The following is a 72,089-nucleotide window of genomic DNA, read 5'->3' on the forward strand; positions in this document are numbered from 1 at the left end:
GTGAAGACACAAGAGCCAAAAGTACAACACAACTTTGTGATAATATGAATAATCCAGCAGATAGCATGAACACCAATTAAAAGTAGAATGATTAATATTTTGTATAATCATTTGTATTTTGAATGCTTAATAAAGTATGTAACAGCAAATGCAGAAGATACAAGATTATACAGGAGAAAGAAGTCTCCTTCTCATTCCTGTGCCCAGCCATCTTATAATTTCACTCCCTCGATACAGTTCCTCTGTATCTTTGCAGATAGATGGGTCTGTGGGATGAAATAAAGTTCCTTTGCATCTGGGCATGCAGGGAAATAAAGGACTTTCTCATCATGCCATCAAGATAAACCATAGACACATATTTAGGCCAATCTCATCTAGGGATATAGCTCAGTGGTAGGTAGAATGCTTGCCTGGCATGGGTGAGGCCCTGGATTTGATACCAAAGTTAAAAAAAAAAAAAAAAAGGCAATACAATGGCAATAAGGAATTTGGTAATTTGTGGGAACACATTTGCAAAGCTGCAAACACCAGGAATATTCCTCACAATTGATTAATACTTTCTTTAAAAAAGAAAAAAGTCTATACATATATTAGTAAATATTTATTAAGTGCTAATATGTAACAATATAAATTCCTACCACCCACAGATTCTGGATTTTAAGGGTAGTTTGTTAGACCTACTGTTAGACCTATTTTGTAAGAGTTGTTACTCTTTTTTTGTGATATGTAAACACGATCTAGTAAACTTTTGGTTCATTTTCAATTATTTTTCACTACATAAAATAAATCAAATTCAGTTTTTATTTTAAAATAGAATTTATTAAATACTATAGTGAATTCCATACATTAAAAATGTTTTTCTTGTCAGTATTGGCACATGATGAATAATTTTAAGGTACTGGTAAATTAACACTTCAAAAAATCTTAAACTTGAAATCATGTTCCATTAAAAAATAAAGCCTAGTAGTGTTATAAAAGTATTGACACATATCAAAGTGTAAAAAAAATTTGAGTGCTTAATAAAGTATATACTAGCAAATAAAGTATATAATAGCAAACCACATTACTTTTTCATAAGGTTCTCATTTCAGCAAAATACAACAGAAGGTTAAACAATAGGCAAAAGCCAACTAATTTACATTGAATTGTCTGCCTTACTGGGAAATATTGCAATGTAAGTGGATGAACTATAGATATTTTAAAAATAAGTATATTTCAAAGGAATAGAAAAGCTGTTTACAATACTTTTTGTTTAATCAAAGTACCACATGATGACATTAAATATTCTGCTTATTTTAGTTGTACCTTATTTGCCACTAAGGTACAACTAAAATAATTTACCTCCCAATGAACATTTTCATATATAAAGGCTGTCCTAAGTATAGAAACACTAAACAAGTTAATTTATATTTCCAGTCTTTGCTATATTAAGGCCTATATATTACTGTCAATTTTTTTTACCTTAAAAATTCAGTGATCAAACACAATAATCATATTCCAAAGGTTGAATAATTTGACTCAGATCTTTTTGAATTCACAGAGTATTTTTCTTCCAGGAAGCATAAAGTGATTTATAGTCAGCATTTTATTTGCATTACCCTCATATAACCTCCTTTAGAATTATCTTCTAAGGTAAACAGGGCTCTGAAAATGAATTTTTTGAACTGTAAAATTGATCATTTATCATCATCTTGAATAAATTCAACTTTTAATCTTACCAATGGAAAACTATAAAGCCTCTTTAAACCAGTACCTCCCACTAGTCTGAAATATAATTCTTATGTTTCTGAAATTTCATTTGGCTATCAGGCTAAAATTGGAGGCCAAACTTAATAAATTAGTTCAAATATTTTTTAGTTAAATATAAAAATATTTTTCAGTTATATTTAATGCAGAAATTAAAAGAATGAAGAAAATTGGAAAATTCGTTTGTATTTATTATAAATGTATCATTCACCAAAATCTCTAGAGACATGTAACTCAAATATACAAATGACAATAGCAAAGGGGCCCAAATTCTATCAAAAGGGTAATAAACTGCAGTCTCTTACAAGGAATTGTTGATGTAAAAAAAAAATCTACAAGCTAGAAGGAAATAAAATATATTAGGATACCAACAAGGTCTTTCCTCATAAGCCTATTTATTTTTGCTGACTTAAACTGATAGAAAAATAATCAGTCTCACAATCTGAGATAACTTGAGTTCTATTTGATAAGTCACAAAAATGTTCATAGGGACTTTCTAGCAGTAAATTTTTTTACAGTAAACATTAATAAGTATAACATATCTGTTGTTTAGTCACGTTTGGAAAACCCAGCATCTCTTCCTCTTAAAAGTTATTGGTGGTAGGAGAACACAAGAAGAAATGATAGAACTTTTTAAAGCCAAATTTTCATCTTCCCTATGCTTTGTTCATTTTGATTCCCAAAATAAACTATTCCTATATTTTGTCTAAATAACTATTTTGAACTAGTTTGCCAGGGAGACAGTTTAAGTTCAATAAAAAGTTGACATTGAGGGTGGAGAGACTCCAAAAATTTTACTTTTCTCTTTTTTGTGCATTAGTGGAAACTGAACCCAGGGGTCCTCTACCTTTACATCCCCAGCCCTTTTAATTTTTTGAGAAAGGGTCTTATTAAGTTGCCCAGGTTGGCTTCAAAACTGCAATCCTCCTGCCTCATCCTCTCGAACAGCTGGGATTACAGGCATCTGCACTGACTTTTTCCTTATTTCTATTTAGTAAGACTTCTTCCTTTTGGTTGAAGTACTGGAGGTCCAACCCGGGGCTTTGTATATGTTAGGCTAGTGCTCTACCATGCCCATAAATAAGATTTTTTGTTGTTGTTTAAAAAGCTTTTATTTTTTAAAAGTTAATATGTGCATTACCAAAAAAATAAATAAGCTTTTAATAGGTAACTAGAATAAGATTTTACTTCCTTAATAAATAATGATTACATAAGTTAGAATTTGTATCCAATAAGTCAGATTTCATATTTCAGTTAATGTTTTCCTGGAGTAAAATTAGATTAAGAAATTAAAATATTAGTTACTAGTTAATGAAATCAAATTATTTCAAGCAATTGTCTTACGTCAATGTATTTTTTTTTAAAAAGCATTTTTTTCATAGTATATAGTTGAGGCTTTTGAATATCATAAAGTTTGGATAATTTTGCTTAAACAGCTGTATTTTGGTAAATATTTTATTGACATTATAAATTAAAATATAGTGGGAGTTTTAAAATGCCACTTAATTTGTTCTTCTCTTTATCAAATGTACCAAATAAATTAGATTCCTTTGAAAAAATCCAAACTTGATATAAAACAAAGGCAAAATTAAGATCAATTCTTACTTATAAGATAAATTGTCATAAATAAGAGGACTCATAACTGTATTAAGTAGAAAGAAGAGTTGACTATAAATGGAGTTTCTCTATTTTCAATTTACTAAGCAAAAGTTAACAAATAAAAGTATCTAATGCTAAATTTAATGCAAACATCAAAGGTCTGATCCATTTTGAAAGACATTAATTTTATCTTTTAATAAGTTAAATTGGTCTTAGAATGAGAGAATAGATTTCTTCACTTTTTTTTTAATGTGAAAGGATTTTGCTATGCTGTCCAGGCTGGTCTCAAATACTCCTCTTTCCCCAGTCTCCTGAGCATCTAGGACTACAGGTGTGTGCCATCATGCCTGGCTTCTGTTCACATATTTTGTGTATTATTTCACAGAAATGCAAAATCCTGTTGCTTTTGCAATCACTTGTCATTTAGAAATTTCTTAGAGAAAATAAAAGAAAATGGAAAAACAATGTGCATTTCCAGGAAAATGTTCAAAGCCCCACCTGGGATTTTACGAAGAATGAGAAAAAAGATTTTTCCAAGTTGGAAGTTACAGAGTGAATAACTGGCTCAACCCACTCATTTTGTAGGTGAAAAAACTGAGATACAAAAGTACACTTGTACTTGTATGCTTCCAAGGTTAATAGTTGTTATTTATGGGGAAAAAGTGAAAATTAGAAAAAAGGTAACAGGGAGGGGAAAGGATGTTACACATAGTGAGCCACATATATTAATATATAATTGGATCAGAATTTTTTTTTTTAAAGATCAAACCTTAACAGCAGCAAAGCCAAATTTCAAAGATCAGAAATACCAGCTACATCTTCAAATAATGGTGTACCACTACAAACTAGACTTCAGTTTTTGTGTCCTTTAAATAACTTCTGTTTCTTTATATCTGGAAAAATATTCTAACACACATTGCAGTCTGAAGTAATTTAGTTTCTCAAGTTTAAAAAAAGGGTTGTAATTTTTTAAAAAAGTATAAAAATGTTTATATTTATTCCAAAATAATATGTTTCTAAACTTGGTATGATATGAGGTCCAAATTTTCACTGTTATCTGCCTTCTTGCATGGTCTTAAATACTTCATTTTATAGAGGAGATAAAATATGTCTAATCCTTTAACAAAAAATAATCTTGCTTTGATAGTTACACTTTGATCTATCATTAGAGTTGAAAGAAATATATTTCAGTAAGGAAAATACAAGGATTAATCAATATTTTTTTTAGAAAAATATACTGTATACAATACATCTTAGAAATTACACAGACCATATACTTTTATTTAATGCGAAGGCACAACTTTAACATAATTAAAAGTAAATGCGCTTTAATTATCTATTAAATAATTGTCTGTATCAGCTCATAAAAATATATATTTGCAAACACATCATTGAAAATGCTTTTGGATTGTCAATTCAGGAATTGAATTAAAAAGTCAAACTCTTATTTGTAGAAAATCAATAACATCATTGCAGGTCCATATAATATTATTGTTGGGCAATCTGTTCATCAGTAGTCACTGAGTTTTCTTCATTTGTTGAACAGTCCAGATGGTCCATCATCTAGGCATGAATAAATAAAAGCTGTCAGAAAATGAAAACTTTTAACTTGCCTCCTATATTCAATAATTCAACAAAAGGATTCCTAGTTTCTATAAAAGACACAGTGGGCATACACAGAGGGCTCCATGGAACTAACATTCCTTTTGTAATACTGTTCTGGTTCAATATCCATGCTCATAAGGAGATGGTTAGGGTAATAACAAATTTTTCAGGAAGCCTAAACATGTGACTCAGTGCCAATCTGATAACTGTTTTCTTTGGACCTTCCATTACTTTCATTTTGCAACGTGAATACTGCCCTTCATGGCAATGAAAATTCCACCACAAAAGGAAGATATTTCTGATGCTTATTCTAGGACATAATTCCACTTTATCTACCCATATAAGTGAAAAATCTAAAACTGGATCCAGATGTCACTGTGAGAATACCTACTGGCTCTGGGACAGTGTAATCTTATTGACACCTTGAACTGATCTTAAGAAAATTTAAGAATGATACATGGAATTTTTGAAACATTATATAACAAAAATTTCAACTAAAAAACAAACTTGAAGGCACTTAAAGGTCAAATGATACTTGCAAACAAAACCAAGACTATGTTTGCTATATGGACTATTTTAAAAGTATTACCTTTAAGCTTTTCTCAGTTGGGTTTTTCAGCTCTGCCCATATTCCCATAAAAATCGTTTTATATTTGGGAATAAAGGAGAAGAAATTGCTTAACATTTTCAGCAATTTTTACCCTGTTCTTAAGATAAAACTACTTAAAAATAGAAAAAAAGTATTTATTGTCTTTGGGCTGGATATGAAACTCAATAGTAGAGCATTTTTCTAGCATGCATAAAGGCCTGGATTTGATCCCCCACCACCATCAACATTTAAAAAAAAAAATCTTTGTTTTTTGTGAAGATCCTCGAAGACTTTTAGGCTACTGATTAAATTTTAGTAATGTGATACACTATTTTTGTAAACTGGTTCTAAAAGTTTTAGAACACTAAGTTTTTTTGAAAAGTAAGAAATGGGGGTTTTCTAAATGGGGGTTTTGGATTTGCCAAATAAACAGAATACAACATGAGCTGAGGCTTTCAGTGACAATGTCTCAACCAATGGAGAAAAATTAAAAAGCCCAGACCTGTCAATTCTCTGGGTCATATCAAGTCCTCAGTCAGTTCTGTGGTCCTTATTTGCCAAAGATGTCCCCTGCACTCCCAGATTAATTTAGTTACATGTTCACAGGAATTATAGGGAAGAAGGGGGAATAAAGGAATTGGGATATAGCTCAGTAGGAAAGCACTTGCCCATTATGCATGAAGTCCTGTTTTCCATTCCCAGTATCACAAAAACAAACAAACAAAAAATTAAATACAATAAAAAGTTTGGAATTATAATACCGTAGTTCAGAGATATTTATTCTCTTACATATTTCCAGGTTTGTGGTGTTTAAAAATAAATAAATAAAAGCCAAATTAAGACAGGTAACATGTATTAAGCACTTCACTATTTGAAATATAAGATGAAATTGCTGAACAGTTAATATTTTTTTAATTCTTTTCATTGTCAATAGACCTTTATTTTATTTATTTATATGCACTGCTGAGAGCTGAACCCAGTGCCTCACACATGCTATGCAAGCTTTGACCCCAGCCCATGAACAGTTCATTTTAGTTACAATTTAAATGAGGAAAGGAAAGGAGAAACATGTGATATATATATATCTATCTATATATATATAGATATATAGATATATAGATATATATCTATATATCTATATATATATAGATAGATATATATATATCTATATAGGTCCCTTGAGAGAGAAAACTGAAGCAGCATTGAAAGTATGAATGGTGGTAAAAGTCTTTCTTCCACAAGACCTGCTTACTCTCACAACCATCCCTAAAGAAATAAGGGCTTCCATATTCTATGTTATAAAATGCCTCTTCTTCCTAATCCCCAGGTACCTCACCAGCATTAAAATCTTATCACTAAATATAGAAACATGAAGTAAAACACTTTTCAAAGTCAATTTCTTGAGAAGTAAGCATATCTATCCCCTATTCACTTTTCTTTATTGAATATTCAATAAAACCAGTGTAGAAGCAAATAGCAAACTGAAAGTAAGCTTTTATAACACATCAACATAGATAATAAAGTTAATTGGCAAAAGTGGTATAAATTTTCATAATATTTATAAATAGACAATTTGTAGTTTGGAAAGGTGTCCCTTGAAATTGTGTCAGTTAACCTGGCACTTTCTGATAGCTCTACTTACTTAGAATTGAACCCATCTCCAGAAACAGTCTAACAAAACTCACTGAAGTAGGTAACTGGAGTTGTTGATCCTCAAGCAGAGTCATTCTAAGTATCTCTGTACTCTGACTTTTCAGTTACAGCTTGTGACTTCTAAAAATAAGTAAAGTACTAATGACATTTAACAGAGACAAACTCACTATTTCTTAGACATCAACAAACTGAAAACTTACTATCTACCCAGAGTAGAATAGCCCACCAGAAGTTATATAAATCTAACTTCACTGATTTAATATTAGAAATAAAGAAACAAAAATCCCCTAAGATGGTTCCTCTTAATTGTTCTACATATATCAAAATAATTATGACTCTGCTTGATTTTTCTCTTTAGAGAAAAATATATTTATTTACGTTAATTAGAACTAAGGTTTTGAGTAAAATTGAACCAATGGAACTGAGTCCTGTAGTTCTTGAACCACTTCAGAAAAGGTTCAAAAGAAATATAGTATAACTAGCTTTGGGCTGTAGAAAAAAACAGTTAATATTTCCAAATCAGCATTAGTTTAATGATAACCCTATAGAAACATTACTTCTTCTGATGTGAGAAATTCACAGAAAAGGCTGACTGTCCTGTTTTCCTCTACCTCTCTATTCTCACTCACTCTCTGTGAATGCCAATGACATTGCCACATTTCTGTCTGCATCCAAGTCTGTCTCCTGCCCATCAGACCCATTTATTCAACTGACTGTTATTTCTTTCTTTCTTTCTGGTGAGTCTATAAGTACTCTGAAATGTCCAACACTGAATTCACGTCCAGCACTTAACATATCCAATACTGAATTCATCATCTTCTTCCCCAAATCTGTTCTGTCGTCCATTCTTTCAACTCTACTTCCTATGCCTCTCCTCATACTGAATCTATCACCAGACACCAATAATTTTGCCTCCAGATTTCTCTTGACATTGTTGACTTGACTTTAATGTGGGTTACAAGACTCTACAGACTCTCACCCTTGCTTCCTTCTCCAGATGTCACCTCCTGTAGCTCCCCTAACCTCCCTCAACATTATAGCCATCCTGAACTTCAGTTCCTAGCATGTGCCATACTCTCTCCCCTCCAAGCCTTTGAAGATTTGGTTCCTTCAAGTTGAACACATGACTCAGCCTTAAAATTTCAACATAAATTTAACATTCTTTAGAAAACCTTCCCCAAATTGCCTGTGGCCCTGTCCTGACAATACTGGATGTGTTGTCCCAACTCCTTATGAAGTAAATTTCATTTAAAATGAGAAATGAATTTTGAGACTGACATGAGCCGTTCATAGTTAAGAGTCCTAAGGTTTTTCACATAAAAAATATTCTATCATGCAGATATGCCTAAATAACATTGACAGAGCATTCATTTCAGGTTTAAATGGGTCAAGATTGGCTTTCTTTAAAATTCCTAGAACAAAACCTTGACACCACAATGTTATGTTTAAGGTTTTTTCTTTATGGAAGTTCCTGATATTCCAGTAAAGTCTGTTTGCATTGAAATTAAGAAGTGTTGAGAAACTCTTTATCTACTGAGGTCAGGACCATCGCACTGAACCCTTAGTGAAGGCACTTAGTGGAGCAGTTACCTCTGCTTTGCCCTATCACAGCAAACTTCCCTCGTCCATCCATCCTTATGCCTGTGTATCAGTGGTCTCATGAACAAAATGAGAAAAATTCTGAGTGAGTGGCTGAAATTCTATCAATAAAGAAACAGTTCAAAGTTCATGTCCATCTGGTGGTTGGTCTATAGTGTCATTTGTACTGTTATTTAACAAGAGATAGTTAACACAGGCTATTATAATTGGAAAAAGCACTGGTTTAGAATTCTTCTGGTTAAGTCTTGTAATTTCTTTTGAGATTTGGATAAATAATACCTGTGTTGCTTACCTCACAGTGCTGTTGTCTCAATTTATATTAAACTACTTGGAATGTTTATGGCCACAAGGTTCTTGACTAAGCTAGTAAAATAACTTTTAATTTTTCCATGAAGATGACACCCACAGTTTTTTTTGAGTGTGCGCTAAGGATTAAATCCAGTAACTCACACATACTAAGCAAGAACAGATTTTTTATTTTTAAAGATTTAAAAAGAAAAAATAAAAGTATATCCTGCAATATATATTCTACTACTAATCTTTGAATGCCACACCCCCCAAAGAACCTCTTAGCCTTTATTTATTTATTTATTTGTTTATTTATTTATTTATGACAGGATCTCACTGTGTTGCCCAGGCTGGCCTTGAACTGGGCTCAAGTGATCTTCCTGCTTCAGCCTCTTGAGTAGCTGGAACTGCTGGTGTGCATGAGAATACCCTGCTCTTTTTTTTCCTTTTCCTGGTAAAAAAGAATCATTGGTATTGACAGAAAAATCATTAGCAGTGTCTGGGATTGAAGCCAGGGCACTTTATTACTCAGCTACAATCGCCAACCCTTTCTTTTTTTCACTTTAAGACAGAGTCTCCCTAAGTTGCTCAGGCTGGCCTCAATCTTGCAATCTTCCTGCCTCAGCCTCCTGAGTCCCTGGAATTATAGGTGTTACTACATCCAGCCTAGCTATAGAATACTATAAGTAGTTTTACATTTCTTTATTTAATAAATGTTTATTAAGCATATCTATGAGATAGGAATAAGTTATAAAAAGCCTATTCTCATGGCTCCTTAAGAATCAAAATCTTGCCTGGCATGGTGGCACATGCTTGTAACCCCAGCAGCTCTGGAGGCTAAGGTAGGAGGATCATAAATTCAAAAACCAGTCTCAGCAACTTAGCGAGACTCTCTCAAAATAAAAAAATACAAAGGGCGAGGATGTCGCTCAGTGGTTAAGCACCCCTGGATTCAATCCCTGATACCAAAAAGAAAAAAAAAAAAAAAGAAAGAAAGGAAGAAAATCAAAGTCTAGTAGGGAATGCAGTAGTCACTAACAATAAAATGTGATAAATTCATTGGTAATGGTAGGTGCCATGGAATCTAGAAATGGGACATCTAGTGCTTGTGAATTCAGGACAGGGCCACAGGCAATTTGGGGAAGGTTTTCTAAAGAATGTTAAATTCATGTTGAAATTTTAAGGCTGAGTCATGTGTTCAACTTGAAGGAACCAAATCTTCAAAGGCTTGGAGGGGAGAGAGTATGGCACATGCTAGGAACTGAAGTTCAGGATGGCTATAATGTTGAGGGAGGTTAGGGGAGCTACAGGAGGTGACATCTGGAGAAGGAAGCAAGGGTGAGAGTCTGTAGAGTCTTGTAATCCACATTAAAGTCAAGTCAACAATGTCAAGAGAAATTTGGAGGCAAAATTATTGGTGTCTGGTGATAGATTCAGTATGAGGAGAGGCATAGGAAGTAGAGTTGAAAGAATGGACGACAGAACAGATTTGGGGAAGAAGATGATGAATTCAGTATTGGATATGTTAAGTGCTGGACGTGAATTCAGTGTTGGACATTTCAGAGTACTTATAGACTCACCAGAAAGAAAGAAAGAAATAACAGTCAGTTGAATAAATGGGTCTGATGGGCAGGAGACAGACTTGGATGCAGACAGAAATGTGGCAATGTCATTGGCATTCACAGTGAGTGAGTGAGAATAGAGAGGGAGAGGAAAACACTCAAGAACTGTGACCAAGAAGTTTCTGCCATTAGGGGCACTACTGATTAACTGAGGTAAAACAAGACAAGGAAGACAATATGGGGATATTTTGATTAGGGTTGACACAAAATCTTTGTTCAATTTAGAATTTGAACTTGGGGCTGTTAGTGAGAGCAACATCTACTATCTTATAGAATTATGTATGTTTCTTGTTATTTTCATCACTGGCCATCTTGTTTTCTTTGATGCCTCCTACGGTTTGATGGTAGTTTTGTCTTGAGTCACCCACCAGGTTTTTGGCATTAGATTGCAATGAGAGGTAAGAACTGATGTTGCAGCAGGCAGACATATATATTCTTCCAGCCAAACTCAGTGAATTGTTAAGTATAAGCACATACCTGGTAGCTGCTACCTTTCCAGAATTTTTTCATTTCCTTACGTCTCCAAGCAACAATTGAGGCAGTAATAAGTGTGCAAGGTACTAAATAGAGAAGAGCAGGTTGCCCTCTTTTCATCAGTGTCAGAACAACAAATGTAAGTATCATACCAACAGCATAGGCTGCAAGAAGAATATCAAGCATTAGTTATTTCTACATGCTACCAAAGGTAGATTTCCTCCATTATAGTTTTTCAAATATTTTTAAGAACACTTTTGTAATGACTTCCTGTCGTAATTTCACTGTTTTCCTAGATAGTAATGAGCAGAGACAGTCTATAGAACTTTTGAAAAATTTAAAATTGGAAAAATATAATAACTTAAGAAAAAGTACCAATTGTTTCTCGTTATTAAGAATGTTGAGTTGTTTACATTTTAAATAACTCAATCTGTACCTATAGGAAGCAAGGGTTGCTTTGAAAAAAATTTTCCTAATACTAAATACATATTTCCCAGGCTTCTTTAATAAGCACACACCAAACATTATGTGAAATTTTCATAACGATTCATGGTTTCCTTATGAACATAAGTTCTCGGACTATTAGAACTGGAAGGACCTTTGCAGACAGTTTAGTTACTCATTTTAAAAATGAGGAAATGGAGGATAAAGGAAGTGGTGTAGGTTGCTCAGATTTACGGCAGAATTGATAAAGCCTCGGGGCTGGGCTCCAGGGGTAGAGTGCTTGCCTAGCACATGCGAGGCCCTGGGTTTGATCCTCAGCACCACATAAAAATAAATAAAATAAAGGTATTGCGTCCAATTACAACTAAAAAATAATTTTAAAAAATTGATAAAGTCTCCTATTATCTGTCTCAATGTGTTCTTTTTTTAAAGAGTGAGAGAGAGTGAGAGAGACAGAGAGAATTTTAATATTTATTTTTTAGTATTTGGCGGACACAACATCTTTGTTTGTATGTGGTGCTGAGTATCGAACCCGGGCCGCGCGCATGTCAGGCGAGCACGCTACCACTTGAGCCACATCTCCAGCCCCCTCAATGTGTTCTTTAGCCTGTCATGGTCATTAGTACTGAAATCTAACCCATTAATGTCTTTAAGAGTACCATAATTAGGGGCTGGGGATGTGGCTCAAGCGGTAGCGCTCGCCTGGCATGCGTGTGGCCCGGGTTGGATCCTCAGCACCACATACAAAACAAAGATGCTGTGTCCACCAAAAACTAAAAAATAAATATTGGAATTCTCTCTCTCTCTCTCTTTTTTAAAAAAAAGAGTACCATAATTAATGACTGCAGACCAGCTTTCTTATTCCTGTATATTCTTTTCTTTATCTCTAACTTAGGTGTTCTTTCTTGTTGTCAGGATAATAATTCTTAGCAACATCCTTGTCTAGTACTAATATATATTTTTAAAAAAATAAATGATAAAGTATTTTGGAGGGGAGACTAGAATCTTTATTATTCATTTATTTATTTTTAATGTGGTGCTGAGGATCAAACCCAGTACCTCACACATGTGAGGCAAGTGCTCTATCACTGAGCTACAGCCCCAGCCCACTATATTAATATACATTTTTAGTTTACTGGATTTAATTCCACTGTAGACTTGAAAACTTTGCTAGAACAGCATCTAACTGGCTCTGGTGCAGATCACTGACTTAAGCATAAAGCACTTTGGTGTGTGAACTTTAAGATATCCATTTGATATGTTAAGAAATAGTAGGGTATATTTTGGCTTACTTTCTTTTATTAACTCTGTTCTCATTAATAAAAGTAGAGGTTTAAGTGACAATTACCTTTGCTGTTCCAGGTGAGATACTATTGTGTAATAAATTAAAATACAAACTTTGCATATCTTTTTAAAAAAATCTAGTAATAATCAATTTACTGACTATTTGTGTACCAGGTATTTTAATAAGCATTATACATCTAGTTTTCTTTTTAAGCCACCAAAACCTTGTGATATAAATTGTAAAGTATAATTACACCTTTTGATAGAAAAATATATATTAATAATTTATGGCAAATAATTAGAATTTGGGACTCCTAAGTTTTAGATCTTTGTCTTTTCTTCAGGCATCCCAATTCAATATATATATAAAAAAAGAAGAAACAAAATTTACCAATTATAGAAGAAATATAGTATATAGAAGAAGAACCAGTCTGAACATCAAATCTTCTACAGTATGCAACCAACAGGCCTAAAAAACAAAAATAAAAATTCCACATTATTTCTTTAAAACAACACCAGTAATACAAATTCAATTATTAACTAAGGGGAACAATATATATTGTTCTATATTTCACTTTCCTTTTTGCATTATGAGATCATTAAAGTACCTCAAATTCTGGAAAAATTTGATATACTGATTTCCAAAATTTAATGCTATATTTTAAAAAGATTCCCTAGGGGCTGGGGTTGTGGCTCAGAAGTAGAGTGCTTGCCTACCATGCGTGAGACACTGGGTTCAATCCTCTGTACCATATAAAAATAAAAAATAAAGATATTGTGTCCATCTATAACTAAAAAAAAAGTTAAAAAAAGATTCTCTAAACCATTAAACAGTGTTTAAAAACATGATTTTTATTACTTGTTCTTTCATGTTATGGAAAAATTTTTTTAAATGTTTCACTACAAAGTATATTGAATAGACAAGTGAGATTACATAAAATGAAAAAGCTTCTGCATAGCCACAGAAATGATCAAGAGTGAAAATATAACCTATGGAATAGGAATACTGAAAATCATACATGTGATAAGAGGTTGATCCAAAATACATGTGGTACTCCCAAAACTCAATGATCAGAAAACATAACCCAATTTAAAAATGGACAAAGGAGGGGCTGGGGTTGTGGCTCAGCAGTAGAGTGCTGGCTTTACACGTGTCAGGTCCTGGGTTCGATCCTCAGCACCACATAAAAATAAATAAATAAAATAAAGGTACTGTGTCCAACAAACTCTAAAAAATAACAAATATTTAAAACAAAAATAAAATGGATAAAGGAAGCCGATGTGGTGACATGTGCCTATAGTTCCAGCTACTTGGGAGGGTATAAAGCAGTATGATCACTTGAGCCCACAAGTTTGAAGCCAACCTAAGAAACATAGATAGATTGTCTCAAAAAACAAAACAAAACAAAGGACAAAGGATTTAAATAGACATTTCTCAAAATAAGATATACATGGCCAATAGGTAGACGAAAAAATGTCCAAAATCACAGATCATGAGAGAAACGCAAATCAAAACCACAATGAGATATTACTGCAGAACTGTTAAAATGGCTTACATAAAAAACTGAAAAGATAAGTGTTGGAGAAGATGTGAAGAAAAGGGAATTGCACACTATTGTAGGGAATACAAATGAGGATAGCCATTATAAAAAATGATTATTTGATGTTCCTCAAATAATAGAAAACAGAACTATCATATGATTTAGCAATTCCACTACTGGGTGTATAATAAAGAAAGTGAAATCAGTACGTGAAGAGACATGTGTACTCCCATATTCACTGCAGCATTATTTACAATACCCAAGATCTAAAATCAATCTAAATGTGCATTAATGAATGAACAGATTAAAAAATGTGCTATATAGAAAAAAATGAGATATTATAAATCCTTTAAAGAGAAATAAATTCTGTCATTTGTGACAACATAAATCAAACTGGAAGATGTTATGTTAGGCAAAATAAGCCAGGCACAGGACAGATACTGCATGATCTCACTTGCAAGTTGAATCTAAAATAGTTGAGTTTAGCTGGGTGTGGTGGCACATGCCTATAATCCCAGTGGCTCAGGAAGCTGGGGGCAGAAGGATCACAAGTTCAAAGCCAGACTCAGAGATCTAGCGAGACCCTAAACAACTTAGCAAAACCCTGTCTCAAAATAAAAAATAAAAAGGGCTAGGGATGTGGTTCAGGGGTTAAGTGCCCCCAGATTCAATCCCTGGTACTCACACCCCCCTCTAAAATTTCCCAAAAACAAAAAATCCCCCCCACCAAAATCTTGAATTCATACAAGTAGAGAGTAAAATGGGAGTTATCAGGGGCTGGGGTGAGATATTGCTCAAAGGTTAAAAATTTCACTTAAATTGGAGGAATAAAAGCTAAGGTTTATTGTACAACATGGTAATGACAGTTACTAGCCCTGTGTTATATTCTTGAAAACTTCTAGGAGTAGACTTTAAGTGTTCTTATCACAAAAAAATTAGTATGTGATGGTGTATGAATTAAAGAAAGTAGACAAAATAAAACTAGTAGTAATTTAAAACACCAGTATGTGAAGTAATGTATATGTTCATTAGCTTGATTAAGCCATTCCATAATGCATATGTATTTCAAAACATAAACACAATAAATACATACACATTTTGTCAATTTAAGTAATATATATGTAAGTATGTTTAAAAATATACTTAAAAGGCATCAAGGAAGGCAATTTAACTGGGATCAAAAAAGTTTCCTTGAGCTAAAGATATAGTTCAGTTGGTAGAATGCTTGTCTAGTATGTACAAGGCCCTTGGTTCAGTGCCCAGCACAACCACTAAAAATAAAAAAAATAAAATTAAAAAAAAAAAAAATAGGGCTGGGGATGTGGCTCAAGTGGTAGCGTGCTCGCCTGGCATGCGTGCGACCCGGGTTCGATTCTCAGCACCACATACAAACAAAGATGTTGTGTCCACCGAAAACTAAAAATAAATATAAAAATAAATAAATAAATAAATAAATAAAAATAAAAAAGTCTCCTTCCTGGTACCATAAAATGATTTGGAGTTTTAATATGAAAAATTCAACAGTGAAATACAAGCTTTCATTTGTAAACATGAAAATATGCAGACATGATTTATTCCGAACCCATTTCTTATAAGAAATTTATTGAACTTCTCCAAAGAAGAAATCTCATACTGTATTCATTAAGTAAATACTTTATAAAACAACAGAATGACATTCAACCACTTAAAAATCACAGACTAACTGGACTATCTTTACTGGTTGCTTGAATTAATTAGCTTTAGTCTGTCACATAACTAATAAAACAAGTTCTCTGTTATTTTTTACTACATTTGCTGTTTACACATCTCTATGTGTTAAAAAAAAAATCGCAACCCTCCTCCTATATTAGAATTCAGCTCTTAAGATTGAATCACTGTCAATAACTGCTCTTGGGGACATATTTCTGTTTGAGATTTACTGAAAGAATGTGATATTTATATACTATTTTTACCAATTCTATGCCAAAATTTATACATAAAATCTTATAGCACTTAGTATGACACTAAGTCAAAATGATATATTTAAATATCAAGTTTAAAGATATTCAAGAAACTATAAGGTTACTCAATAGAATGCATTCCCTTCCTTATGGATAATATGAAGGAAAACTCACTGAACTAAGTTGCTATACTGGACTTTGTCATGGCAACTCATAAGGTATTATTGCTAGCTTTTCTCTCCTGTCTGTACCCACAACCCATATATACACATATGCATAGTTTTAGTAGGTAAACAGAAGGGTTTCTGCAAAAGAAAGCCAGTATTTTTCACTCATTCACAGATAGTTAGTGCATAAGAAGATTGGAAGAATAGTAAAAAAGGATGAACTTCCAACTGATAGATAAATACTATTAATTACTTCTAAACTATATTATTTTTATGAATATAATCTCAAGATTTTATTCATAATAAACAAGAGCTGAATCTTAGACCTGGATCACTGGCCCTTTCCCAGTTCACAATCTCTTAATAGCCAGCATTCTCTTAGACCCACAGATGAGCTCAACACACTCATGCCTCATCACAATCTTGGTAGTTTTAGCCTTCAGAAAATTGGCCACTCTGCTTCCAGTCCTAATACTGCTGTACCTTGGCAGAGAATTTTTGCCTTTTTTGTACTGTATTACTTAGTGGGACTGTTGCTTGTCATAGTTCTTATATAAGTCCAGCAAGTTTTTGGGACATTCACCATATTTGCAAGAGCAGCTATTGGCGCAGAAAGCTAAACTGTATCATAACTTGTCTGGGATTAAGTTAATTCAATAAGTAATCCAATAAGGACAATAAGGCACATTTCCAATATCTGTAAGGATAAGGTGAGTGAGTTCCCTAAAAACTTTCTTTTTATGTTAGAAAGCCATAAAAAATGGTGTTCTACTGTTTCTCCTCTCGAACATGACTTTATGTAGTATAATTAAACTATTTCCCAAAACATAACTATTATTAAAAACTAAAAGTAATAGAAAGTGAATGTTTGGCACTGTTATATCCAACTCCTAAAAAGGGTCACAAAATATACTTTATTGGGGAAGGTTAAACTAATCCTAGATGCTTGCTTTAAGATACTTTTGAGCCATGGAAGATCTTACTTGATTTTTACTATTTGGGCTTTATCTTATATCCCTCAAAATGTTTTTTTCCTACCTTGTTATTGAGTGTAGCTACAGTAACAGCCAAAAATACTTAATATGGAATAGGTAACTTTTAACCGATATTGTACATGTGATGATTTTTTAACCATCAGTATTTTTTACTAAAATTGTTATAATCACTTACCTGGTACAATAATGTCTCCAAAACCCAATAATGAAACAGGCAGGAGGCACACATGAATTATTGAGAAATAAATCAGCTTTGGTATCTTGATGACTACTGGTAACTGTTGAAAAAAAAAAAAAAAGAAAGAAGGAAGGAAGGGAAGAAAAGAGGGAAGGGAGGGAGAAAGGGAAAACAAGAAGGAAGAAAGACAGGAAGGAAAACCACCAATAAACCTCTTCCCAATCTTTCTTTCAGAAAGGAAAGACATTAGAATGAAGAACATTTTCAAACTGACATTGAAAAAAAAATGAAATCAGAGGACATAAACCAAGCACATATATGTGTATGTGTATATATATATATGTGTGTGTGTTTATATATATATATAAAATATGCATGAGTAGATATATGCATATATGCATATATATGTATGTGTGTATGCATACATATATGTGTAACAAACTCTACATGTAAAGAAAAATTGAAAAATATAAACTTATAGTTTTGGGAAAATGAAATCCAATACTTGTAGGATTAAGCATATTAGTCCACTATACCCACATCTAACTTTTTTTTTGTTTTTACCAAGAACAGGACTCAGAATTTGAAATAATTTTTTTTTTTTGGGCAAATCTGGATTTTTTTCCCCCAAAGAAGAGTCTTGTCTCAGAGGGTACGATTTAAAGTCCAATGAACATATCTGAAATACAGTCCTTACTTTCTCATGGGGAGCTGAGGGTTGAGCAGTGGCTTCCTCAAAGTTTCCAACATTCTAGGATGAAACCCAAGTCAATAGGTATTTAATAATCTAGAATAACTAAGAAAAGGGCTACATTTTGTGAGAAATAAGTTTATAATACCTTAACATGCACTACATGACCAATGAATTACACAGGAAGGCAAAAGTTAACTGAATACACATACATTCACTGGACAGGAATTTCTATTTAGTTGCCATTTCTACCTTTTCAGTATTTCCAAAAGGTCCAGCTGCAAGTTCAACCATGATACTCTCACCATTCTAAAGAGAAGGAAGATTAAATAAGTTTAAAAAGAACAATTTGTCACTATTTACGAATGACTTACACATTATGGTATATGGCTTAAAGTAAAGTAATTGAAAATGGGCTATAGACTGTTTTTTTCAAAACAGTCTCTGTGTGCAAACAGCAAAAACTGAACTAATCACAAACAAAAATCACACTATTACACTTTATTAAACTCAACAATTACCAGAAACTGGAGAAACAAAAACAACAAAAAAGGCAGGCACAGATTATTCAAAACTACCATGAGCTCTGGATTGCACTGACATATTAATATCTAACATTTGTAATGGGTTATAAATTTCAAGTATTTTAATCTTTTATTTTATAAAAGATTAGTATTTATATTATATACTATGTATTTACATTATATACATAGTATTTATATTATATACTATGTTCTTACTCATTTTCAGCAATATCAGTAAAGAGGGCCATACTAAGATCTCTTAATTTTAGCTTTGTAACAAACATAGACCACTTTATTTGAATAAATAGATATTTGACCTTCTGACTATTCACAACAACAAAATAATGAAGCCAAATGTGAAAAGACCCAACCCCACAGAACCTGAGGAGTTTCTCCAGCCTGATGCTGTCCAATTTCAGTGCTGCATGCTATGTTCCAATCAAAACATTTACCTTAGATGAATTTCCCTCCCTCTATCTGGCTAAAGTCTTTTTATGTATTCTCTGTGAGGAGTTCATTTAAAAGTTTTCTTCTGATAGTCAGGTCTATTGTGAAGAGGGGAAACATTTTGTAGTAAATTAGATGTCACTTTCTGTTTCACAGGACGATAAATATATCAGCTAAACTGGTAGATGGAAGATAAATGTTGAATTTTAGGAAAATGTGATTGATTAACTAAAATATTTTCCATGTGGGTGGGGTGCAAATGAGAAATCACTGGAGTGTTTTCAAAGACCTCACTAATAACCTGAACCAAGCAGAAAGATAAAATCCCTAGATAGGTTTACTTTGGTTCATTATTTAGTTGCTATTTAAGACATTTAGTTGAAGATCATCATGGACATCCTCCATACATTCAAAGATATGAGGAAATACTATATGAGAGATACTATAGGGTATATGCTGGTGGATGAAGAAACAATAAGTAAGACAGGATCTTGGGGAGAAAGGGGAGGGAAGGAGGCATGGGGACAGGAGAGGTAGTGGAATACATGTATGACTGATACATGTATGACTGCACACATGGTGTGATGCTACATCATGTACAACCAGAGAAATAAAAAGTTGTGTTGCAAATGTGTACAATGAATCAAAATGCATTCTGCTATCATATATACCTAATTAAAATAAATTAATTAATTTTACAAAAAGACAGGCTCTTATGACTATAAACCTACAGCCAGCTGTCCTGCCAACTCACTAGAAAGTCTAGTAATACATGGGTCAAGAACATGTTTAGAATACTGAATATTTAATCCTTCAAATTTACAGTGAATACTACAAAAATAAGCAAATAATTATCTGATTTTCATTTTGAACTACCTGTCTATAGCCTTAATAAAAAAAAAATCAGACTGAGAAGAGTTAATGTAAATCTACAATAGTGAATTCCAAAGATCACTTCAGCTTTTTTTTTCCACTGTATCAAATTGCTAGAAATCACATTCCTAGTCAGTAGGAACTGAGATGAAAAAAGAACATGAAAATTTTCTTAAGCACATAAGAGAGAAGGCTTAAAGACACCTTTATTATTATACTACACCTTCACATTTCTGAAACCTTGTATACATAGGGAACTGAAATCATTTGCTAGAAGACATGTTTGGCATTCATAAAGCGATATTAAGGTTAAATTGGAAAATTATTTTTAAAAATTTACTTATAGTTTCTAACAATATCCACTGTGTAATATACTGTGGGTCCTATAACTATGGACTATCTGCTGACTTATAGGTTTTGTAGAGAGAATGCTACAATTTCATTATAATATTTCTGATGCAGTATCCCATAAAAACATTTTTTAACCAAATAAATTTACACAAATCAGGACAGCTTTAGAAAGACCTGAAGAAGTGTTTCAATAAATCACCAATTTTACATATCATCCTTAATACCAGTTCTATGTTTTTTTTTTTTTTTTAGATTATTACTGCTCAATGAAGTCAATGAATCAAATGGCTCATCAATAAGGCATGGAAATATGCTAGTAAAACAGTGTGGGAAGTGATAATTTAAGACAGTTAACTATTATTTGTAACCTAGCTGAAGTTTTAGCTTCCCACAGGGCACATATTTGTCCTTATGCCATCAAAGCAAATATTAGAAGTGCAGATTTTTATAGTGATTTCATAGATGGCAGAATATTAAAAAAAATGATTAAGAACCAGTAGGGGCTGGGGAGTGTAGCTCAATGGTAGAGTGCTTGCCTAGTATGTACAACCTGGGCTGCATCCCCCGCATTGCGAATGAGAACAATAATAATAACCAACCACCACCACCTGAGGGGAAGAAAAGAAGTACACATCAAATTCAAAATATGTAAGAATGACAAAGGAGGAAGAGATGATGTAGAAAATAAAATCAGAGAAATTGTAGAAAACTAAATAATAAATAATAACATATTCATGAGACAGGAAAATGGGCTATAGACTGTTTTTTTCAAAAGTAGAAAAACTGGAAAAATAATGGACAACTATATATACCCAATACTTATTTTACTGAGGAGCTAGTTGCAAAGCTAAGAATATATGACCTATGAGCTGCCAGTCATGGCAGCCAGTCTAAGAGAATGGTCAAATGGAAGGAGGCTAAAAGGATGCTTGTGGCAATGGGTCTATTTTCTCCTGGAGTCAACATTATCCTGGCTTCTAAACACACACCTGGAACCTTTTTAAGCTTAGGTTGGGTTATTTCAGTTGCAAACAAAAGATGGTGTGGTGGAAAGCTAGCAAGACTTCCTCACATAACGAAGTAGGAAATGGAGGCAGAAAGGACCAAGTCACTTACCCAGGGTTACAAAGTTACAGAGTTAAACTCTAGGCTTTCAGACTTCCAGTGCACTGCTCTTTCTTAGAGCTAGGACTTGGGAAATTAAACTATCAATGACACATTTCTTTCCATACTTCCCCACTGCCTTCTTCCTTCTCTCCCTTCCTTCCCTCACTCCCTTCCTTCCTTTATCCATTCTCCCCTCCCTCCTTCCCTCTTTCTCTCTCTTCTTCCCTCTCTCCTTATTGACTGTACTCCCTACAGTAGACATTTACTAACTTATGTAAGAAAAATTACTTTCAAAAGAAAGAAAAAATACAAACATTCTCATTATTACATCAGAAGACTTTTTTAAAATCTAACATAAAGAATTAAAGGTTTGAAAATTAATACCCTCTATTAAAATACCCTCTAATAAAAGAGGGTATTTCAGTGACAATTCTCTAAAAAAGAACTGGAACTCAGCGGAAAACATCTGTAAAGTCAAAAATCTATAAGCAGATTTAAGATTCTCATATTTTAACACGCTTCTTCATGGATTAAAAAATGATCATACCTTTGTGATGAATGGTGTTATGAAAACAAAAAATACATCATAGAAGAGGAGAAGGCCTAGAAGTATCACACATGACTGTTGAGGAAAGAAATAAATTTAAAGATCAAATTTCCCATGTCTACATTAAGAGATCAAATTATTTTGCAAATATAAATAAGCACATGAAACAACTCTGAATGCTGTTTTTAAAGGTATATTTTAGTTACTAATATGTGTACTTTTGTTCTACAATCCACATTAGAATCCTTTTCTTCTTTATCCCATTTGTTTAAAAAAAAATCACTGAATCAAAGAAATGTTTCCTGTGGCATTTAGTCTGATAAGGATTTTATGAACTGGGCACATTAGATGCATGAATATTTTAGCTAACAAATCAGTGGTTGCCTTTTCCTGGGGATTAGGATTGATTTCAAAAGGGCATGATAGAGATTTTTGAAGAGAAAAGAGAAATGTTCTATAACTTTAGTGGGATGGTGATTATAAAGTTATACATTTGTAAAATTTCAACAAACAGTATACTAAAGATGGGTGTATTTACTGTTTGAAAATAATATCTTAATAAAGTTGTTTTTTTAAAAGGAAAAATATTTTAACTAGCAAAGTAATACACTTTACCTTGAAGTTGGGTAACTTCAGTGTTTTAATTAAATTCAGACAGAAAGCAATCCCCAAAATATCCTGTAAAATCCAAGCCCACCTAGAATCAAAAGATATTGCCTTATTGTTTTATCTTGCTATGTTTAGATGAAACTTTTCAAAGAAACAGATCACTAAAGTAATATTACTCAATAGCTACGGTTTGACTGCTTGATTATTAAACACCTAGTATGACAGTAACAAAAACCCCGCTTATCCTCTCCATTTAGTAATTCACTGTTCTAGCAGAATAAAGAATACCATTATACTAAGAAAAAGTTGAAAGGCTACTTCAGGGGAATGTATATAAATCTTTGAGCTTATACATACATTTCTTTCTAGAAAGATAGCTGTTTACTAAGGACAATAGTGTTAGTATACATTCAAACAGCTTGAGCATAAAGGAAGTGAGAGCTATGCAACTTTATCAGAAATTGACATACAAAATTATCAATTGGTAATCATACATGAAGCTACCTAAAACTTGTATGAACATTGTTTTCTGAATTTTAAAACATTAAATCTTTTAGATCATCATTACTTTTCTTAGTATGTCATTAAATTAACCTAAGTATATATATATATTTTTCTGAATTTTTTTCCTGCAAAGGACAGATGTCTTCTACACCCTCTTCTTTCTACAAATGGACAGGTATCTTGTACATCCTATTCATTTTATCTAACAACAAAGGTACCAAACCATTCATATTATTTTGTACTTTGCTCTTTTCTCTTAAAAATATATCTTGAAATCACTGTATATCAATTCATAGAGATCTTCATTCTTTAGAATTATATTATACCCCATTGTGTAGCTATATCACAATTAAGTACATATTTGAAGTTGAGGTACTTGATCGTAATTCACATTTCCTTCTCTATATAAACTCAAATCATTAGCATAAGATCTGTTCATTAAAAAGTAGCTTGTTCCCATTGGCTCAGGAGGCTGAGGCAGGAGGATTGCAAGTTCAAAGCTAGCCTCAGTAACTTAGCAAGGCCCCCAAGCAATCAGCGAGACCCTGTCTCTAATAAAATATAAAAAAAAAAAGGCTGGGGATGTGGCTCAATGGTTAAGTGCCCCTAGGTTCACCATGTGAATGTAAACGAAAACAAATTCTATAATAATCATAATGAATAAGTATTATGGCAAGTTACAAAATAATCCATCCTTAAATCTAAAATCAAATACATTGAGTATTCATACCTATCTTCATTTCGAAACACAGCCCAAACAACAGCTACTGCTATGCATAGTACCGAGAGAAAAATAAGTCTCACTTCAATGCTTTTGCCATGACAAGTAATCCTAAAACACAGATTAAAACATTTTAGTTTATGCTACCAATGACGTACAATGTTCACTTGGTATAAAAAGTTACCAAATATTAACCAATCACAAGAAGTGACTGAAATAACAATTCAGAAGCCTTCAAACAAATGAGACATAATAGTCAGTGAAAAAGAACTTTCTGTGGTGATGTGGCTACTGTGGTGGTGATTGTCCACATGTGGCTACTGAATCCTTGAAATGTATGAGACTGGGGAACTAAATCTTGAGTTTTAAAAAATATAACATTAAATATTTAATTAATATAACTTTTTTATTTATAACTTTAATTAATTTAATTTAAACGTAAACAGCATAGATCCAACACATATTGGACTACACAGGTTTTAAAATAACACTCTTACTTTTCTATGTATAATATTAAATTACAAATAATAATATAACAACATTTGGCATGAGAGATACATACGTGCATTGTCCACATGGTATATTATGAATTAATGCAGCAAGACAGTTGTACAGACTCATTGCTGATGCTATGCAGAAAATTGCTATCATAACATAAACTAGAAAAAAACAAGAGAAGGTAATGTGAGAAGAAAATATATAAGCAATATTAATTCTTTTACTTCTTTACTAAATTATGATACTTTCAATCCAGTGAATATATTAGTATCTGAATTAGTTACTAAACTGAATATATTTAGTTCTTGAATTTTAAGAGTGGGTATTTTATGTGTTTTTACATTCCTTTATACATGGATAGGATTGCTTAAGGAGCTGAAGGTGGCCCTGCATTTTTTATCATTTAATAATTAAAGTGACATGTTTGTTAAAGGTTTCTATGAAGTGAGGTATAGATATTTATGAATATTTAATTAAATGTAAGAAATAGAAGAATTAATAAGCCACTAAGAAACATTTTTTTAAATGCAACTTAGAGATGGAAATGAACACTCGCCATAGACACAAACCATGTTATCTACATTTTCCTATGGAAAATTCATCTATAATAACTTGACCTGTGGTAAAACCAAATAGATTTAAACAAAATTCTTTGCTACAATATGATACTCAGGTAGTTAAGATTGATGAGTGTTTTACTATATTATTCATACTTATTTGAGAATTATTTAAAATTAAAGACATTTGCTGGGCATGATGGCACACATCTGTAATCCCAGTGACCTGGGAGGCCAAGGCAGGAGGAGTGAGTTTAAAGCCAGCCTCAGCAACTTAGTGACACCCTGTTTCAGGAATAAAAAGTAAAATGGGGTGGGAATGTGGCTCTCAATCTCTGGTACAAAAAAAAATTATGTATATATATAAAAAAATATGTATATATATAAAACTTTGCTGATCCTCCTCAAAAATCTCATAATACAAACAAAAATTGTACCTGATTTTTTTGAATTCTACTTAATTTCACAAAACTGTAGCTTTATTCTGTAAGAGAAAAAGAGAGACTAGTCTAGACACTGCAATTTAGGAATAGCCACTTTCTGACTGGTGATGCTGGATAAATCACTTTTTTAGTTCCTTGATTCTCATGTCTGAAATGTAAAATATAATAATACCTATTTTGGGATTATTGTGAGTATTAGATAACTAATATATATGAAGTGCTTAGAATATTATCTAGCACATAAATAAATTTTATGTTATTATTTTTATTATTGGTTATGTGTGGTAATGTGAGTAGGAAGATAGACTGCCAAGCTGATTTTGGTAAGCCGTCTATCAAAATTGCCTAATCCCAAATTTTAACACACTGGTGGAAATCATGCTTCTTGATGAATTTGAGTGCTTCATTCAATATTGTACTATATCTTAGAAAATGATTAAGTATGAGGAAGAGTTTGGTTAACATAACTCATCTTTGAGCGCTTTGTTAAAACAATGTTTTTAATATAAAATGGCAAGGGCAGCCTCAGCAATTTAGTACAACTCTGTTAGTTAGTATATTAAGAAATGGCAGCAATTTTGGCCATAGGAACAATTCTGAGAAAACAAAAACTTGCAACATCGTGACACAAGGTATTGCAAGAGTCATAATTAAATCCTGTGTCCTAGAGTAACTATAAAGCTGAATGATCTTCCTATATCAGAAACTACATTTATAAACAGAATCAACTTTTTAAATAGCAGTGAGTTTAAGAAAATTTCTTACCAAAAATTAAAATGTGCTTTAAGATAGTGTAGAGAATATCTTTCCTGTCCAAAAACCACTGATATATCAACTGAGGGTCAGGCAAAGATTAAAAATTGAAGGCCAGGTATAAGATTACTAAACTCAGCTGCTCAATCTCAACATAATATAAAAATAATTTTAGTACTCACTCTCTCAGCAACAGATTGAAATGAGTAATACTCACAATGATTATTTTTTAATCATTGGAATTAATTAATCATGGAATGCTACCAGGCTAGTTTTTTATTGTTGTTTTTAATTGGGAATTAAGCCTATTGAATCACATCCCCAGTCCTTTTTTAAAAAAAAAATTTTTTTAATATTTATTTTTTAGTTTTCGGCGGACACATCTTTGTTTGTATGTGGTGCTGAGGATCGAACCCGGGCCACATGCATGCCAGGCGAGCGCGCTACAGCTTGAGCCACATCCCCAGCCCCGATGGACCTTTATTTAATTTACTTTTATGTGATGCTTAGAATCGAACCCAATACCTTACATTTGTTAGAAAAGTACTCTACCACTGAGCCACAATCCCAGCCCCAGCCCTTTTAATTTTTTTATTTTAGATAGGGTATCGCTAACTTGTTGAGACTGGCCTCAAATTTATGATCCTCCTATCTCAGCCTTTGGAGTCACTGGAATTACAGGTATCCCACCATATCCGTCCTGCCTACTTTTTAAATTGCTGCCACAATTCAGGAGTAACTGAACAATAAACTAAAATCAATAGTAGGGTCTCAGTTTTCTGGTCCAGAAATTTATGTTAATCATCTCCAAATAAGCATTTAGTGGTTTTTACAAGGGTTTTTGCTGGTTTTCATCAGGAACTCTCCCCTTTTTCCTGGTCTTCCTCCTATTTGTACAGCATACTGGCCAGAAATTGCAAATTTTCACCCTGTCAGACCACTAATATGATTTGTCTAGGGAAAGAGCAAGCTATTTCATTCAGTTCTTACACCTGCCTTCTTAAAGGAAAAAGAGTACCAGTTACTTTCTAGACCATGTAGGCAAGTACCTCTGTGTCTTCATATATGGTATGATCCTAACTGCTTGTGTAAGTAAAACAAAATCTAAGCAATACAGCATCTTGATTTGCAAATTGAAAAAAGGATAAACTACACCTTGGGAGTAAGCAGAGGCAACAAATCAGTAATTTTAATAATCTTTTATTCCATGTAGCTAAACACAGCCAACATGAAATCCTTAGTCTGCAACTTAGATAATGGGCTATCATCTCTAATCTGCAGAAAGGGAAATTCAGGAATCAGAGCCATTCTTCAAGTCATCTATGAACAAGTATTCTTATTTCAGAGTAATAGAGATGGAGCACTTTTGGCAAAATATCCAAATTGTTGACTAAAGTTTTTTCAGATAGAATGCTTTAAACAAATAGATAAATCAGGCAAAGTAAATGAAAATAATATATACCAAAAGTAGCAAACATAAAATATAATTTCTTACCCAACCATTTGTAGAAAAAATAAAGCAAGACCATCATAACACAGCAGATGACCACAAATATTACAACTGTAAGAGGATTGATAGTTAAATATTCTTCCCTCTTTTTCCTCATTTCTTTATCTTCAGTGTTTGTCACTGCCTTCAAGTTTTCCCTGCATAAACAAACACAGGAACTCTGGCAAAGTTCTACCAAGCACAGTTATTTAAAACAAAAAATTTTTTTTTAGCTGTAAACACAATACCTTTATTTTATTTATTTATTTTTATGTGGTGCTGAAGATCAAACCTAGTGCCTCGCACATGCCAGGCCAGCGCTCTACTGCTGAGCCCCAGCCCCAGCCCCCCTTCCCCACTGAAGTACAGTTATTTTCAAGATCTAACCCCAATTTAGTTTTGATTCTAACTATAAAAACCCCAACATAATTCTACCCTCCAGAGAGGATCTATTCCTAACCACTAACTTTTGAAAAAGCAGCCCCCTCCCAGGCAAAACTGTTAAATAGATGATAATTTATTAGATAAATATATTAATATTTGGGGATATAGTAGAGGAAGGGAACTGAGATAGAGAAAGGAGGTATATCATTTGCTAAGCAGTTAAGTGTCATTTGTCAAGTATCATTTGTTGAATCAACTTCATTGTCTCTTCTCAGTTACATGGAATTTCCCATATACTTTCCCAGCTCTAGTCCCCTCAATACTGTTCTATTAAACTCTAATTCCCCTTGGATGTGTCCTGGTCCTGCTCTTGTCTGGACTCAATACAAACTTTAGGTTAAAAAAAAAATAAAGTTTATTTTATCAAACTGCACATTTGCAACTATTTATCTACCAGCATACCACTTTCTTATTAGAAAACTATTTACTGGGATGGCCACCCTGTGACTCCAGGGAGGGTACCAGGGAAATGGGCAAAGAGAGAGTTGGTACCAAGACACAACAGTACCTATCTTGGAATTGTAGAATTGAATGACAGGGCATTAACACAAATTTCAATAATGTGGTATGTATTGCTAACCTTTGGTATCTGTCATTGCAAACAAATGTAAAGACATTTTTATCATAGAACACATATATATCATAATAATGATTTATACATTCATATTCAGTGTATTAAAAAGCTTTTCTTGGAGCAAAGCTTATACTAGATTTATATCACATTAAAATATTACAATTCACTTTTAAAAAAACATTGTACTCAATCAGCTTGAGGGCCACATGCAATAATTGAAGATAACCTTTCTTCTGTGTCATACTGAGGTTATAAAACTTGAGTACCACAATCTCATTGTAATAAGATTTTAACTCTTTGCTAAAAGTCTTTCTTTTTCTCTTCTTTCTTTCTTTTTCTTTCTTTTTTTTTTTTTGGTGTGTGTGTGTGTTGGTGTTAGAACCCAAGACTAGGCAAGTGCTCTACCACTGAGCTACACTCCCAGACCCTCCTTTTATTTATAGGGGGAGGGACAGGTTCTAAGTTGCTCTGGTTGGCCTTGAACTTGTGATCCTCCTGCCTCTGACTTCTAAGTAGCTAAGACTACAGATGTGCATCACAGTGCTAGGTTTGTAAAAGTTTTTCTATGGAACTAAGGCATCTTTCCTTTTTGCATAAAGTACACCTTTCATTTGGCAGAGTAATTTGGGGTTATGTGATCCTCTTCTGGTAAATTTTCCCTTCCCTAAGCCTCATTCTCTGTCTTTACTTGATAAATGGTAGTCTGTATGTTTTTTAAAATTCTTGTTATAGAACTTTTTCCTTGATTCAGATTCCCTTATTCCTTATGGCCAGCCCCTTCATACACTTACTTCTTTCTAGCTTTGTTTTGTTCTTAGAATCAGCCCCCTTGATTTTAAAATTCATAATCCTGCAGGTATGGGACATCTCCTCTCCCAAACTGGCTACTCAACGCAACAAGTCCTTTGTTTCTACCTACTGTCATGTTTCATGAATACAGAAGCTGATATATACTCCTCTTCAATCTCCAGTTTTCTTGAGAAGGAGTCTATTCTGACATCTATGTAAGTAAGATTGTTTCTATCTTAAGTACCCCCCAAATGCCATGTATGAGGCCTGGTCACCAGCCTGTGGTGCTTTTGGGAGGTGTAGTTCCTTTAGAAGGTAGGCCTAACGGAAAGAAGTTAGGTCATCGAGAGTGTCCTTGTGGGTAATATTGGGACTGGCCACTTCTTTCTCTTTCTCTCTCTCTGTTTCTGGGCCTCTATACCATGTATGTCCTACCATAAAATTTTGCTTTGCCACAGGCCCAAAGCAATAGTACCAAATAACCATGGACTAAAACCTCTGAAACCATGAGCCAAAAATAAATCTTTCCTCCATTTAAACTGTCTCAGATATTTTGTCATACAGTTGCAAAGCTAACTAACAACTTGCTAACACCAAGATTAACTTAGATTAACTTAGATTTTTGCTTGTCTATGGTCCATAGGCAAGCAAAAATCACTGGAGACTTGTTAAAAATGTAGAATTACAGCCCATCCCAAACATACTACATTGGATTTTAACAAGATATCCAATAGTTAGCATGTATGCTACAGTTTGAGAAATACTACTCTAGAAAAGAAAAAATTTACATAGTAATGGAAGTACTATATAAAATAGTAAAACATGTTTTACTATATAAAATAGTAAAACATGTTTGATCAATCAGTAGCTTTTGGAAAATTATAAAGCTTCATCAAATAATATGGAAGATGATTTTAGAGAGCTTAGAAATATTACATACTGTACTTTATGAAGAAAATTATGAAAAAACCATGCTTATTCACATTAAAAATGTGATATACGTTGAAACAAGCTTTCCAAATATATAAAATCAATCTATACATGTTAAACTCTTAAGATGTCCCTCTAAATATAAGTTAATCAAATTTTAGTATTTAAGAAATTGCAAATAAGCTCAGCTTCATGTAATTACGAATAAGCCCTTTTTAATAAAACCTATATAGACCAATTAAAAAACTAATATATTATCCTTTATACATAAAATAATATGCTCTTAGCATAGGTTTTTCATTCAGAGTTACAAATATGAACTGATTCTTCTATACTGTATTGCCTGTTTTAACCTAGAGCCAAAGGTACAAAAACTGTATGAAGATTGTGTTTAGGTTACTAATAAATAGGAAAATCCAAATTTTATGTACCTTTGGAATTTTTATGTGCCTAATATCCTTAGAATTCCTAAATCATTAAGTACAATGATGAAGCCCCACTGTTGATGACTCAGGCAGAATTAACTGAAAAACTTCCTTTCTTCTCTGCTTATTTTCTTCCAGTGTAAATAAAAAGGCACATTAGGAATATTAAGTATTTTTACCTTTCCTGAGAGAGACAATTAAATATATAAGCTGGGTGTGGTGGTGCATGCCTATAATCCCAGCAGCTCAGGAGGCTGAGGCAGGAGGATTTCAAGTTCAAAGCCAGCTTCAGCAAAAGTGAGGTGCTAAATAAGCAACTCAGAGAGACCCTATCTCTAAATAAAATACAAAATAAGGCTGAGGATGTGGCTTGATGCCCCTAAATACAATCCCTGGTACCCACCCAATACCCCCCAAAACTAAAACCAAAAAACAAATAAGACATGATAGAAGACAAGACCCAAGGTTTTACCAGAATTCAAAACAAATGAATATCCTTTGTGAATGTTGAATTGAGATATTTTGTGCCAAATGAGAGGTAAGTACTTTCCAAAAGGGTTTTAAAAACATTTCTTTTTAGTTGTAGTTGGACACAATACCTTATTTATTTATTTTTATGTTGTGCAGAGGATCGAATCCAGTGCCTCACATGTGCTAGGCGAGCGCAATACCACTGAGCCACAACCCCAGTCCCCAAAAGAGGGTTTTTTATGTGACTTTAATGTTTCCCTTTCAATAGAAGAGTTAGAGGGAACTATGACTCTCTTCTTCTCAGTGAAAACTTTATGACTTAAATAAGGACAAACAAAAATCTGGTTTTATTGTCACTATGTTCTGAAGTCAGGGAAAGATTTTAAATGTCATTATATGGTTAAAATAAAATGATTACAATATTTTAAACCATTTATCACAAAACATAAAAGTTTAATTAAACTTACAATTCAATTAGTCCACTCCAGTATCCTCCTAATGCCACAGTGAACACAGCAATTACAAAAATAACCCCTATAGTATAGTCAAAGTTAGGTGACAATGGAGAGTACATTTTTACTGTAATGTCACTTCCAAAAGTCTGAAAGGCAAAAATGACATTTAAAACACAGAAATTCTATTATGGAATATGGCAGCAATATTCCACATGTCATTTTGGAATGGACACTGTACATCAGTCAAGAAGACTAGACAACATAATATATTTTCTAGCAAAAAATATGAGCATATACTTTGGTTTATAAAATCTCTAAAGTGCAATGTTTCATATAATCATTTTGTTCAGGGATTTAAAATTAAGATACAAAAAAATGACACAAAGAGATTTTAATAGAACTCAAATAAACATTTTTTGTAAAGCCAGCCTTTGAGACAGTTTGTGTCAAAAGAGAGGCAAGTACTTCCCAAATAAAGACTTCATAGGCTTTTAAGCTTCTTGTTAGCAAATGCACCATAGATAATAACCAAAACTAAGTATCAGAGATTAAAGAGTTATACCATATAAATTTCAGCTACTTTATAATTACTAATGTACCTGTTTCATATCTTTAAAGTCTTTTTTACTTATAAAGGCAATCAGTATTTTCACATCATCAAATTCAGACCTGTTCCCTGAGGGAGGAAACTAAAAGAAAAATACATATTATGAAAACTTATTAACTACTAATATATTTACAGAATAAAAGTGATACAAACTATTCTATTAAGAGTAAACATTATATCTTTCTTTAGCTATAAAACAAAGTTTGGGGAATTCTTTCTTAATATTATGAGTTCTCAAAATAGAATGAATCTTTTTAACGTGAACTTAAGCTAATATATACTATATATGATATCTGTGTATGGTCCATATTCAAATACACATGCATATGTGTGTTTGTATATACACATTCCTAACACAGTCTTTTCTATTCTAAGAACAGAAAACTACAAAACTTTTCAAATAAATGCCTATCAGATCCCAAATGTTTACTGACAAAGAATCCTACCATCAGATTATTTATCTCAGTCCCTAAACCACACACAAGAAGAGTTACTTATTTCCTATAAAATTTCATGTCATGAGCTCCAAAGAAGCCACAGTTTTAAAACTTACTAAGACACTGTTATTGGCAACCAACAATGTTTCGGCACCTCCTTTTTGTGCAATTCTGGCTTTTTCAAGTATATCGCAGGTTCCCCATTGTACCACAACTGCTTTGTTCTTTAGGCCACCAGGTGGAATATCAGAAAGGCTACACAGTGGTGTAGTAGTCAGATTCAGCAAACTAATGGAAATCTGAAAATAAGAAATGTCTTTAACATGACAAATATCACATATTACCTACAGGCATTCAGTGATAAACACCAGTATCAATTTAATTCAGTGTTCTTTTAGGCGCTGGGGGTATAGCTTAGTGATGTAGATCATATTCTCAGTATGCATAAGGTCCTAAATTTCATCCTCAGCCCTAAGAACAAAAAAGTGCTCTCTTTAATTAGAAATATTTTATGACAAACAATGAGGTTTGGAGGTATTTTAAAATTACACAACTTACTTCTTTCGTAGAGAGAAAAACACTGAGCAAAGGCAATAAAATAATAATTATTAATAATGACCCTGTATCTAAATTAGTTCACACGCTAAAACGTAATTATCACTCATTTTCACTTTTCAATAGTTTTATTTTTATGAATAAAAAGTAACTCTGATTTACTTACTGCATTTTCTAGGGTACTTGGAAGCACTGTCCAATGAGGGTTATATAGAATGCAGTAGTCCTTAGACGGTAAATGTGTGCCATTTCCAGATGCATGCAGGACTGCTTCCTGGGCAGCTGTCTAAGACACAAATAATAATTTTCACACTGGCAATAATTGGGCTTTTAATAAAGCTGTTTACATACAGGTTTCACCACATTTCCTTAAGAGGCTAAGTCTTCCAATGAATTTATTTCTTCTTGGTTTAGAGAATAAAAAGACAGGTTGGGAATACGGAAACTATCCACATTTGCCAGAACTCATTCTTTGAGGAAGACAGGTTATACCAGTCATATTCCAGGGAGGATTCTTGCTATCAGGTAATAACTTCAATCCTGCCTCACAGCCTGAAAATTTCCTTTCCAATCTCCTATGAGTTATCACTTAATTGTTCATGTTATATAGAAGAAAAAAAAACTTTTTTTAGTTGTAGGTGGACATAATATCTTTATTTTTTATTTATTTGTTTTTATGTGGTGCTGAAGATCGAACCCAGAACCTCATGCATGCAAGGCAAGCGTCCTATCGCTGAGCCACAACCCCAACCCAGAAGAAAAAGTTTTAAATACACTAAAAATCCCTCAACCTATCTTACCTTCTGCATTCTACTACTAACTAGCCTTTAAAAAGTTACATTATTATAAGTACTCTTGAGAAGAGAACCAGCTCAAATTTGATGTAAATTATTTTTATTCAAGTCTTCAAAATTCTGCAGCTCCCTATCCAAAAAGACCAATCCAAAGTTCAAAGTAAGGGAAAGAAAAGGCTAAAAGTGACTGAAAAGAATAACTATAGTATGTAGGGATGAGGGGCGAGAGAGATTATGAAATGAAGAAATACCCTAAAATGTTTAGAATATCAGTCCACATCACCAATTCTTTCAAACTTAGATCAGTACAGGTTCTTCCTCTTTCCTTCTGTGAGTAAATGTTTCTCTAAAACAATAAGGAAGAAAAAAGAGTGCTTGACAAATAAAGATGATATATCAAGCCTCTGCCATTAAAGCACAAATAGGTTGAATCATATGAAATTACTGATGTTTGACCATTTTTGACCATGGGAATTTCAAACAAGTCAAACCATTTCAAACTATTCTTAATGAGTATAGAGATGTTCTAATTTATGCTCTCCTACCTAAAATGCTGCTTCAACATTTTCGATTAGAGGACTTTTTGGCATTTGCTGTTAGTTCTAAGTAAATACAGGGAATTTCTGAGACATATCATCAAACTACACAAGAGTAATAAGATGTTGAAAAGAGAGTTTTTATTAAGCTATATACTTGGTAGCCATGAATGTTATGAGCTGAACCAATGTTATTTTTACTACCTGCTACATTTATCTGATTCAATGCCATTGATTAACAAGTGAGGGTTCTGACACTAAAGAAGATACTAATATAACCTACCTAAGGTCATACAGTAGAATTATCTATGAGTCTATCTATATCTGCAGATATACATGAGAGTTGATTAGATTTAGGTTAAACATTTTGGGGAAGAATATTTTATAAGTGAATTGGGCACTTCTTAACTGGATCCAAAAATAAATGGCACATAACATTAGGATTTCCCACCACTAGTGATACTGAGTTTGATCATCAGGTTCAGGCAGTAACTGCAGAATTTCTAAAATACAAAAGTATTTTTTTCGGGCTGGGGATGTGGCTCAAGCGGTAGCGTGCTCGCCAGGCATGTGTGCGGCCCGGGTTCGATCCTCAGCACCACATACAAAGATGTTGTGTCCGCCGATAACTAATAAAATAAATATTAAAAAAAAATTCTCTCTTTTTTTTTTTTTAAAAAAAAAACAGTATTTTTTTTCCCTTTGTGATTGGTAAGTGACCAATCTGTGCCCCATGTGAAGAGTCTAACATCATTTCTCCAGGGTTTTGGCATTTATGATAGGCTTCACCTGAAAATTTTTATATATTATACTAGGAATGGCAAATGGCAAATGATGTCTTTTTAATATTGTTATTCATGAGCTAGTATTCTTCTTCTGTTTTTCTTTTTCTTTTTTAACAGTGCAGGAGACCAAATCCAGAGCCTCACATATGCTAGGCAATTGCTCTGCTACTGAACTAACACCTCCAGCTCTTTTTTGGAGACAGGGTGTCTCACTAAGTTGCCAAAGTTGGTCTCAAACTTGTAATCCTCCTGCCTCAGCCTCCCAAATAGCTGGGATTACAGACAAGTGACAACCTGCTTAGCCTTAATATTTTTAAAAGGGATTTATTGTTCCCCTCTATCACCTTTGTTCAGTATCACCAGAGTCATTTTTAAAAAACAACTCAATGCAGTATAATTAAAATTATTTGTTTGATGTTCAAATTTCCCCAAATTTAGTGAACTAACTCTTTTAGTTAAGTCTTTATATCCTCTTTAGAAGACCTCATTTGTTTTTCAGGATTTCTTGCTTATTTGGCATAAGATATCCTGGGCTGACTTTGTCCTTTATCTGCTAAAGCCATTCCACAAGTTCCTTTTAGAGAGGAAAGATATTTAGATCAGGATCTGCATTTTAACTGTGCACACTGTTGCTGAAATGGTATATCTTTTTATAATTAGTATTCATTAAAAAATATATAGAATCCTGAGTCATATCCTATAGATAAATAAATGCACAGATTAATGTATAAGGTTATTGACTACAATATTATTCACTTTAGCAAAAAGTAAATCAACAACTTCGACCAGCAAGGGAATGATTACATAACAGTATCTATAGAATGCAGTTATTAAGGGAAACACCTAGATCTATCTCTAGAAACAGATAATGTCCAGTAGTAAGAAAAGCAAGTTCCAGAGAGGCATTTATAGTGCAATCCTATTTTTATGTAAATAATGACTTCTCTAAAAGCCCCTTTATATGTATGTGTGTGTATATATATAAATATAAATATATATGCATATATATATCTGTACATATGAATCTGAGTGGAGGAGACACACACACATCAAAAGAAAAAGTGAGAGGAAAATAAAGGCAAAGGCAAGAGAGAAGGCTGGGGTAGTGAGTACTTGCTTAGCTTATGCAAGGCCCTGGGTTCATCCCCAGCACCACAAAAGAATAAAACAAAACAAAAAACCCTAATGATTAGAAGAAGAGAAATTAATAAAAGGAATAATATTAAGGCAAAACAGTTGGGTACACACAAAGTTTCTTCCTCTCATCCTCACACTCATTCTTAGGGGTTTCTTTTGTATCTTTCCAAAACTATACATAAACATTTAAGATAAATATATACATATATATTTGTTTACAAATTAGGGTCATGCTATACATACTGTTCTGTAACTTTTCTAAAATTTAATGTATTGGGTTTTCCATACTGCTAAATATATACTACCTCTTGTTATACAACTATAATATTTTGTTTTTTTATACATACAAAACTCTAAAAGATTTTTAAAAAATCTTTAAGTGTCCAAGGAAGAACAAAGATGTTCAAACTGAGTATGATTTACTGCTATAGAGGGATTATTATCTTTTCTATAAGTAAGTGCACAACATTTGTCAATGATAAAAGCAAATCTCATTGATGTATAAAGTACTAAGGTAAAACAAATTTTAGTAGAAGACTAATATAAAATATGAAAGTATAAATACATATAATTTTAAAATGGTTAATACTGAATGTGGAGCATCAGTAGGCCTATACAACTTGAGCATTTCCACTACATCTTTAAATATCTTGGTAAAATTTCTCATACATATTGCATGGGTCTAAAAATTCAGTTTGCTACAATAGATATTATGTTATAATATGATAGGTAATGTTATAGAATATATAACATTATAGATAAAATGTTATTTTTTAATATAAAAATAAAAACTCTTGAGGTTTGAAATTAGAGTCCTAGGATAAAATGCCCATTTCACGATTTACTAGCTATGTTATAAGTCATTCAACTTACCTTAAGTTTCAATATCCTCAGCTTTGAGATGACAATAAACACCTGGACTTCATAAAGTTGTCATAAGGATTAAGATATATTATGCAATTATTTGCAGATATTAAGTTCTTAGTAAATGGTAATTATTACTAATAATACATCTACCACCTCGCCAAGTACTTGTATGATGCAAAAGAAATACAAAAGATTAATGGTTGGAAGATTAATGGTTACTTAGGGCTTGATGAAATGTAAACGTGGAGACTGACAGCTAATGGGTATGGAGCTTCTTACTTTTTAAATAAGGTTATTTTTATAGCAGTTTTAGGCTCACAGCAAAACTAAACATAAAGTACAGAGTTCCCATATATGCCCTTATCTGACACAAACACAGCCTCCCCTACTATCAACATCCCTCCCATCAGAGTGGTACATTTGTTACAAGATATAAATCTTCATTGACACATCATCACCCAAGTCCACACTTTGCATTAGGGTTCACTCCTGCTGTTTTTAATTGTTAGCTTAAAATGCTGTAAGCTGAGCTTAACTGGTAATTCTGGTGAATGCTCATAAGACCATAATGCCGACAGAAAGGTAGACAGTGAAGGCCAGGTTCACAGGTTTCAGATGGAAATGAGGACTGTACTGCGAATTGGACTAAAAGGTCATTTATGTTACATTTTGATAAAGAACTGGTCTACATGTTGTCCTTGCCCTGAGACTTTGTAGAAGACCCAGTTTAAAGGTTATGGACTAATTAATCTGGCAGAAGTTTCAAAGCAGCACAGCACTGCAGGCTGTACAATGGGTATTACTGGCTGCTTTTAGCCAAATACATATTTAGAATTGGGAGTAGAAGATAAAGCAGAAAGATTTGAAAAACTTGAAGTTTGGCCAGGAAAGTGTGTTTAAAACTGCGTGGAGATTTAGTATCATTAAAAAGCAGCCAAATAATTTACATAGCAAAGATGCCTGGAGGGCATCTCAGAAATCAGCAGGAACTAAACCATCACAGGCTCAAAGGTGTAAAAGTGTAAACCTTTAACCTGAGAAGTGAGCATTGGAGTACCCCATTTGCACAGGGCCACTAGGGACTGTCTCCTCAGGATTCATTTTGTATTCAAGACCTTTGATAGTTCAGCAGTCAGGACATGCTGCAGCCATGATTCAAGACAATCTAGGTATGGCTCCCACTGGCAGCAGACCTTGGCATTGCCCAAATGGTGCTGGTTTTGCTAGCATTGGGAAATAAAAGAGTAACGGGGTCACAGAATCTTCCACTGAAATTTCAAAGGAAAGGCTGGGAGGCTAGGTAGTATGTATTGAAGTCAGGGTCTCTGCAAGCAGCCTGACAGGGTAATGCATAAAGTCATGAGAGAGAAGCTGAAGATTGAGATGGAGACTCTAAGGCCAGGAATGTGGAATGAACACATAGAAGAAATGGAACTGGAGGTTGGAGTATAGCTCAGGAATGCCTGCTAAGGAAACTGCAGGCTGAGAGCAGAGCTAGCCCAAGAGAATATTTGTGTTGCAGGGAGCAAAGTCACAGGGGCTGGGCTATCCAAGCCCTTTAGAGCTCATGTCATGCTACTGTGTGCCCAGATTCTGAAATTAGACCTAGAGGATTTAATATTTTCCCTGATGGGACCCTTTCTTTCTATGCCCCTATTCTTCCCTGTAGAATGGGACTGTTTATCCTCTGCCACTGTTATCTTGGAATTATGTACCTTTCTAATTTTTGTATGTGGTTCACAGTTGAGTTTGCCTTGAGTCTCAGAGGAGATTTTGGATTTGAACTTTTCAGCAGTCCTGGAATATTTAAGACTGGGGACTCTTGGAGATGGACTGAAAGCATTTTGTGTTGAGAGGGACATGAACCTTTGGAGGCCAGAAGCAAAATGTGATGATTTGGAATTTTTTTGGGGGGAGGTACAAGGGCTGGAACCCAGGGGCACTTAACCACCAAGCCACATCCCTAGCTCTTTTTACTTATTTTAAGACAGGGTCTCACTAAGTTGCTTAGGGCCTTGCTAAACTGCCGAGGCTGGCTTTGAACTTCCAATCCTCCTGCCTCAGTTTCCTGAGCTGCTGGGTGGTTTGAATCTTAAATGTCCCCCAAAGATCCATATATGCTGCAGGCTTGGTTGCCAACTTGTGGCATTATTAGGAGGAGGAGTCTAGTGGAAGAACATTAGGTCACTGGGAGCATGACCTTAAAGGGGATATATGGATACTGGCCCCTTCTTCTCTTTCTGCTTCTTGACCACCATGAGATGAGCAATTTCTTCTGTCGTGTAGTCTGTGCCAAGATATATTTCCTTGTCAAGGCTCAAAGGTAATAGAGCCAAAGGACCATGAACTAAAACCTATAAAACTATGGCCAAAATAAATCTTTCCTCCTTACAAGATGATTTTTCTCAGTTATTTTGTTACAGTGATTGAAAGCTACACATCCATTCTATGGGTTTGGACAAATATATAATGACACATACCCACCATTATAGTATTATGCTGAACCGTTTAACTGCTCTAAACAGCCTCTGTACTCTACCTACTGGGTGTCTTTTTTGAAGTGATGAAATGTTCTAAAATTGGCTATGGTTATAGTTATAAATATCTGTGAATATACTAACACTGAAGTATATACTTTACATGGGTGAAGTGTAAAGTATGTGGGTTATATCTCAGTAAAGCTGCTACAAAAGGAAATACAAGTCAAGAAATTATACTCTTATTGTGAAGATTAAAAACAATTCTCTAGTTATATTTAACATAATACCCCCTACTCAATTATCCATGCCATCTTTTAGCTCTTCCAGGACTCTACATGTTTTCCAATTTTCACCTGATACATATTAAGCTATTAACCTTTACCCCTGTAAATATTTAATTTCCTCAAAAGCCCTGCAAGATTAGTTATGTATGGTTTTCTTTTTTCTTGAATATTATACTTAGCAATTTGTGTAACCATTTCCTTCTTTTTAGTATACAGATCAATGCTTGCTGAACTTTAATGTTCTTATTAAAGTGTGCATTCTGATCCAGCGGGTCTTAATCATGCTTCCTTCTAGCATGATTATGCATTTCTAACAAGCTTCCAGGTGATGCTCTGATGTTGGTCTAAAGTATATGATTGAAGAGTTCATCATGAATAACAATGAAAGACATTAGTCTTCTAGACAGTACAAGAGTGCTCTTAAGAATTTTTTCAAAAGATGAGAAACACTGCATCTGCAGTTAGCTGATACAACCAAAGTTTATATTTTGGCAAACAGTTCCCCCATTATGTTCTTTTCTTTTTATGCTGCAGTTGAACCCAGGACTTTGTGCATGGTAAGCATGTGCTCTACCACTGAGCTATACTCCAACCTCCAGTTCCATTTCTTCTATGTGTTCATTTAAAACTCCTCAGTACATAACACTGGGTCCTGGTGTACCACTCTAGGGTAGCTATCTGCTACTCTCACAATCTCAAATGATACCCAGTTCATGTCAAATAAAATCTATTTTCTAAACAAGAATATATAAAGTGGCAATATAATTACTGGTAAATGCAGAGGAGGAACAGTTATATACCCATTACTCTTTAAATGTAGGAAGTATCCTCTTCTTTACAAACATTTTTCTCTTTTCCAAAGACATTCATTTTAAATCAATAGCAACAAAAAAAGAATTGAAAGGGGACTCAGAGAAAAAGTAGAGTTGGGACTGTTATGTCTGAATCACACATATTCTAAAATCAGGCCTAAATAACTTTCTGATCACTCTTTCCTCTCTAATAACTTATGTAATCTAGCCAACTTACATTCTTACATTGTTTCCAGTCTTTTTTCCAGTATTCAAGGATTATAAAAATGATGCACTGAAAGTGACCAGAGCCAGACACACAGATTATTAAGCATAATCTTAATTACTTAAATAGAAGCTGAGTGGGAGCTAAGGCATCAAATAGAGATTTACAGGGAATCAGAATAGTCTGTGGGCCATGGGAAAAGCAGGGCCAGGATCATTTCTTGCATTTGGAGAATCTGAAACATGTAATGCAAAGGCTAAGAGGTACTAGGGTGTGGGGAAGAGACAAGGTAGTCATTCATTCATTCAAGACCCTGCAGTTTATGAGGTGTACAGGAGGCAGAAGAGAACGTCAAGTAAGCATTACTGTAATGGGTATATGTAATGGTTAAAGATAATAAAATTCTTCCTCCCTCTTTCCCTCTCTCCCTTCCTTTCATTATAGGAGAAGGGAAGAGACTATACCTGGAGACTTTCTGGCCTAACTTTTGATAAACAGATCCAATTCAGGTGTTTTTATTTATTTGTTTTTTATGGTATCAGCAATCAAACCTAGGGCTTTCTGCATGCCAGGAAAGCTATCCCCCACTAAGCTACATCCCTAATCCTTCTGGTGTTTTTTTAGGAAAAAAAGAAAATCAAACTTAAACATAACTTTTCCTAGCTTTAAATTTTTTCTTATAAATAAGATTCATAATTTATCATATCAATCTTGTGTTCCATTTTAGACTCAGAAAAAAATCATAACTGCATAATTCAGTGGAAAACATGTTGAAAGACTTGAGTCTAGTCCCATTTTGGGGGAATTTCTATGATCTGGGACAAGCCAGAATCTTCATGAGCCTTTTCAGAATTATTTTGCATTTCAAAGGAGATTTTCATGTAGCTACTACACTACTGATACACAGCCATGAGTGAATTAGAATGCAGACAATAGGATGAGGAAATTCAGACATCTCAGATGCAAGAAGGTAAGAGAAAAATCATGAAGAACATGAAAGTAAAAGGAGGAATGTGACAAAACCAGACAGCTCAGGCTGCTATAACTGTAGACTGGGTGGCTTAAACAACAGACATTTATTTTTTCATGGTTCTGAAGGATGGAATTCTAAGATCAAAGTTCCAGCAGAGTCAGCTTCTGGTGAAGGCTTTTCTCCTACCTAGGAGACAGCAATCTTCTCACAGGGTCCTCATAGTGAGGAGAGAAACTGACTAAACTATCTGTATTTCTTCTTAAGAGGGCATTAATCCTGTCACGAGGGCTCAGGTTCTACCCTCATCTAAACCAAAATTATCTCCCAAAGGCCACACGCCTAAATACTGTCACACTGGGGGTCAGGATTTCTTTTCTTTTCTTTTTTCTTTCTTTTTTTTTTTTAAGAGAGAGAGAGAGAAAATTTTTTAATATTTATTTTTTTTTTTAGTTTTCAGCGGACATAACATCTTTGTTTGTATGTGGTGTTGAGGATCGAACCTGGGCAGCACGCATGCCAGGCGAGCGTGCTGCCACTTGAGCCACATCCCCAGCCCAAGAGGGCGACTGCCTCCCCGTCGGGGAATCGAACCCCGGTCTCCCACGTGATAGGCGGGGATACTCACCACTATACTAACGAGGATCAGGATTTCAACATACAAATTTGGGGGGACACAATTCAGTTAACAGCAGCTCACCTCTAACTCTACCAAATTCTTGTCCTCTTACAGACAAAAAATGTTCATTCCATCTCCTTAGCCCCCCGAATCTTAACATATTCCAACACAACTCAAAAGCCTATAGTCTGAAGTCTTATTTAAATCTAAATCAGATATGGGTAAGAATCAAGGTATGATACATCCCAAGGTAAAATTTTGCTCTAGTTTTGAACCTGTGAAACTAAAAAAAAAAAAAAAAAAAAAAAAGGTTTCTAAAATATAAAGATGGTACCAGCATAGAATTGACATTCTCATTCCAAAAGGAAAGAAGTAGAAGGAAAGAAGTGGTGATAGGTACTGACAAAGTCCCAAACTGAGTAAGGCAAGTTCTATTAAGTCTTGAGGTTCAAGAATAATCCATGGGCTTGATATCCCATCTTCCAGGTCATGGCTCTCTAGGATGACCCTAACTCTTTAGTTCTGCAGGGAACTGCCTCACAACTTAAGGCAGGTACCTCATGACTCACTGGCTGTTATGTACCCCAAAGACTCTGCGTAGAAGACATCTGACCTATTGAAACCAAGGTGACAGACCTAATGATCTCTAAATAGCCTTCACTTTCACTTTTCCCTTTTCTGGTAAAATAGCACATTCATAGCCAAATAGCTCTATTGCATTGTCTTGTCAAATACAAAATGTGTGACAGTCTTTCTTCATTTCATCTCTGTCTCCATCCCCTTCAGTTCAAACCAGCAGTATTACTGCTTATATAATCCTATAACTCTTCATCAAATGGTTGTTCAACTACATTGTGTTTTTTCAGAAATATATTTCTCACTTTTAAATATGGATAGGCTAAATATTTTCCAAATCTTCAAGTTCTAGTTCCATTTTGCTTAAAAATTCCTTCTTTTTTTGGAGAGGGTACTTGGGGTTGAATTCAGGGCACTCAACCACTGAGCTACATCCCCAACTCTATTTTGTACTTTATTTAGAAATGGTCTTTCTGAATTGCTTAGTGCTTGGCTGTGGCTGAGGCTGGCTCTGAATTTGCAATCCTCCTGCCTCGGCCTCCTGAGTTGCTGGGATTATAGGCATGTGCGACCATGCCCAGCTAATAATTCCTTCTTCAATTCACTTCTCCTTTCATATTTTACCATAAGAAATCAAGATTAAGCAACCTATTTCTTCATTACTTTAATAAGAAATCTCACATAAATGTTCAATTTTTATCAACATACCTTATAATACAAACAGAGATATGATAAATTGTGGTATAAAAGTGTATTAAGAATTGTAATGCAAAAAAAAATAAGACAGCCCATGTATAATGACATAATTTGGCATGAACATACTTTATATACAGAGATACGAAAAATTGTGCTGTGAATGGATAATTATGATTGTAATGTATTCCTCTATTATCATGTATGTAAGAAATAAAAATTTTAAAAAATGTTCAATTTTTTCACTTGCTAAGTTCTACATTCCACAAAACACTAGAACATATCTCAGCTAGGTTCTTTGCTCTTTTTGTCAAAGGTTGCTTTTTATCTACAGTCCAATAACATGATCTTCATTTCCACTTCAGACCTCATCAGAATGGACTTTTTTGTTCATATTTCTACACGCACCTCAAAATTCTTCCAATGCTTACTCATTATCTACTTCGAAAGTTACTTTTATGTGTTTAGATATTTGTTATAATAGTACCTTTGAGTACTCTTTCTTGGCACTAAAAGGTGTCTTGGCTCTCCCAGCCACAACACAATACCACAGAGTGGTTACATAAACAACAGAAATTATTTTTTCTCCACAGTTTTGGAGGCTGGAAGTATAAGATAAAAGTGCCAGAAGGATTAGTTTCTAGGGTGGGCTCTCCTCCTGGCTTGGAGATAGCCACCTTCACACTGTGTTTTAACATGGTAAGGAGAGAGAACAATATGCTCAGAGCTTCTTAGAAGGGCACTAATTCTATCATGAAGGTTCCACCCTAGGGACCCTCACACTGGGGGTTAGGGCTTCAGCATATGAATTTGGGAGGGGCCATATTCATTATATAGCACAGAAGCTTAGCATGTCTTGAGTAATTTGACTGCTTGAGTAACATCTTTCCCCTGGAGGCTGGGAGAAGAGGACAGAAAAGAAAGAATTAATTAAAAGTATTTGAGTTGGGATAGTGTACAAAAAGAATGTAATTTTTTTTTTTTAAAGAGAGAAAGAGAGAGAGAGAGAGAAATTTTTAATATTTATTTTTCAGTTTTTGGTGGACACAACATCTTTATTTTATTTTTATGTGGTACTGAGGATCGAACCCAGCACCGCATGCATGCCAGGCAAGCACCGTTACCACTTGAGCCACATCCCCAGCCCAAGAATGTAAATTTTCAGAGAGATTTTTCTTCCTGGGTTCCTAATTATCACCTCATTTAAGTAGTTCAAACAGCTATGTAATACTTCAAAATCTTTGAAGAAAAAAATGGAGAAAATTTTGATGAAAAACATTATGAGAAATACTGAAGGTTCTTCAGAGAACTGTGAAGCAATTTTAAAAAACAGATACAGATTAAACATCACTTGTTCTCTCTGAAAAAATACCCTATGACTGGGTCCACACTGTGAGATAAAGATAAAGACTGGGGAAGGAAAAGCATGAAACAGAATTATGGCAAGGTCAAGACAGAATTAACCACCCACTAGGAACTCTTTTTATTTCTAGACCTAAATGTTTAACATGTTCTAAGATGATCAGAATAAAAGTCATGCCCGTAATCCCAGGAAATGCCTGTAATCATAGGACACTGAGGCAGGAGGATAGAAAGTTTGACACAAGTATGAAGAACTCAGCTAGATCCTATTTCAATATAATAAAAAAAAAGGCAGAGATCTAGTTTAATGATAGAGCACTTGCCTAACATGTGCAAGGCCCTGGGTTCAATCCCTAGGACCACCAAACCAACCAACCAAACCAAACCAAATAAAAAAATTAAAACGGCTAAATACGCTATAGCTTAAGTTCAAAATATACAGTGAGGTCACTCTGATAGGAAGAAAACAAGATGAGGAGGGCAGGTTAAATGATCTTCAATGGCCTTTCAATACTAAATCCTCTGCCTCTTCTTCAAAAAAGTGGAAATGGTTTCTGAAAATTATGTGCTGTTCTAGATGAAGATGTTGGCCCTGACTAAGGGAAAGAAGAACCAGCTTCAAAAGCCTAGAAAGAAGAAATGAAATGACTGAGTTGGCATCATTAATTCAAATGAACTTAGGCCACCTACAACTATAGTTAGGAAAAAGAAAAAAACAAGGGCTTCAGGGAGAAAATGGTAAAAGACTTCAGATAGTGAGTGCTGGAGGAAAAAACTAGCTATTCATTAAGAAAGAAGGAGAGCTTCTGCTGAGAAAAAGAAAAGGAATGAAAAGAGACCATTTTAGAGGATTGAAGGAAGGAAGCTTCAGGAAGAAAATAAATTCAAAGGCAAACAAACAAGAAAGAATTTAAAATAATAGCTGGAATTGAAAAAGACCTTCACAATTTAAAGATTTTGTCAACTTATTCATAGTCATTAACAGTGCCTACCATATAATAAATGAACACCAAATACTTGTGGGGTAAAAAACAATGTTACTTAATTCCCACAACCATCTTGGGACTGAAGAGTACAGAACCCAAGATTAATATGGTAAGATATCATACAGAGGTACAATCTTAAATATCCTAAAATCTAGAGTGTGGGTAACACAAGCTAGTTACAATTTAGAACAGGGATAACCTTTAGGTTTGTGAAGCCCATAAAATTGTGAATATTCTCCTTATATTTTTCTGGTGAGATGTTCAGAGCTTTTGGTAAGAATTTCAATGTGAGTTTATGAGGAATTGATGTATTATCAGGCTAAATATAGTGGGAATATGAGATTATATCAATATCTACATATAGATATAATCAGCTTAAACAATTCAAATAAAAATTAGTGCAAACACACTTTGCTAAGTTTTATATGTAGGTTATAAGTTTGTGTACATTTACATACTCTCTGAAATTACTATCCTTTGATAGATATGATCTGTCTGATTACACAGCAAACACCTCAAAAACCCAGACTAAGACTGCTACTTTGATATTCATTTTATAATGTATTTTCGCACCCCCTCAAGACAATTTTTATAAGTTCATTCAGGTTTCTAATGTTACCTAGCAAAATTATGAATACATCAAAGGCATTTAACAGTTTGTGGCTTAGATTTTCTTAATAAACGTTAAAGCACTTTCATTTTGAATATATTCACTAATTATTATCCTTTTAAACTGGAGAGTAGACAAAATATACTCTCAGAGAAGTTACACATTCTAATGGAAAAGAAAGACATACAGCATATAGATCTTATATAAATAACCTTTAAATGTTCTCAACCTGAAACTCCCTAAGTGAAAGCCAATAGGCACAAAAACTGAAACACTGAACAATGACCTCCTAATCACCCACTGAACCTCATATCACTTGACGATTAATTTTAAAACATTATTTTCTGTAATTATGAAAACAAACTTGGGAGCACTTATTGTGTTTTTTTTCCTTCTCTTAGCTGATATTTCACGCCTTTAAAACAGACAACTGAAAAACCACTAAAGGCATTACTTTGTTATTTTAAGTTATTTTACATTATTACTATTACAACACAAAACTAAACAAACCCTGACAAAGGAATCACATAGGCCCCCAAAGACGAAGAAGGAACTAAGAGGGGTAAGGAAAAACTAAAATAATAATAATAACCAAATAAGCTGAATTAGTGCAATTAAATTAAAAGCGCAGTCCTTGAACCGCTAAACACTCAGGGGCCTTTATTCACAGGGGAAAGAGGTTAACAGGAGGTAAAATGGGCCAGACAATAAAACCCTGATGCCAATTGAAAAAAAAAATGCCTACACAATGAAAAATTAGAGAGGCACCCAGGTCAACGTCGTGTAAGGGATTGCGTGGATATCTTTGATGGGTCGGGAGGGAACAGGGTGATGGAAGAAACAGGGATAAAAAGGAGGCTGGAAGGACGGTGTGAGCGGCGGCAGGTGAGGGGAACCGAGAGCGAAAGCAGGCCGCAGCGCGCGGAGCGCGGCCCGGCGGGGCCGTGGGGCGGGCGGAGGGGGCTGGGAAGGCGCCCCTGCCCTCCGGGCCCCGCCCCGCCCCGGGGAGGCCCGACGCCCGCCCGCCCGCCCGCCGGCCCCACTTACCAGCGGCAGCAGGAAGCCCCACATCAAGGCGGCGGCGGAAGCGGGCAATCTCCACTGCGGGCCCATCGTACTGGTGGGCACGCAGCCTCCGCGTCGCTCTGCGGGTGCCTCAGTGGCAGTGTTCTGCCCGGACCGCGGCTGCTGCCGGGGCCGCTACAGCAGCGCGGACTTCCTCTTCCGGCCCCGCCCGGGAGACGCGGAAAGCCCCGCGTGGGGCTCGGAGTCCCAGCGCCCGCCGGCCACGCTCTGCGGGTGCTCTGGGCGTGCCAGTGTCCAGCTGTCTGACCATCACTCCCGCCAGACCCCGGGCAGGCCAAGGGACCTTCTCAAGCCCTTTCTCCTGGAAGTAACTGCCCAGGTCCTGGAGCCACAAATCTACGGTCATCCTTAATTCATTAGCCCGTCAGTAGTTTCTGGCCATTCTAACTCACACACATAGCTCCCAAACGTTCACTCACTCCCAAATGTTGCGACCACCTTATCCAAGCCACCAACGTTTGTCTTTTTCCAAACTGGTCTCAGCCAGCCTCCAGATAACTCCTTACCCCATGGTCCCAGAGTGATCTTTTTAAAAATATAAATCAGACCATGTCATTTTTCATCAGCTTGCATAAAATACAAACTCTAGTTTGGCTGGGCATGGTGGCTTGCACCTGAAGTCCATACATACTACTCTCCCAGCTATTCAAAAGATTGAGGGAGGAGGATCACTTGAGCCCAAAACATAGTGAGTCCTCTTCTCAAAAAAAAAAAAAAAAAGAAGAAGAAGAAGAAGAAGAAGCCTAGAAAGTCTACATAATTTGGCCCTGTCCTTCCTCTCCGTTACCATCTTCACTATTTTCCTGTGCATTAAGAAGCATGGTCCTTCTTTGGTCTTTCCTTCCTTCCTTGATCCTTCTGGCCCTATCGCTAGTAGTCCTTTCTGCTAAAATGCCCTTCTCTCTAAAACTCACAATGTATAACTTGTTGGCATTCACTTAACTTAAATGTCACTTCCCCAGAGGGAACTTCCTGACATACCCAATCTAAAGAAACCTTTAGTTGCGTTCATATCATGATTTATTTTAATTCTCTGCATAGTACTTTTCATTTCCTTACATATCTTTGTTTATCCATCCATTTATTCATTTATTATGTTGCATACCACTTGATAGCAACGAGTGTCCTTACTTTGCTGCTGTATACCTTACACCTACAAAATCTGGCAAATAGTATATCCTCAAATATTTGTTGGATGACTATTTCATACCAAACACTGCCATCTCCCAGCTTGAAGGACACAGATGTGTGAGCCAACACACTTCATAGTGACTCTTTTGTTTGCACAAGGTGCTAAGAAGTATTAAAAAGAGGTATAAATGGGGTGCCAGGAAAGATTCTAGCCTGAGCTGAGTCTAGAAGGGCGAGATAATTTTAGCAAGGCAAAGGGTAGAGGAAGGGGGGCACTTCCAGGAACAGTGAAGCACTAGGGTTAAAGCCAAAAGTGGCATTGGAGGAACTACAAAATTTAAGCTTGGCTGAAGCTGTGACAGATGAAAGATGAAATGTGAGAAGAAGGCAAAAGCCAAATCACAGTAGACTGGGACTGCTTGGGACGTTAGGATTCATCCTATGAGTGGTAGAGAGAAAATGAATAGTAAATAGAACAATGACATACAATTTCTGTTTTGGAAGCTCTCTGTGATTGGCAGGGTGGAAAATGGATTAAAACAAGGCAAGAAGTAGAAGCTGGGAGACCTGTTAGACAACTGTAGAAACTTAACCAAGGCAGCGCAGAGTGAGGATCTGATACAAGAGTATGGCAGAAGAAATGGGGAGGAGAAGATGGATCTGAAAGATCTGGAGCAGATTTTGGTAACTGAGAGGAGGTGGGATAAGAAAGAGGGATGATTCCCAGGATTCTTCCCTGGGCTATCTATTGAGATGGATTGGCACAAAAAGGGAGGTAATAGCTGAAGGAGGCAAAATACTTCTGGATGTGAGTTTGAAATACTTGTGTAATATTGAAGTGCAAATGTATGTGGTTGATGGCTACTTGGGTTGGTCTGAATCTTAGTGGCATGGTAAAGGCAAGAATTTGGGAATCCTGCCTGTCAATCTGGACTCTTCATATGTTCTGGCTTCCAATGGCAAACCAAGTTCCCCTTTTATAAAATGGTTTTGATGAACTGGATGACTTCATCTCTAAATATTCCCTTGAAATGTTTATTCTTGTAGCCCATTGCTTAGTAAGTCTCTAACATGACTCCTGGAGCTATCTGAAGATTTCTGGTTTTTCTGCTTACATTTTCCTTCACCTTTATTAGTAAAAAATTTGAACTTGTCTGTGTTACAGGCTAGTTCCATGTGCAGTCTCTCTTACCTAGGTTTTTCATTTGAAAAATGTTGACACCAATATCTGTCCTACCTACCTCATTAGTTGTAAAAATGTCATTATGCCAGGCACAGTGAGTGGTGCATGCTTATAATCCCAGCCACTCAGCAAGACCCTGTCTCAAAATAGAAATAAATAATAAAATTAAAAAGAGCTGGGGATGTAGCCCAATGGCTATGCATCCCTGAGTTCAATCCCCAGTATGAATAAATAAATAAGTAAAAAAAATTCATGAATTATAAAATGTGAATAAAGTTACTCTGAAAATTAAAAGAAAAAGGAGGAATGAGATAGAGAAGGAGAAGAAAAATAGAAGGCTGTGCTCAAAAGTGTTAGCACTGTTGTCATAATTCTTGTTATCAGAATGCTTTCTCCTTGGTCAAAGTCCCTGTGAAGGATGAAGTGAAGAATGAAAGAGTTAATGGAACACTAAAATGTCCTCATTCAATGATTTAACTTCTGGAAAGGCTACTAAGGTTTCTTTGTAGTACACATCTGTTACACATCAATTTCCCTGCAAATATTAGAGAGGATGAAGAGTAACTGGATTTTTCTAGTAAATATTTTTCTTCTCTTCAGAAACTATAGAGTAAAATAATATCATTAGATTAAAGATCATTTTGAGCCAAAATGGTGGTGTACACCTGTAATCCCAGCTACTCAGGAGGCTGAGGTAGGTAGATCACAAGTTTGAGGCCAGCCTCAGCAATTTAGTAAGGCATTGTCTCAAAAATAAATAAATGAAAAGGGTGGGCTGGGGTTGTGGCTCAGGGGTAGAGTGCTCGCCTAGCACTTGCGAGTCCCTGGGTTCGATCCTCAGCACCACATAAAAAATAAATAAACAAAATAAAGGTATTGTGTACAACTAAAAATAAATAAATAAAAATGCTTTCCTCTTTTAAAAAAAATGGTAACGATGTAGCTCAGTGATAGAGCACCCCTGGGTTCAATCCCCAGTACCTCCAAAAAACAAAAATTAGGTTTTTTTTTTTTTTTTTTTAATTTTTGGTACTGGGGATTGAACCCAGGGGGAGCCTAACCACTGAACCATATCCCTAGCCTCCCCCGCTTTTTTTAGTAGTGAATGGACACAATATCTTCATTTTATTTATTTATTTTTATGTGGTGCTGAGGATCAAATCAGCCACTGAACCACAACCCCAGCCCCACAAAAAATTAGTTTGATTTGTAAATATACTTAGTTAATAGAATTTCTTTTTCCAATGATAAAAAAGGATGTTATTTGTTGTCAGAAAATTTCTATTTTCTAGGAAATGTATAAGAAATATTGGCTTCATTTTACAAAAGAGGAAACTGCCAGGTTGACAGCCAAGGAGAAGGAGCTGAAACCTAGTACCCAGCTCTTCACACTAGATCATTCATACAACCTGTTGTTTGCTAGCACTGAACAGTGTTGTATTTTAAATTTTTTTTGTAGTTGTAGATGGACAGCATGCCTTTATTATATTATTTTTATGTGGTGTTAGGGATCAAACCCAGTGCCTCTCATGCACTAAGCAAGTATTCTGCCACTGGCTGCAGCCCCAGTCCCTGAATAGTGTTTTTTACACAAGGAACACTAAAGAAGAGTGGTAGTAAGCCCCAAATAATTTCCTGGGCAAATGGATAATTACTTTAGTATAGAACTGTGATTCTCAATCTTGGCTACTTATTAGAACCATACAGGGAACTTAAAAGGATACTGATACTCAGGTCTAGTCCTGCTACCCACCTCCCACCCCCAGATTCAGATCCTGAATTTAATTGGTCTGGATGTGGCCTATACATCAGGATTATTTCAAAGCTTCCTAGATCATTCTAACACGCAACATTCCAAGAGAAACCATCTTTTAGCCAAGAATTTTTAAAGTATGACCTCTGGACCAGGTCCCTGATAATGTGTCAACATCACCTGGGAACTATAAGAAACACAAATTCTTGGGCTGGATCCCAGACTCCCAGATCTCTGGGGTTAGAGCCTAGCAATCTGTTTTAACAAGCCCTAAGTGATTTTAATGTACCCTAAAATTTGAGAACCTTTGGTTTACAGCATTTCCCTATAAGTCTGGCCACATATTAGAATAATCTGAGAAATTAAGATAAAAACAAACCCTATGCTCCAACATTAATGAAACTGGAAGTCAAAATAGATGAATTCATAATTATAGTTAAAGGATTCAACATTTCTCTAAAATTGAAAGAACAAATAGACAGAAAATCATTAAGGATACAGAAGACTTGATCTAACTGGCATTTACAAAACATTTCCCTCAACAACTGCATAATTATTTTATTTTTTACTTCTTAGTTGTAGATGGTCACAATATCTTTATCTTATTTATTTCTTTTTATATGGTGCTGAAAATAAAACTTAGTGCCTCACATATGCCAGGCAAGCACTCTACCACTGAGCTATAATCCCAGCCCAACAACACATAATTTTGAGTGTATGCAGGACCTTTATTTTTTAAAAAAATGTTTTGTTTGGTGTGTATAGGAAGGACCTTTACTAAGTAAATTATTTAGCCATAAAACAAATCTTGACTAATTTAAGAGGGTTCAAATAATACAAAATATGTTTCCTAACTACAACAGAATTAAATTAGAAATCAGTAACAGAAAAGTAACTGGAAAATCTTCAATTAATTAGAAAGTATACACACATTTCCAAATAACCCATGGGTCAAAGAAGAAATCACAGGGATTTAAGAAAATATTTTGAAGAAAATGTAAACATGACATATCAAAAACTACAGGAAACAACTAAAGTTAAAAAGTGCTTAAAAAGAAATGTGTAGCACTTAACACTTTTAATAGATATATAAACCTTTAAAATAATTGACTTAAACTTTCACCTTAAGAAACTGTAAAAAAAGAGAAAATTGAATTCAAAATGAGCAGAAAAAGTAAATAAAAGTATATGAACAGAAATAAATTTTAAAAAAAGGTAGAAAAAAAATCAGTGAAGCCGAAAGACCAGCTTTTTAAGAAAACTGATGAAATTGAAGAAACTCTACCCAAACTGATCAGAGAAAAGAAAGGAATAATATATATATATATATATATATATATATATATATATATATATATATATATAATATAAGTAACAAAAGAAGGGATAGTACTAAAGATCCTAAAGGTATTTTTAAAAGAATAACAAATATCCTGAACAACTTTGTGCCAATAAATTTGACTTAAGTGGAATGAAGATATTCTTGAAAGACAAAAACTATTGTTTAGAAGTTGGGGTTGTAGCTCAGAGGTAGAATTCTTGCCTAGTATGTGTGAGGTGCCAGGTTTGATCTTCAAAATCACATAAAGATAAATAAATAAAATAAAGGTATATAAAAAACCAATGTACAAGAAATAGATATTAGTGATAGTCATATTATCTATAAAAAATAAAATTTGTAGTCAAGTACTGTAGCATGCACCTGTACCTAGCTACCCAGGACACTGAGGAAGGAAGATTGCTTGATCATAGGGGTTTGGGGCCAGCCTTCAGCAAAACAGCAATCCCTGTCTCTTAAAAACACAAAAGCCTGCTGTGGTGGTCCATGCCTGAGATCTCAGGTAATCCAGAGGCTGAGGCAATAGGATCCAAGTTCAAGGCCAACTTAAAGCACCCCTGAGTTCAATACCTAGTACAGAAAGAAAGAAACAAGAAAACAGCAACAAACTTTCCCACAATGAAGACCCTAGGCCCATTTAACCTCAATAATGAATTTTATCAAATATATAAGGAAGGAAAGAAAAAACAACAACTCTATATACTTTCAGAACTTAAGAGGGAGGAATGTTTCCAAATCATTTTATGAAAACTGCATTACCCTAATGCTAAAACCAGATTAAAAAAAAAAAACAAAAAACTACAGACCAAAATTGTTAATTAGCATAGATGCAAATATCCTTAACATTTTTGGCAAACTGAATCCAGCAAAATATAAAAATAAAAACATGTTAATTCCAATTAGAGTTCATCCTTAAAATTCAAGATTAGTTCAACATTTGTAAATTAGGTTATATAGCTCACCATATCAATACTACAAGATCAATATACATATATAGTATATATTTCTATATAGTAGCAACAAACCAATAGGAAATTGAAATACCAAATATTTACCAGTACATAAAAAATATCTAATATCCAATAATATTTTGGTAAAAGATGTGCAAGATCAAGACAATGAAAACCACAAAACATTGCTTTGAGTAATTAAAGGGGACCTAAATAAATATGGAAGTATCCTATGATTATGGATTGATAGATTCAGTATCATTCTTTCTAACTAGATTTTTCAAAATAATGCAATCCCAATAAAAATAAAAGCTAGCTGTTTTGGTAGGAACTGGCAAGCCAATTCCAAAATTTATACAGAAATACAAAGGAACTAGAATAGTCAAAACAATTTTTGGGGGAAAAAAGAATCAAATTTGAGAATTTAATCACCTGATTTCAATATTTTCTTAAAACTACAGTAATAGAGACAGAGTGGTATTGGTATAAATATAGACTACCAAAACAGAAAAGGGAGTCCATAATTAGACCTACACACATAGCCAATTGATTTTTTTCAAGAAAGGTATCAAGGAAATTCAATGGAAAAAGGATAATTTTTCAACAAACAACTGCTGTTGGAACAACTGGATGCCTTCATTCAAAAAAATGAAACTCAGTCCTCACCTCTATGTCATATTCTAAACTTAATCCAAAATAGGTCAGAGACATAAATGTAAGAACTAACATTCAAAATTTTCTAAGGGAAAATAAAGGAGAATAAATAATCTTAGTTACCTTAAGCTTTCTTTAGGACACAAAAAGAAAAAACTATAAAAGAATGAATAAAAATCATTATATTAAACTTCACCAAAATAAAAATTTTGGCTCTTTGGAAGATACTGTTAAGAGAATGAAAGCTCCCCTAGACTTGGAGAAAGTATTTACAAAACATGTATTTAACAGAACACTTGAATCCAGAATATATAAAGAATGCTTATAACTCAGTAAAAAGACAAAAAAAAGAAGAAAATATTTGAATCTGTAATTCATCAAAGAATGTGTGTGAAGGACATGTAAGCCCATGAAAAGATGTTCAACATTATTAGTCACTAACTAAATACACAGGTATCATATACCTGAAAGAATGACTACAATGAGGAGATTTGCTTCACCAAGTATTAACAATGAGATGGAGGAATCAAAATTTTCATACACCGCTCATGGAAATGTAAGATAGTATCACTATTTTGGAAAACTGGCAATTTCTTATAGTTAAACAGATACCTATTATATGATTCACCTGTTTAATTTCTAGATCTTTTCTCAAAAGAAGTGAGAGTATATGAAATAGAATTATATGTCCATATAAAGACCTGTACATGATGATCTAAAGCTGTTCTATTTGTAGTAATCCCAAACTGTAAACAATCTGCTATGGTTTAGGTGTGGTTTGCTCCAAGGGTTCCTGTGTTGGAGGTTTGGTCCTTAGTGTAGTGGTGTTGAGGTGGCAGGAACTTTAATGGGGAGCTGGTCCTTAGGTCACTGGGGGCATGCCCTCAGAAAAGATTCACTTAGGTCTTGGGGGACTCAGGAGTTAGTTTTTCCTAGAAAGTTTTAGTAAAAGAACAATCATGGCCACTCCACAGCCTCTTTGCCTTTCTTTCTGATGATGTGATCTCTTCCTTGCACAGGAGTTCCTGCCATGATGCCATCTGTCATGAGGTTCTTATCAAAACTGAGCGGATGCCAGCACCATACCCTTCAACCTCCAGAACTGAGGTTGATACTCAACCTTGGGTATTTAATGATAGTAATGCAAAATCACTAAGAGTGCACCACAGATGAATGAAAATTTAGTCTATACATACAAGGAATACTACTCAGCAATAAAGATGAATGAATCATTGATGCATATAACAATATAGCTAATCTCATTAATCTGAGTAAACAAAAACAAACCAAAAAGATAGTGTATACTTTGTGATTTCATTTATGTGAAATTCTAGAAATTGCAGTCTTATCTATAGTAACCAGAAGATTAGTATTCCCCTAGGAATGGGTATGAAAGGAAAGATAGGATACATCTTGAAAAATTTTTTATCTTGATTAGAGTGATGCTTGCAAAAATATATGCTTACATAAAAATCACGAAATTGTAGGATTTAAGCATGTGCAGTTTATTGTAGACTAATCATACCTCAACAAAGCTGTAAAAAACAATAAAAGAATAAGTGATATTTTGCCTAGACTTCATCACCAAAAATTTCCAATTTGATTTGGAGTAAGGCCAGGAAACACACACATACACACACTTGAAATTTTTTTTTAAAAGCTGGGGTTTTCTATATTAGCCAGTCTGGCCTCAAAAGAATTGGGGCTTGAGCCAACCTCTTGCCTCAGTTTCCCTGGTGTTTGGGACTATAGGTGCATGCCAATGTGCCCATCTTTCAGTATATTTTAAAAGCTCGCTACTATACCTCCAGAGTTGGGAACTCAAAGAATTTCTAGGAATTTTCAGCCAAGAGGCAATGAATCAGATCTCATTTCTTTTTTCTTCTCTCAAAGAGGGAAAAAGCATCCCATCTTCTTTTCTTTTTAAAAAATTTTAATTAACAAATAATAATTGTACATATTTATGGGATACAATGTTTCAATACACACACAAATAAATAAATAAATAAATTATATATATATATATATATATATATATATATATATATATACATACATACACACACACACACACTGTGAAATAATCAAATCAGGCTAATTAATATCCCCATCAACTTAAATACTTATCATTTTTATGGTAAGAATTTTAAAGATCTATTCTTTGAGCTATTTTGAAATATACATTATCATTTTTATTATCACCATCATCATCATCATTTGCAGTACTGGAGATTAAACCCAGGGATACCCTACTATTAAACTATATCTCTAGACCTTTTTTTTAAATTTTAAGACAGGGTATTGCTAGGTTGCTCAGGCTGCCCTTAAACTTGCAATCCTCCTGCCCTGGCCTTCCAAGTAGCTGGGATTACAGGTGTGTACCACCATACAATACATTATTATTAAACTATAGTCACTAGGCTATGCAACAGATCACCAGAACTTACTAACTTACTGTCTAACTGAAACTTTGAGCAACATCTCCCCTTTCCCCCACTACTCCCTGAACTCTTTCAACTACTTTGAGTTTGAGATTGACTTATTATTTGTTTTACCATATGATTTATTTTTATTTTTTTAGTCATACATGACAGCAGAATGTATTTTGACATATAATACATACATGGAATGTACATACATCAATCATATTGTCTATTCTATTCTGCTGCCCTTCCTATCCTCCCTACTCCTCCCCTCCACTCCCATCCTTTCTCTCTATCCAATCTAATGTGACACACTTTTTTTTCTTTTTCTCATCACAACATCATATATGTATTCTGTATAACAATGAGGTTCTCCTTCCATCTTCTGTGCAACTCCCCTTCTCCCTCTTTTTACCTCCCACCTCTCTTCCCTATTTAGTGGTAGCCTTCTTCTCATGCTCTTCCTCCCTATCCCATTTTGAGTCACCCCCCTTATATCAGAGAAGACATTTGGCATTTGTTTTTTAGGGATTGGCTAACTTTACTTAGCATAATCTGCTTTAATGCCATTATTTGCCTGCAAATGCCATGATCTTGTTATTTTTTAGTGCTGAGTAATATTCCATTGTGTATAAATGCCACATTTTTAAAATCCATTCATCTATTGAAGGGCATCTAGGTTGGTTCCACATCATAGCTACTGTGAATTGTACTGCTATAAACATTGATGTGGCTGTGTCCCTGTAGTATGCTCTTTTTAGGTCTTTTGGGTATAGTCCGAGAAGGGGAATAGCTGGGTCAAATGGTGGTACCATTCCAAGCTTTCCAAGGAATCTCCATATTGCTTTCCAAATTGGCTGTACCAATTTGCAGTCCCACCAGCAATGTATGAGTGTACCTTTTTCCCTGCATCCTCGCCAGCACTTATTGTTGTTTGACTTCATAATGTCTGCCATTCTTATTGGAGTGAGATGGTATCTTAGAGTAGTTTTAATTTGCATTTCTCTGATTGCTAGAGATGGTGAGCATTTTTTCATGTATTTGTTGATTGATTGTATATCCTCTTCTGAGAAGTTTCTGTTCAAGTCCTTGGCCCATTTGTTGATTGGGTTATTTGCTTTTTTGTTGTTTAACTTTTTGAGTTCTTGTTATACTCTAGAGATTAGAGCTCTATCTGATGTTTGAGGGGCAAAAATTTGTTCCCAGGATGTAGGCTCCCTATTCACCTCACATACTATTTCTCTTGCTGAGAAAAAACTTTTTAGTTTGAATTTGTCCCATTTGTTGATTCTTGGTTTTAATTCTTGTGCTATAGGTGTCTTATTAAGAAATTTGGGGCCTGCCCCCACGTGATGAAGATTAGGGCCAACTTTATCTTCTATTAGACGCAGAGTCTCTGGTCTGATTCCTAGCTCCTTGATCCATTTTGAGTTGACTTTTGTGTATTGTGAGAGAAAGGGATTCAATTTCATTTTGTTGCATATGGATTTCCAGTTCTCCCAGCACCATTTGTTGAAGATGCTATCCTTTCTCCATTGAATGGTTTTAGCACCTTTGTCTAAATAAGGTAGTTGTAATTTTGTGGATTTGTCTCTGTGTCCTCTATTTTGTACCATTGGTCTACCAGCTGTTTTGGTGCCAGTACCATGCTGTTTTTTTGTTTAATATTGCTCTATAGTATAGTTTAAAATCTGGAATTGCAATACCACCAATTTCACTCTTCCTGCTTAGAGTTACTTTAGCTATTCTGGGTCTCTTGTTTTTCCAGATGGATTTCATGATTGCTTTTTCTATTTCTGCAAGGAATGTCATTGGGGTTTTGATGGGAATTGCATTGAATCTGTAAAGTGCTTTTGGTAGTATGGCCATCTTAATAATATTAATTCTACCAATCCATGAGCAAGGTAAATCCTTCCATCTTCTAAGGTCTTCTTCTATTTTGTTCTAGGGTTCTGTAGTTTTCACTGTATAGCTCTTTCACCTCTTTTGTTAAGTTTATCCCCAGGTATTTTTTTTGAGGATATTGTGAATGGAGTAGTTGTCCTCATTTCCATTTCAGAGAATTTGTCACTGATATACAGGAATGCCTTTGATTTATTGGTATTGATTTTATATCCTGCCACTTTGCTGAATTCATTTACTAGTTGTAGAAGTTTCTTGGTTGAATTTTTTGGGTCTGCTAGGTATAGGATCATGTCATTGGCAAATAGTGCTAATTTAAGTTCTTCTTTTCCTATATTTATGCCTTTATTTCTTTCATCTGTCTAGTTGCTCTGGCTAGTGTTTCAAGAACTATGTTGAATAAAAGTGGTGAGAGAGGGCATCCCTGTCTTGTTCCAGATTTTAAAGGGAATGCCTTCAATTTTTCTCCATTTAGAATGATGCTGGCCTGAGGCTTAGCATATATAGCTTTTACCATGTTGAGGTAATTTCCTGTTATCCCTAATTTTTCTAGAGTTTTGAACATAAAGGGATTCTGTGTTTTGTCAAATGCTTTTTCAGCATCTATCGAGATGATCATATATTCTTATCTTTAAGTCTATTGATGTGGTGAATTACATTTATTGATTTCCGTATATTGAACCAGCCTTGCATCCCAGGGATGAATCCAACTTGGTTATGGTGCACGATCTTTTTGATATGTTTTTGTATTCGATTTGCCAGATTTTTATTGAGGATTTTTGCATCTAAATTCATTAGGGATATTGGTCTGAAGTTTTCTTTCTTTGAAGTGTCTTTATCTGGTTTTGGAATCAGGGTGATGTTGGCCTCATAGAATGAATTTGGAAGTACTCCCTCATTTTCTATCTCCTGAAATAGATTGTAGAGTATTGGTATTAGTTCTTCTTTAAAGTTCTTGTAAAACTCTGCTGTATATCTGTCCGGTCCTGGGCTTTTCTTGGTTGGTAATCTTTTGATGGCTTCTTCTATTTCCTCACTTGATATTGGTCTGTTTAGGTTGTTTATATCCTCCTGACTCAATCTGGGTAGCTCATATGCCTTAAGGAATTTATCAATGCCTTCACTATCCTCTATTTTATTAGAGTATAGGGTTTCAAAATAATTTCTAATTATCTTCTGTATTTCTGAATTGTCTGTTGTGATGTTGCCTTTTTCATCCCGTAAGCTAGTAATTTGGGTTCTCTCTTTTCTTCTCTTTGTTAGCGTGGCTAGTGGTCTATCAATCTTATTTATTTTTTCAAAGAACCAACTTTTAGTTTTGTCAATTTTTTCGATTGTTTTTTTCGTTTCGATTTCATAGATTTCAGCTCTGATTTTAATTATTTCTTGCCTTCTACTGTATTTGCTGCTAATTTGTTCTTCTTTTTCTAAGGCTTCGAGGTGTAGTGTGAGGTCATTTATTTGTTGGCTTTTCCTTCTTTTAAGGAATGAACTCCATGAAATGAATTTTCCTCTTAGTACTGCTTTCATAGTGTCCCAGAGATTTCGATATGTTGTGTCTGAGTTTTCATTTACCTCTAAGGACTTTTTAATTTCCTCTTTGATGTCTTCTGTAACCCTTTGTTCATTCAGTAGCATATTGTTTATTCTCCATGTGATGTAGGATTTTTTCTTTCTTATTTTATTATTTATTTCCAATTTCATTCCATTATGATAAGATAAAATGCATAGTAGTATCTCTACTCCTTTGTAATTGCTAAGATTTGCCCTGTGACATAATATATGGTCTATTTTTGAGAAGGATCCATGTGCTGCTGAGAAGAAAATGTATCTGCTTGATGTTGGGTGGTATATTCTGTATATGTCAATTAAGTCTAAGTTATTAATTGTATTATTGAGCTCTATGATTTTTTTATTCAACTTTTGTTTGGAAGATCTGTCCAGTGGTGAGAGAGGTGTGTTAAAATCTCCCATGATTATTTTGTTGTGGTTTATTTGACTCTTGAACTTGAGAAGAGTTTGTTTGATGAATGTAGCTGCACCATTGTTTGATGAACGTAGCTGCACCATTGTTTGGGGCATATATATTAATGATTGTTAAGTCTTGTTGGTGTATTGTTCCCTTGAGCAGTATGTAGTGTCCTTGTTTATTCCTTTTGATTAACTTTGGCTTGAAGTCTATTTTATTTGATACAAGTATGGACACCCCTGCTTGCTTCCAAGGTCCATATGAGTGGTATGATTTTTCCTAACCTTTCACCTTCAGTCTGTGTATGTCTTTTCCTATCAGATGAGTCTCCTGTAGGCAGCATATTGTTGGAGCTTTTTTTTTAATCCAGTCTACTAGCCTATGTCTTTTGATTGGTGCATTTAAGTCATTAACATTTAGGGTTACTATTGAGATATGGTTTGTACTTCCAGCCATATTTGGTTATTTATGTTACTTAACATGATTTGTTTTTCCTCTTTGATTAGTTTTTCCTTAACTGTACTGCCTCCTGCTGTTGGTTTTCATTGTTATTTTTCATTTCCTCTTCCTATAATGTTTTGCCAAGAATGTTTTGAAGAGCTGGTTTTCTAGCTGCAAATTCTTTTAACTTTTGTTTATTGTGGAAGATTTTTATTTCATCTTCAATCCTGAAGCTTAATTTTGCTGGATACATGATTCTTGGTTGGAACCCTTTTTCTTTCAGCGTTTGAAATATGTTGTTCCAGGATCTTCTAGCTTTCAGAGTCTGTGTTGAAAGATCAGCTGTTATCCTGATTGGTTTACCCCTAAATGTAATCTGCTTCCTCTCTCTTGTGGCTTTTAAGATTCTGAGATTGACTTATTTTTTAAAAAATATTTTTAATTGTAGGTGGACACAATACCTTTATTTTATTAATTTATTTTTATGTGGTGTTGAGGATTGAACCCAGTGCCTCACGCATGCTAGGCAAGTGCTCTACCACTGAGCCACAACCTCAGCCTGAGATTGAGTTTTTAATGTTCTATATATAAATGAAATTATGTGGTATTTGTCTTTCTCTATCTGGCTTATTTCACTTAGCATAATGTCCCCTAAGGTCATCCATATGGTCACAAATGACACAATCTCCTCCTTTGTAAAGGCTGAATAGTATTCCATTGTGTGTATACACTGTATTTTAAAATCTATTCTCCTGTTATGGGTACTTTAGTTGTTTTCATATCTTGGTTATTGTGTATAATGCTTCAATAAATATGGAAGTATAGATATCTTTCTGACATATTGACTTTATTTCCTTTGGCTATATGCCCAGAAATGGGATTGCTGGATCTCCCCAGTTTTCGTTAAATGATTGTGTAGTTGGAATTGGGAACAAGGATCCCTATCTATCTTTGAACCCAACTTCTAGGAAACAATGTGATTATTGCTCTTTTAGTGACTATAATCAACGTTACCATCTCAGTCTTGGTAACTATCTTGCCCTCAGATGAAATAGCTGCTCAGAGTTTCCTGGTAGTATTTTTTCCTCAGAGACTATCTGGCTTTGGTTAAATGCTTTTCCCCTCTGACACCTTTTATAAAGCATTTCTCCTTGAGTGGAATGAATTACTTATAAATGTCTCCTGGTTCACAGACGCGACTAGGAGCAGAAAGGTGAGCCATAGGCTGTGGTTTCATCCCTGTACCTTCTATTTAGCTTGTCACATATATTTATTGCTATTTTTGACAGAGTGCCTCCTCTTTGGAATTACATCAATCAGTGAAACATCCTAGATACTTCCTACATAAGAGGTGGATTAAAATGTTAACTTGAATCACAGAGAGGTCTTAAAATAAATGGTAGTATTAGGAGAAAAGATTTTACATATCTCACAAGTGAGGGGATAGCCCATAACCCAAGTTAATAGACCAGAATTCAGATTTTGGTTTTTCTTCTCTCAGAAAGAAAATCTTTATAAACTCTTAACAAGGGGAATTCTTCGCTGCAAAGCCATGAAAGCTTTTAATAATGTCTCATAAACTGTTTTTTGTTTCATTTTTTAAAAAATTTTTTATTAGTTGCTCAAAACAGTACAATGATCTTGACATATCATACATTTGATTCAAATGGGGTATGAATTCTTATTTTTCCACGTGTACAGATTGCAGGATCACATTGGTTTTACAGCCACGTTTATACATACAGCCATACTAGTGTCTATTGTATTCTTCATTTTGTTTTGTTTTGTTGTGGTGGGAATCATACTGAGGGCTTCATGCCAGCTAGACAAGCACTCTATCACTGAGTTACATCCCCAGCCCATTTTTTTAAAGTTGGCATTCATTGTTTTGTTAAATACATTGTATACATTGTCTAATTTAATTCATTTGAACCAATTTTATGACTTTTTCTCCTATTTTTCAGATGAGAAAATTTAGAGGAAGAACTATGCATATGAATTCTCCCAGCAAAATTTGGGGCAGGAATTTAGACAGTCATTTGGATTACTATTTGTATCATGGTACATACTTAGTGAATATTTACTAAATTAAGAAAATTTATTAATAATTTTAAGAAGCTTATGTTGTGGTTTTGAATGTTTTTTGAGTTTGACTAAATTACCTTTGAAGTATCTAAAAGCATAAATAAGTCTAGGATCTACTTTCAAACAAAATCAGTTTGTATTATTTTTTTTCACACTCCTTCCTCACCCATAATTTGGATTTTAACTTGCTTAAAATTCTACAGAAGTAGTTGGGTGTGGTGGCGCATTGCCTGTAATCCCAGTAATACCCAAGGCTGAGACCAGAGGATCTCAAGATTGAGATCAGCCTCAGGAACTCAGTGAGACCCCTATCACAAAATTTAAAAAAGGTCAGTGGTGTTTCACAAAAAATAAATAAACAAATAAATAAATTAATTAATTAAAGGGCTGGGGGTGTAGCTCAGTGGTAGAGCATTTCTGGATTCAATCTCCAGCACCACACACACACACACTCACATACACACACACACACACACACACACACACACATAAATCCAAGAGCTCTTCATTGATAATGAAGAAAAAGAAACATGATTTGCAGATTCAACATTAAATTTTTTTGGGGGGGTGGGTTATAAAGATTATTAGCAGGGCACAATTGTGCGTGCCTACAATCCCAGCAATGTAGGAGGCTGAGGCAGGAAGATTGAAAGTTCAAGATTAGCTTCAGCAATTTAGTGAGGCTCTAAACAACTTAGCAAAACCCTGTCACAAAATAATAATAAAAAGGGCTGGGGATGTGGTTTAGGGGTTAAACACACATGGATTAAATCCCCTGTATTCCTCCCACCAAAAAAAAAAAAAAAGATTATTAAACACACACACACACACACACACACATTTTAAAGTTATGCAACTTTTTGGGACAATTTTAAGCTACCAAGTGAGTCCTTGATAATAACTTGGATTTTTTTCCCTTTAGGAAACATTGCTATACTAGATATGAATAAATATAACCTGATACCTACATTAAATAATCTTATAGAGATTTTATGTAGATACATGTATATTCTTTTGTATAAATGAATTGTTATGGAAAAAAAGATAACCTATGTAAACTAGAGTTATATTGTTCTTGATGTTGAGGCATAAACATAGTGTTATTGTTTGTATCAATCAGTGTGCACTGGTTGATTGAAGATGTTGCTGAGAAAGGAAAAACTTAGTCTGTTTCTAAACTTCTCAGACATAGTAGATTGACTCACATATTACCCCAATCCCCCTCTGGATCCAGATAAATTGACATATTTTTCTTGAGTGAGCACCACAGTCTTATCTATTGGTATGTGGAGAATACTTTGGGCTTTTAAAACCAAAGTTGCATAATTATAGGAGTCTTCAAATTAACAGTGTATACCCAAAGCAAGTAAATACAGTCAGGTACTTTTTGATGGACAAGGATAGTTTTAGATTTCTCAGGAGCCATTTGTTAAGTTCATTTTCACATGAACTTTCTGGCTATATTCTACTATGGTTCTATGAACTATTGCCTGCTCAATTGAATCAGAATCAGAATTTTTGACTAACAGTGTAGTTTAAATAATAGCTCTATTAGCAGTTACAGAATATTTTGACGATAAAACAGGGTTCTTCCCTTCCCCAACAGATCCATAATGATAACAGTTCTTAAAAATGAATTAATATCTTCAACTAATATTTTTTCAACTGTGTGATTTGGCAGGAATGTTATATTTACAACAGCATGTGACCTCCCCCCCTGAGTTATTTGCTGAAAATGTAAAGTATATAATTATATTTTCTCATTAACATGCCTTGCCATTATTAGTCATCCCCTCCTTTTTTTTTGTTTATCATTAACCTATAACTGGCATTCTGTGTCAGGTGTACATGCCAGAGATCTTGATGATAGGACCACGTGATATCACCAGCCTAGTTCAGGCATTAGTGTATGACCTGGTCAATAAGTGCAGCCGGTCATTTCCAGCCTCTTGGATCAGCTGAGATGGGAATATAGGTTTAAATAAAACTGTATTTAGGGAGGTGACCCACTATCATGAGATATAGAGTTAAAGCCATGAGTTTAAAATTCAACAACAAAAGGGTGGAGCTCAGGAAGTAGAGAGGTATGAGAGAAGTATTTTACAACTTATGAGGATAAAACAGCAGAATATATTCTTTCAATTTACTTTTTCTTGAAGTATAATGTACAGACAAGAAAGTGTGCCTGCGTAAGTGTACATTTTGATGAATTTTCAAAAATGAACACATCTGAGTGACCAGCACCTGCTCAAGAAATAGCATTATGAGTCTGGAGTTAGCTCAGTGGGAGAGCATATGTTTAGCGTGTTTGAGGGACTGGGTTCTATTTCCAGTACCAAAAAACCAAACCAAGCCAAAATAACAAAAAACTACATAACTAGCTCCTCAGAAGTCTTTCTTGTATTCACGACAAGCTAGTATTTACTCCCAAGAAGTCCTGTTTTCTGACTTCTATCGACATGTACTACTTTTGTTTCTTCTTAAACTTCAGGTTAATAGAATTGTACAGTTTTTATTCTCTTCATCTTGCTTCTCACTCAATATTATATGTTTGAGAAATTCATTCATATTGGCCATTTTCATTGCCATATAGTATTACATTTTATGAATATCCTATAATTTATTGTCCATTGTTTGCTTATGAGCATTTGGATGATTATTATTTCGGTTAATATGAAAAGGAAAAGTACATATTTTAAGTAGTGAAAAACTTGATTGTACGAGGCCATCATAACCTTATAAAAACTTGTTTTTCTTGTATCTCTGGAAACCTGAAGGCAGGGCCTGTTTCTTACTTGCTCTTTATTTTATCCTTGCTGCATGGTGCAGAGCAGACACAGGGTTGGTTTAACACATATTTTTATAAGATATTAAGTAATTAATCCAGTGATAGACACTTATCACTTTAAGAACTATTAAATTTTCTGAGAAACAGAACTTGGTCATTATTATTTCTCCTCAGTTTTGTTTCTTTGTGTTAATTTACTTTTGAGATGGGGTTTTGCTGTTCCCCAGACTGGCCTTGGACTCCTGGATCCAAGGGACCTTCCTGCCTCAGCCTCTCAAGTAGCAGTATGTGCCACTAAATCAGGCTTCCTCAGGCTTAATGAATACAGAAATTGGATGAAAACATTTTCAAAAGGAAAATATATTCCTTGTTTTGTTTTTGTTCTTAAGGAACAGGGCCTAGTGGTGGCACATCCCTGTAATCCCAGTGACTTGAAGGCTGAGGCAGGAGCATCACAAGTTCAAAGCCACCCTCAGCAATTTATCAAGGCACTTAGCAACTCAGAGAGACCCTTTCTCTAAATAAAATATAAAAAAGGGCTGAGGATGTGCCTCAGTGGTTGTGCACCCCTGGATTCAATCCCCAGTACAGAGAGAGAGAGAGAGAGAGAGAGAGAGAGAGGATCTAACCAAATTGCCCAGGCTGGCTGTAAACTCCTGGGTCCAAGAGATGCTCCTGCCTTAGCCTCACAAGTAGCTAGAATTAGAGGTTTGAGCCATTGCAGAAAATATGCTTTTTTTTTAAACCATCATTCTTAAAAAGCAGCCTTATGTAGTTGGATTAGATAACTGGGACTATTTTAAAGCCAGATTAAAAACAGATCTGCATCAGGGATGGGGGTGTAGCTCAGTGTTAGAGCATTTGCCCTACATGCAGGAGGCTCGGGGTTCAATTCTCAATATCAAGCCCACATATAAAAAGTAAAACTAAAACACATACAAGTACACAGGCAGTGCAGAGGAATGGTTGTTGGTGGTAGTAGTGGGTGCTCACTGGAGAAAGAAACATCTGAATTGAGACCTAAAGGAGGAGTGGGAATTATCTAGGTTAAGAAATGGGTAGTAGAAAGCAGGAATTCCAGGGAGAGAGAATAGAATGTTCAAAGAGTACAAGACAGGGAAGAGCTATCTGGATTCTACTACAGAAATTCAGTTTCATTGGAACATTCAATGAGATCAGGGGGAATGACAAGAGCAAGAGAAAACACATCTATCTGTAGCAGGGCTGGGATGTAGCTGTGTTAGAGCACTCGCCTTGCATGCAGGAGGCCCTGGGTTCAATCCTGGGTTTGGAGGGACTCAACCCAGTTGGTGGGTGGGAAAAGACTGGCTTGAGTTGACTGCAAGAAACTTTTAGGGTATTAGCTATAAATATAAATTTTCGGTCCCCATCAAAGATCCTCTTAATCGGAATCCTCAATGAACCCCTCCAGTTACTAACCCATATTACCCCCGTAGCTGTTATCCAGCTAGGTTTTGACAGCAAAGAATGGATGCAGCTCAATGATGGAACGCTTGTAAGTGCAAGATCTGAAATTAAACTCCTAGCACAAAAAATAAAAATAAAAAAGATATCAGAGCATATACAAATCACATAAAGGACTTTTTCAAACAATTCTCCTTCCCTTTAAGTATCAATGTTCTAAAATGCAATTGTTACTGATGGGATTTTTTTTTATTCTTGGAAATTGATATGGTTAAAAAAAAAGGTGAAGAAATATACTCAAAGGTCGAGCACTTGGCTCATCTGCAGGTAACTAGAGGATAGGGGACCTTTTGACTACATTTCCTCCTTAGTTACTGATTGACTTAGACTGTAATGCTATTGGACTGATACCAGAACAGAGCTGAGACCATCTAAATTCTTATCCTTACAGAATACTCTCCTTTATCCCCAGTCTCCTTTTTTTTTCTCCTGAACAAAACCCAATTAAGTCACTATAAATTTAGGGCCCTCAAGAGGAAACAAAACAAAACAAAACAAAACCTGAAAGAGCTGTCTATACACTCTATGAGTCACAAAATGAACAGATGTCCCTTTTGCCCCCTGTACCGGCCATTTGACCTGTTTTTTTCCATTATGCCAAGGAGAAACAGGGAGATTTAGAACTTTCCTCATGTATGCCAAAAATATGAGCAGATGACCTGCTTAAATGAGTAATTCTTTAGTAAATCATTCTTTTAATCAATATTTATGCTGTTCCTCTTAGAAGTGCTTTAGCTAGGGGTGTGCAGGAGCTGTCTTGAACTACTGACTGTGCACATAGCTGCCTAACTCTATGTTCAATGGACTTCTTGTTGGTAGCTTGAAATTGACCATAGTAGGAATATTTACACCATAAAATTAGGCAAATGCTACAAATCAGAGTGTTGCCCCACCCCACAAAAAGCTGGCTGTTAAATATTTATGCATACACTGCTGACTACAGAAGTAAACCAAATGAAAATCCTTGCCCCATTCTAGAGGGAGAAATAGACAAAATAAGTAAATGACTTTTCTTAGAAGTATATTAGAAAGGGATAAAAACTAGAGAGAAAGATAAAGTTGGGGAAAGAGTTAAGGAGTACAGGTGGTGGGGGCATTATGATTCTAAATACAGTTGTCAGGAAAGACCTCACTGAGACATAATATTTGAGCATTAATTTGAAGAAAGTGAGGGAGCAAGCCATGCAAATAGCTAGAAGAGGTCTAGGCAAAAATAAAACAAAACAATAACAAACAAAACAAAACAAAAACAGCAAATGTAAAGGCTCTGAGGCAGAAATACTGCAATGAACTAGAACTGGAGTTAAGTGAGGGTATAGTGGTAGGAGCAAGATCCCATAAGTAATGGTTGAAGATGGGGAGGGTTAGGACACCAGATCATGAAGGATCTAGAAGGCCAATGTGAACATTTGAGAGAACTTAGTTTTTTATAAAGTTATCAAATATGTTAGATTCCTTGCTGGATTCAAAGGTGACTTCTGAATTGCTTACTTCTTTTTGGGGGGCAGTACTGAGGATTAAACTCAGGGGCAATCGACCACTGAGCCACATCCCTAGCCCTATTTTATATTTTATTTAGAGACAGAATGTCACTGAGTTGCTTAGTGCTTAGCTGTTGCTGAGGCTGGCTTTGAACTCTCAATCTTCTTGCCTCAGCTTCCCGAGCCACTGGGATTACAGTCGTGTGCCAATGTGCCTGGCTTGAATTGTTTTCTTTAGATTGGTTTAACATTTAGACTTGAGTTGTTCAATCAGGTAGCCATTAGTCAGTTGTGGCTATTTGAATTTAAATTAATTAAGCAAAATAAAATCAAGAATTCAGTTTCTCTGTTGCTTGTAATCCGTAGCCACACTTGGCTAATAGCTACCATGTTGGACAGCACAAATACAGTACATTTCCATCACTGCAGAAGGTTCTATTGAACACACTGCTTTAGAAAGAAAACCTTGCTGGGGTTAACACAGGCTGGGTCCTCATTCTTAATCTTTTTGTGCATGGTTCATTTGCCCTAGCAGACCTTTGGACAAGGATACCTTGGCACAGGAATCCTGGAACCATCTGATTTCTGCTCAGATTGTAAGTTTCTATTCTAGGACCTTATTTCTGAAAGTAGCTTTACATAAAACCTGTAATCTTCTCCAGAGAAGCCTCCAGTTTACTTATACATTCATAAAAAGTGAGTGGTCCCTGGCTATTACCTTGCTTATGCAACCTGTTGTTGTACAAACCAAGGATGGGGTTGATGTAAATTACTGGTCAAAAATGGCCCAAATTACGGCCTAGAGACTTTAATTTATTCATTTATTTATTTAGTGGTTGTTTTTTGAAACTATGGATTCATGTTAAATAGTGATTAAATCTGAGATATAAATTGCTCAAAGGCAAGAAATGCAAAAATAATGCCTTAACCTTTTCCTTGAGATAGAATGCTTTGTAGGGTTGACTAGAGGTTGTTCATCCAATCCTTCCCTCATGTTTCCACTATGAGTCAGGTAGGGGGCCATTAGAACTTGGTTATATGACCAGGGACTTTTCTCTAGCTTAGATTATTTGGGCTGAGAAAGCATGGCTGCCACCTGTGGTTGCATATGGATACTTCTCTGGGTTGAGGTGGGACTGAATGATCAAAGACATCTTTGGACCTCTCAGGCTTCCCTTATCTGATGCTCTTTTCCCTTATCTCTTAGTCAAAAATGGCCTAGAGTTCTATAGAATGGGCATAAACTCCCTCTAAACTTGCCCTCTGGCAAGAAACTCAGAAGAATTTGTTCATTTTAAAATATAAATGATAAGGTTTAGTGTTTACCTCTCTCCTGAGCTTAATTTTGTGGAAACTGACTCAGTCTCCTTGTTGGTTAAGGTCAAAAGAATAAAGCTCTAATTTTGTCAGCTAAACTTCTTTCTATTGTTGTTGAAATAACACCTTGTTTACAGTTAGGGGAACCATACACAGTTTGCCTGGGACAGTCCTGGTTTATACCTATTGCCCTTGCATGTATATTAATAGTGCTTTCTTTCACTCTCAAAATACATGGATGATAAATTAAATAGTTGCTGTATTGTATAGCCCTTTCTGCTTGTAGTCTAGATAATATATGCTAGGCAGAAACTTCTTTTAAAAAATCACTTCCAGGGGCTGGGGATGTGGCTCAAGCGGTAGCGGGCTCGCCTGGCATGCGTGCGGCCCGGGTTCGATCCTCAGCACCACATACAAAGATGTTGTGTCCGCCGAAAACTAAAAAATAAATATTAAAATTCTCTCTCTCTCCCTCTCTCTCTGTCTCTCTCACTCTTTAAAAAAAAAAAAATCACTTCCAGGAGTTGGTGTCCTCTAAGAGTCTCTATGCCTTTTTATCCTTTTTAAAGTTTCATTCTCAAATTGGAAAGCACCAGGATACAAATGATAAGGCCTAGAATATTATTTCCCCCCAGAAATTGGTTAAATAATACAATAAATCTTGGTCCTTGAATGAAATTCTAAAGGAGTGCATCTTTCCTAGGTATCCTTATCAATTTAGTAACCCTATTTTCAAATACTTCCCATTTTTGTTTTTCAGGAAAACATGCTTCCTTCCGTCAATTATTTCTTTATATGGCGTTTCAATTGGATTGATTCCATTTTCCACTTCTGGAACTGCAGTGACATTGTTCACAGAAT

General features: G+C 34.8%; 1 protein-coding gene and 1 non-coding gene across 4 annotated transcripts; both read right to left on the minus strand.

The window, feature by feature from the left end:
• Positions 1-4,656: 4,656 nt before the first annotated feature.
• Sppl2a (signal peptide peptidase like 2A) lies at positions 4,657-48,458 on the minus strand. Of its 3 annotated transcripts, none has more exons than XM_076850778.2 (16): positions 48,289-48,458; positions 33,692-33,811; positions 33,087-33,269; positions 32,526-32,615; positions 31,939-32,072; positions 27,845-27,996; positions 24,661-24,757; positions 24,108-24,209; positions 22,880-22,961; positions 22,265-22,339; positions 18,668-18,724; positions 18,422-18,475; positions 17,722-17,824; positions 13,295-13,372; positions 11,179-11,339; positions 4,657-4,908 (listed from the first exon to the last, which is right to left on the minus strand). In XM_076850778.2, the coding sequence occupies exons 1-16, from the start codon at positions 48,352-48,354 to the stop codon at positions 4,834-4,836; spliced, it is 1,629 nt and encodes a 542-aa protein (XP_076706893.1). In that variant the 5' UTR covers positions 48,355-48,458; the 3' UTR covers positions 4,657-4,833. The 3 variants fall into 3 exon arrangements, with proteins under 3 accessions (XP_076706893.1, XP_076706895.1, XP_076706894.1); XM_076850779.2 differs by lacking the exon at positions 4,657-4,908 and adding an exon at positions 8,408-9,530; XM_076850780.2 differs by lacking the exon at positions 18,422-18,475.
• Trnad-auc (transfer RNA aspartic acid (anticodon AUC)) lies at positions 42,969-43,040 on the minus strand. Its single transcript has one exon. It is a non-coding gene; the product is annotated as a tRNA-Asp (tRNA).
• Positions 48,459-72,089: the final 23,631 nt, after the last annotated feature.

The sequence above is a fragment of the Callospermophilus lateralis genome, chromosome 3, assembly GCF_048772815.1.
Source record: "Callospermophilus lateralis isolate mCalLat2 chromosome 3, mCalLat2.hap1, whole genome shotgun sequence".
Lineage (NCBI taxonomy): Eukaryota > Metazoa > Chordata > Mammalia > Rodentia > Sciuridae > Callospermophilus > Callospermophilus lateralis.

Coding starts and splice junctions, on each gene's coding strand:
- Sppl2a (XM_076850778.2), bottom strand. CDS start 48,354: ATGGGCCCGCAGTGGAGATTGCCCGCTTCCGCCGCCGCCTTGATGTGG. Junction 32,616..33,086: donor TTGCCAATAACAGTGTCTTA/GTAAGTTTTAAA, acceptor TTTTTCTTTTAG/TTTCCTCCCTCAGGGAACAG. Junction 13,373..17,721: donor TGGAGACATTATTGTACCAG/GTAAGTGATTAT, acceptor TTTGTTTTTTAG/GCCTGTTGGTTGCATACTGT.